Genomic DNA, 72,089 nt, shown 5'->3' on the forward strand with positions numbered 1-72,089 from the left:
CATCCATCCATCCATCTATCTATCTATCTATCTACCTACTTACCTACCGATCCATCTATCCACCAGTCTATCTACCTATCTGTCTATCTATCTACTAAACCATCTATTCATCCATTCACCCCTTCATCTATCCACCTACTGTAGGTACCTACCCATCTATCTATCCATCCATCCATCTAAGCTACGGTATCTATCGATCCTTTAATCCACTAATCTCTCTCTCTCTCTGTCTATCTCTCTATCTGTCCGTCTATCTATCTGTCTGTCTACCTACCTACCTGCTGATCCATTTTTCCATCTATCTACCTACCTACCTACCTACCCATCTACTGATCCACTTATCCATCTATCTACCTACCTACCTGCCTACCCATCTACTGATCCACTTATCTATCTATCTACCTACCTACCTGCCTACCCAGCTACTGATCCATTTATCCATCTATCTACCTACCTACCTACCTACCCATCTACTGATCCACTTATCCATCTATCTACCTACCTACCTGCCTACCCATCTACTGATCCACTTATCTATCTATCTACCTACCTACCTGCCTACCCATCTACTGATCCACTTATCCATCTATCTACCTACCTACCTACCTACCCATCTACTGATCCACTTATCCATCAATCTGTCTATCTATCTACCTCTTATTGATTCGTTTATCCATTCATCCATCCATTCACCTACTCATCAGTCTGTCTACATCCATCCATCAAACCTACAGTATCTGTCCATCCACCCATCTATCCTTTAATCTATCTATCTATCTATCTGTCTACCTACCTATTGGTCCATTTGTCTATCCATCTATATATCTACCTACCTCCATGTTGAATCCTCCATCCTTTTATTCATCTACTCACGTACATACCCAACTACCTATCCATCCATCTATCCATCTAATCTACTGTATCTATTCATCCATTCATCCAGTCTGTAGTATATACCCATCCATTTCTCCATTCACTCATCCCTCCATCCAATCTACGGCATCCATCTTTTCATCCATCCACTTAAACTACAGTATCTGTCTAACCTTCCATCTAATCTATTCATTTATTTATCTGTCTATCCAGCTACCCTCCATCCAGTCATCCAGTCTACAGCAGCTATCCATCTGTCCTCCAAAGCTACAGTATCTATCAATCTATTTTATTGTCCATCTATCTATCTATCTATCCATCCATCCATCCATCTGTCTATCCAACTGTGTATGCATCCACCCATCTATCTGTCTATCCATCTATGTATCTATCCATCCACCCATTCATCTATCCATCTCTGTATCTATCTATCCATCCGTGTATCTATTGTCTACTTCTCCCTCCCCTCCCCCACCACCAGGGAAGCTACCCCGGACGCCACCATCCCTCCAGCCTTCGTCGAGTCCTCCCTTCAGCTCTCCTCCTCGGGCACGGATCCAGGTGGGTGGCAGCGGGAGGAGGAGGGCGAGAACGAGACAGAGAGACAAGGTGGGGAAGTAGGGGAGAGTGGATGATAGAGAAGAGGGTGGAAGAAGAGGAGGGAGACTGAACTTAACGGGGGGAGAATATGGAAGTGCGTGATAGTGAATTAAATGGAAGAAGAGAGAGAGGGAGACCGAGAAAAGAGGCGGAGGGAAAGCAATGAGAGTGCATAAGGAAGGATGCATGGAAGAAGGAGGAGGAGAAGGAGACCGAGGCGGCGGGAGAGGGTATGGAACGGAAATTAACTGGAAGAGAAAGAGTAATTGTCTGACAGAGAAGGTAAAGGAAAGGGTGCGTGAATGGCTGAGGAGAGATGGATGGTAGTGAGATGAATGGAAGGAGAGAAGCCGAATTCTAACCAAACTAGTCTAAATTAACCTAACTCGCAACTCACAAAGACCTAATTTAACCACATCTTAGTGACGTAATGAAGCCTGACTTAATAAAGCCCACGACAATATAACTTCACCTAACTTAGCTTAATCTCAACTGACCATACCGAACACATAGTGTAACAGAGCCAAAATTGTGGTCTCCGCACTAACGTATGGAAGTGTGAACTCTGCTGGAAGGACACAAGTCAAGAGTACGAGGAGTAGAAATGAGTTGTCTGAGGGAAGCGTGTGGAGTTACGTGGAGACACAGCCAGACAAATGAAGAACTTCGGGAGCGTGTGGTACTGATGTAGATGTGTTGGAAAGTATAAGGAGTTCCTAGAGGTGGTATTCCCAATGTGGAGCCAAGACAGAGTGAGAGACTGACTAAAAGACTGTATGAGAGTGGGGTGGAAGGAGAGAGAAAGAGGGGGAGATGGAGATTTAAAAAAAATAAGGTGGATGAAAAGAGCAGAGAGGTATATGAATGAGGGTGATGTGGAGGTGGTTCGTTCGTAGCCAACCCCTCTGCGATCAAGGCGTCTGGATACATACCGATAGCGTGGCTAACCTATGCAAACATAATTTAAGCTTAATTCATCCCGTTAGGCATTGAACTGCTGGGTGATGAGGGGCTAATGACTCGTGTGGTCTACCCTAACTTGACCTAGCCCAATTAAACTCAATCTAACCTAACCTAACCTGAACTAGTATAATTATCTCAACTTTAACCTGACCTCACGTGACCCTGCCAGGACGTGGACTGCTAGGCGGCGTGGGATTCATAACTCACGTGACCCGTACCTTCACCAGCACCAGCATCACCGCCACTGTCACCCTCCCCACCACCAAGACGGTCGCCTTCTCCTCCTGCGTCCCCGCCATGTACGCCACAGTCCCGCCGTGCCCTGAGGAGGAGGGAAGTGGCGATGGTGATAATCTGAGAGATGCCAGGGAGTTTCAGGAGGTCGGGCCGGACAAGGAGTTCATGCCCTTTATCTTCAAGGCCTGAGATGTTCTCGATCATGCTTGATGCGATGTCTAAGATAATGCTTTAGGAACGTTTTTGACGATGTTTGCAGGGAAGTTTTATTTTCAGGTTGTTTGTCTTTCTGCGTTAGTTTTCTGTTTGTGTAGATTACCGGGTCTGCCTGTCTATCTATTTGCCTCTATGTTTATCTCTTGACCATCTATTAGTCTGTCTATGTGCCCATCTATCTATCTACCTATCTATCTGTCTATCGATCAATCCATCTCTCATAATCTTGCGTTATTTTTCTCTCGTTTAACCTGAGTCTCGATTGTTTGCCAGAAAACACATGGAACTGGTGGTCTTAATACCCTGTCCCAGAGTCAGTAACTTTGCATATTATTTCGGTTATTGTCAGACGATTTTATTAAACTCAAAGAAACCTAACAAAAAAAAAAAATATTATGATTAAAGTTCCGGTCATTGATATTTCCATTTTGGGGGGCCGGCTACCACCAGGCGATTCCATTCAGCTCTGAAAAATCCACCGCATCTACAGGGTTAAGTTGGTCATCTCTCAGATTCCCCCCCTCCCCTCTCTCTCTCTCTCTCTGAATAACTAAATTGTTTTCCTGGCATGGGTGTGGTCAATCGATCACAGGAATCGCCACACTATTATTGAAATAAAAATGCTGCTGCAAATTACTACATTTATACTGGTAATGGTCAACTTACAAAAGTGCTAAATAGTTAATGTATTTCATAATCAATACATCATAGCATTAGATGCGAGTATTCAGCTGATACTTCCTTGTATGCAATGGTTTCAATATTCTCGGCTCGGGAAACACCACAATTTTGTTTGTATTTTACTTGTCTCACTTGTCAACAGATACACGAACTTCTTGTGCATCCTCTTGTAATGTTATGGCATACATGGCATATCTAATAAATCACAAAAACTTCAAAAACTTGCAATAAGCAACTTACTAAGAAACTGATATCTGGAGTGCATCGTCTGTAATGCTGACACTTCAGTTTCACTCCAAGCCGTCAGATGACAGTGTCGTCGAACACAGGCCATCCTTTCAAGTCGAGGAAAGCCTGGCGCTGTTCGAGGTGAAAAAGACAAGTTTTTGAATGCCGTCAATTTTTAAGTTAGGCTGATAAACATAAAATGATTAAGGAAGACGAAATATTGGTAGTGTATTTTTTAGTTTCACTTCACTCGAACTGGCCACACTCTTATTATTATTTTTCTTTTCCAAAACGGCCACATGTGATCATCGGCCATTGGGTTGCCCACCTTAACTCTGATCTTTTCAAGATTTGTAGCTTTTCTTTAACCATTCAAAATAATTCATCTTTATATCGAGTTATGGTATACGTCAACTTCAGTATGATGATGCCTTTTTTTTTTCTCTCTTTCATTTCTGCAACTCCCAGACCATTTTATTCTGCTCTGTGGAAACCTCTTACGATGAAAGGAATTAAGAGAACAAAATGGAACAAAAACACTTATCCTCTTGAATGCCACAGGTTCTTAATTATCTAAAAAAAAAATCGTCAGGTAGTAACCAGAACAAAAAGAGAAAACAGATACAGCAGTAAGGGGGATTTTATTTATTTATTTATTTTTTTTTTTTTTTGGGGGGAGCAAAGAACAGTAAATACTCGATGACTGACATTTTTTCTCAGATGAATAAAATCATCCGGTACCTGAATTAAATACCTGAGTGCGTCCATGGTGGGAAAAGGGTTAATGCAGATAGATATTACTCCCCTGAAGTCCTGGGATTTTTCTCATCTGAACAAAATCGTCGGCTGTCTGTTTGAATATGATACTTAAAATGAGTCCACGAAACCGACAGGGGAAATCTGGATAGTTATTTCTCCCCCGAATTATAGGATTTCCCAACAAAGTCGTCTGGTGACAGAAGAAAAACGTCTGGTGTCATCTAGCAAAATCGTCTGGTGTCATCTGAACAAAATCGTCTGGTGCCATGTGAACAAAATCGTTTGGTGTCATCTGAACAAAATCGTCTGGTGTCAGAAGGAAATCGTCTGGTGTCATGTGAACAAAATCGTCTGGTGTCATGTGAACAAAATCGTCTAGTGTCAAATGAACAAAATCTTCTGGTGAGTTGGCACTTACGAATGGCTTATTAATACTCATAATTGTTCTCTCGCTTTTTAAAAATAATTAGTCAGACGATTTTATTCAGCTGAGAGTGAGTCATAGGAGCCTGGGCGTTAGCACAGTGACTGGTTTTTATTAGCTGTATTTATTTTGCTGGCCAGTATATACACGAAATGGAAAAATAATCCCTTCTCTCTCTCTCTCTCTCTCTCTCTCTCGCTCTCTCTCAAAATCTAGCTAACAGTAATTTGAAAAAGTTATCCCTCTTACATACATAATTTTTACTTCTATATTTTTAATAGCAACTGTGAGTGATGTTACTGCAATAAATAAAATGAAAAACGAGTTTTTAATTAATTATTCTTGAATGAGAGAGAGAGAGAGAGAGAGAGAGAGAGAGAGAGAGAGAGAGAGAGAGAGAGAGAGAACGAGGTGGAAATACATGAGGAAAGATGCATGAGTTGAATTATCCATAAAAATGCATGACAAAAAATACCTGAATGAATTTTTCCAAATAAATACACTAGAAAAAATGTCTAACTTAAATCATCCACATAAATACATAATGAAAAATATCTGTGCTAATTTGTTCATATAAATACACGAGAAAAGATGCATGAGTTAAACTGCTGTGAAAATATGAGTGAGATTTTTAAAAAGGCGTCCGATGGGTAAGGGAGTTTGCTTTTTCTGTGCAGGGAAGAGGAGGGGGGGGGGGCTCACAAGCTGTATGAAAACGCCTGACAGCAAACAGAATTAAATACACCAGTTATCGTACTGAAGAGTTAATTATCGCTTCGCAGCTGATGTCATGTTTTTGATCACCTTCTCTGTCTGTCTATCTGTTCCTTCATCTACCTGCCTGTCTTTCTGTATGGCTGTCTATCTGTCTATTTCTATGTCTGTTTGTGTCTACCTGCTTGTCTGCCTGTGTGTCTAAATGTCTGATTGCTTATCTGTTTGTGTGTCTCTACCTGTCTGCCTGGTTGTCTGTCTCCTTCTCTATCTGTTAGTTCGGACTCAAACTTCTGTACATATTAATATATAAACTTGATATATTACCTAACATTATTTCTAGTTCATTCATCCTAGGCATATGCTGAATAAAACCGTCTGACGCAATTCACAACACAAGGAAAATCGTCACAGAACTAAAAGCATTATCGGGTCTTTGATAATCTTTATCAAACTTTGATTAGTCATGTCAGAGTAAATAATATTTGTGACCTTCAGTTTGTTATCTGTGTGTCTGCTCTTTGTTGATGCTGGAAAGGGACGCCTTCGTATGGTGGCACTGATCTGTCCGGGCGGTGGGGCTTCTTGGTTATTATGACATCCCTCAGTTCCCGTCCTATCCCACGAAATGAGAATGATGAACTGCAGAAGTATAGTTTTGGCGTACAGTCCACTAGTTAAACCTTCAGATGAGCCTTGGATTACTATTACTGCTACTACCACTACTACTCCCCCCTCCTCCTCTTACTACTGCTACTGCCACCGTTATGTTGATGCAGTGACTACGAGGACACCTCCTCCTGCGGTCCACCATCCTCCTTTTGAGGATACGGAGGGAATGAGGAACGTTTCTATGGCAAGGCTGTTAAATCACCCGGTCATATCGGTGCCACCACATGAAGGCGTCTCTCCCCAGCCCTATTAGGATGCTGTTCTGACGTCTTGCGGTTCTGGCCTCGTCTTTAATGGTTCCGTGCCCATCTCCCATTTTCCTCTCTCATTTTTGGGGGTTTGGGAGGGTTACTGAACAATTTGAAAGGCCCAAATCGAATATTTCTGAAAAGAACATGGAGATACTAAGCCCAGGTACAAGTATAGTATATTTCAGACCAATGTGAGCTGAAATAAAGTCGTGATGGCGAGGTAACGAATTTTGGAGAGAACGAGAACACTAACGCCACATGAGGAAGAAGTAGAAAATACAAAACATTTTCTTCTCTTTTCTTTCTTACTTCTTTTTCCTCCTCCTCCTTCTCCTCCTCTTCCTCCTCCTCCTTCTCCTCCTCTTCCTCCTCCTCCTTCTCCTCCTCCTCCTCCTCCTCCTCCTCCTCTTCTTCTTCTTCTTTTCTTCCTCTTATTCTACTCTTCCTTCTTCTCCTACGCTTCTTCTGATTCTGATTCTTCTTGAAATACATCACAAGATCAAAAGAGTTGACAAAGCCCAAACATCACCCCCTCCGCTGGCCTTCACACTCCTCCACAAAGAGCCTGTGATTAGATACAACCAATGACATGCTGACATAACCATCTAATCACTCCCTCCTTGGACGCTCACCATAATAACCTTCTTATATCATGACTGGTGATGAAACAAAAATTATAAAAATATGAGACCGGATGGACTCATGTTTACGAATTTCGATGCACTATCATTAATCCTTTCTCCTAAACTGTCACACTTGCGAATTCTAGCTGTCACACTTGCGCATTTTAGCTGTCACACTTGCGCATTCTAGCTAACGTCACGCGGGAAACTGCTGTGCGTTAATGGACACAACCTCTAACCTCTTTACAGTTGAGGGTTTCTCCTGGCTTAACTAATTCAGGGTGTACTAGTAATTTGCGTGAAGTTAAAAAGAAACACACACACACACACACACACACACACACACACACACACACACACACACAGAGAATGAAGTGGTTAATATGCATAAAAGTCAGAAAAACACAAAGACACAGATAAATGTCGCCTCATGTTTCAAAAACAAACAAATAAAAAAATAAACAACGGGTTTTTACGAAGCCATGACGCTTAATCTTCCCCTAGAGTCCTAGACTATGACACTCAAACGTGGAATGTACAGTCTAGTCCCTATTTCAGTTCTATAGGCACAGACAGGATGAGGTAAAGATCTTGTCCACAGGTCTCATAAATTGCGACCCGATTATTATTCCGATTTTACCACCGCCAATCCCACGGAAGGTTCCCGAAGGATTACAATTACCACTATAGTAATCAATATCAGTTACAGGAAATGACACATTCCTTTCAGCAAAAATAACAGCAATTTCAAGCTTCCTTGTTCGAACACGTCCCACAGTTTCAAATTTGGACGCCTGTGACCATGTTTATTCCTGTCATGATTTGGTTATCGTTAAATGAAGTGGACTGAATGATTTTCTTACTTTGTTTATATTTTAAAATATATTCTGGCAGTTTATCTCTTACTTCCACTATCGGGGAGCGAGTAATGCCATTATATATACAGCATTATCACAGTTTATTTTGTGACTCTTATGGTCGAAACTACTCTATACGGCTTTTACGCTAACTCAGCCCATATTTTCGCCCTTTTGCAGCTTATTTCACGTGCCTTAGTGGCAGAAAAAGAGAATACTGTGGCTTTCCATCATTTCCACAACACTTCTTCGTGGCATCATATTCTAGCGTTAATCCATTGCTACTGTACAACGCATCACTCAATGCGGAGAGATGACAATTTTCGGCCATGTTAATGTAAAACGAGTACTGCGTTTTATTCCAGCCAACGAGAGGCTTTTTTTTTTTTCTTTTTTCACAAGAGGGAGTCACAGCAGCACGACTGGATTAAATTTTAAGTTATTTTTATATATGATTCTCGTAGCTGCCAGACGACTGTAATTAGTGAAGGAACTACTGAAGGCTGTATTTATTCCCTCCAGTTCAGAAAGATTCTCCTGAGCTGAATGAAATAGCCAGGAAAAAATATTCTTGGTGGTGTGGGTAAAGAGTAGCGTAAATATAATATCCCATAACAAAACCTTTCTAAATGTGAGTGTTTTGTATTCGGTCACACTGAGGGTTCACACACACACACACGAAAAAAATGCAGTGTTGTGAATCCGCAATGAATTTATGGCTACACATTATTCTGTCTATCTATTTATCAATTTATCTACCTATCATCCAATACTTTTTTGTCCCACCAGGAGCGTAGGGACCCGGAGCTAGGATACTCAGTTCAGATATTTGCTCTTCAGACCAGTTATCCATGCGTAGCAGTGAGCAAATCAGTCCCAACTACCTCTCCTATGTAAACCTTCTGAGCTACTTCCGGCTGGAGCACCTTCATTCACAAAACCACCATGAGTCCATATGGTACTAAATGGATTCCTTTATTAAAGAAATTATTTGGCTTCTCACCATGTACCCGAAGACAGCACTACATCAAGTGAGTGGATGCAGGGTGCCTCCACTTCTCACATTATTCAGCGAGAGCTCTTGTGTAAAATTTGTTTCTTGGGGACATTTACTGTAAAGACATCCATTAACTGTGAAGTAAGTGATCAAATGACACAAAGGTTGTCTAACTTGAATAGGTGTCCACTGTGTCAACAATAGGCTACAGACCCCTGAGTGCAGACGATACTGAACAACAAGGGAAAAGTTTAGAAAAAAGGAGAAGAAGAAGAAAAAAAAGAACCTAGCAAACACCAACTCGAGGTGGCTTGGCGATCTAATTTAGAGTCGCGTCTTACGTGTGAAAAGCCGCTGATGTACTGCTCGGTATACAGTATCCTGGTGTAACATAAGTCCAGAGATGACTTAATCCTGTAGATTCAATAGTTTCAGGCCTTCACTCCAATTATGTGTGTTTTAGATTGTTCTTGATATCTCCGGACAATTTTATCCACATCAGGGGCGATCTCTTGTGGTGAAAGGAATGTCAATGGCAGTGTCTAACCACTCCAGTTCTTAGTGTCTCTCCTAAATGGAATTAAATCGAATGGTGGCAGGATAAATAAAACCCTCAAAATACACCATGGGGCTGAAAGGGTCTGGACAAAACAGACAATTACACTTTGATATCTCCGGGAAAACCCAACGATCACGAATTTATCTGGAGGTTAAAATTGTCAAGAGGTAGAGATTCCAGCTGACTGGCCATCTCCTTGACCGTTAGCGGGCGAAAGATAGAGGGAGAGATAATGGAGATAGCCAGGGGACGCATCTGTTTGTTTTTTTCACTGATATTATTTGTCATAATTTTCACTTTACTATCTTTTCCTTAATTGTAACATTAATATTTACTCTCATTTGGCTGCGAAGGGTCTGGTGTCTGTATGAATGATGAATAACCCCTTTACTCCCAGGATGTGTTTTTTCCATGTTGCCCTTACTATTTGCAGACGATTCTATTCAGCTCAGAGGAAGCGCCTTTAGTGTAGGAGGTTAATGGAGGCTTCAGCTAACCCCTACGGATAAAGAAGATTATCCTACGGTAAATAAAATCGTAAGGAGATGGCGAAAGTAAGACGTAAAAATTAGTTACCTGACAGGAGTTAAGCACATACAATCAATCTGACACGCAACTTGAGCTAAAAATTCATAAAGACGACCCCCATGAGGCAGTGTGTGGGTGAGCTGGTGGTGGAGATCGAGTGAAAGATAATAGAGATAGTGGTGTGCCAAGGTGGCGGGTTGGTGGTGGTGTCAGAGTGGTGTCACAGTGCCTCAGACCCTGCCATCGCTACCATGAAGGTGCTGCTGCTGCTCTCCATCCTCGCCCTGGCTTCTGCCGCCCCGGGTAAGACTAAATTAAGTGCTTGAAATAAAAGGCTTGGTAATAACTGGCGTGATATGTGACGACTCCAAATGCCAATATTTAAGCTGTAAAAAATTATGAATAACTGGGAGAAAAAAACAAGAAAGAGCTGAAGTTCTTTATTTCTCTGTTTTAGGCTACTCAGAGTCCATTCTTAGCTCTGTGTATCGCAAAACATTTTAGAAATTTAGACATTAAGCTCTTTCCTTTTTTCCTCCCACATATTCGCATTCATTTGTCAACACGAACCAATTATAAGCTGTATGAAATTTCGCGGACTAACTCCTTCATCCAGAGAGCGACAAAGACTGCCGAGGGGACGCATGACATTTGCAGAACTGAGACTATGACAGACTGAAGTTTGGACATTAAATAATGGTTAGCAATATTAGTCGTTTGGTTCGAACTCCCTAGTCTGAGTGATGGACTTGCCACGCACATGAGTTACGTCCCTAAGAGTTAACTGAAGTTTTTATTTGTTTCGATAAACATAAGGTATATGACAAAAGCAAATCCATACTCTCTTCCTGTACTTCTGCGTGGAAAACACTGAATTCAAGCTTACATCATACTCTGTGCACCTAGAAAAAAAAAAAAAAATTAGTGTACTACCCCTCCCCAGCCCCACCACCATCATCATCCCAACCCGTTCCAAACACCGCGCCACCTTTTTGCCCTCCACCATACTTTTTTTTTTTTTTTTTCGTGAAATGCGATAGATGACGTGTTTTACTGGTTTTATATTTACTACCACCAGACGATTTTATTAAACTTGTAACACCTAGTAGTAAAGGGACATAATTATGTACGCTTTATTAACCTCTTCATTACGATATTTATTTTCTAACCTATTCTTCATCCACCCAGACTGTTTTATCAAGATTAAGAAAAACAACTCGCACTGAAGGAGTTTTAAATATTTCCCTTCACCCTTTCATTACGAGGAAGACCTTTATATGCCCTGCCATATTCTTATTACTGCCTAATGATTTTCTTCAGCTTAGAGACCTTCTGAAGCCATTCGTTATCGTCATCATCCATACCTCTTATCCCACCCTTGGACGGGGAGAGAGATAGAGAGAGAGAGAGAGAATCTTAACATTTACACTGATATGATAGGAGAAACACCTAGTAAAATAGTAGTAGTAGAAGTAGTAGTAGCAGTAATAATCTGTCTGTCTATCTATATACCTAGGCTGCTTCCCCCAAGGAAAGGCAGGTAGCCGAGACAGGACGACACACTCCCAATTTACTCCTCCTCTCAAACACATTCATTTGCATCTTAGCCCCAAAGGGGAGAAGGGACAGATCCTCACTGCACCAAACAGCACGAGGGTCAACTGCGCAGTGCAATCAGTGACATCCGCAGCAGGACCCAACAGCAGAGCTGGTTTACCACTGCCACATCATAATAAACCCATCCCCTTACCCACACCTGACCTGATCATCTGATCAGACCAAATGCGGGAGAATATCCCCTCAGGGCTGCGTCATCATTTAATCATTCACAATTTCTCTCCATTTATTTCTGTCACGCACAGAAACTCTTCCTTGCTCAACAGACATCCCTCTTGCATCCAACGCTCTCTTCACACTGTCCATCCATCCTACTCGTGCTCTTCCTCTCAGCCTTACACCTCTCACATCAGATCTAGTTAACTTTTTCACCAATCGCTCATTATCCATTCTCTCCATATGCCCAAACCATCGCAACACCCTCCACTAAACTCGATCAGTCATCTTCCGAACAACTTCAGTTCTCCTTCGCACTTCACCATTTCTCACTCGATTCATACACGTCACTCCACACATACTCCTCAGACACCTCATCTCCATTACATTCAAACTTTTCCTCTCTGCTACACCCATATTCCATGTTTCAGCCCCATATAACGCAGTCGGTACCACAACATCCTCATACAGCCTTCTCTTTACATCCACTCTAAGTGAACGACATTTAAACACTTTTTTCATTTCATAATTATAACAACAACAACAACAACAACAACAACAACAACAACAATAATAATAATAATAATAATAATAATAATAATAATGCCACTCAGGGATGAGTGAGGCTTGTCAATCTCATCTTAAATGTCAGGACCAACTTGCCTAGCCCCGGGCTCATACGCTCCTCATGGGGCGACAGGATTGGATGATGGTGGATGGATGGATGGATGGATGGATGGATGATGATGATGATGATAATAATAATAATAATAATAATAATAATAATAATAATAATAATAACAACAACAACAATAATAATAATGTTCTGTGGTAGTATTTAAAAAGTTACAATACACACTTCTCTATAACAGCAAAGCATCATAATTAAAATTTTCTTTTTTCCCACATAAACTCCTTTGATCCAGTGACGTGTATTGCATTTCATTCTTGCCATCTCTAGACGATTTTATTTTGCTTAAGAGGGACTTTTTGAACTGGGGTTAGATTTGCTTGATTAATTTCGTTAGTACGTGTTTTTTTTTTTCTTTTTTTTTTTTGTCTGGAGATAACGAGAAGAAAAACAGGAGAAATGCATTATCAGATCTGAGAGATTAAATTTACTGTATTTTGACATTTAAGTTTTTGCCGTCTAATTAAAAACACGATGGAAAAATGCGTCATAGGATTTTAGGGATGAATTTTTACTCTATTCTGATTCCGACTTTGGTTCGTAAAAAGTAACGAATAAATACGTCGTCAGAATTTAGGGATCAATATCGTCTGATGTATTAGGGGTCAACATCGTCTGATGTATTTATAAAATAAGCCCGGCATCGGTATGAAGTAGTTAATTACGTAAGAGAGAGGTATAGATATAGCGAACTATGTGAAGGTCAAGCCTGGTGATTGACGGGTCCTTCTGAGTTGTTGATCTGTGATACGAAGATAAACATGACTCAGGTTAAGAGGACACAGTACCGTATCTCTCGAATGATATGTTGTGATAGCGCAAATGCATCTTCATGATGAAATGACAAGTACTGCCACAAATATCTATCTGTCTATTTATCTACCTATCTATCTACATATCCACCTCGCTGCGGATCTGTCCATCATATATATATATATATATATATATATATATATATATATATATATATATATATATATATATATATATTCCGAAAATGCAGTCAACCATATTTCTGGACACCCTTCATTATCATTGTTCATTTGTATATACACTCTGAAACACTAAACGAGGAGTTCTGAAGTACTGTACTGTATGACCAATTTCCATCCTCTCTTTTGATGTAATGCTACCTTCAGGTAACACTACAATGAGTGGCAAACCAATTAGTTTCTTGTAGTCAACGAAACCATTTACTGTGTTGGGTGATAACCACTACAAAGGTTAAGTTTTAATCTCAGCTAACGCCACACCTTTTTTCTCTGGCAAGCTCACAACTTATGACCATATTCTCAGTCGCCTCAGGAATTTCGAAACGCCGTTTCCTTGGCGGTTTGTCCTGCACATCACACCTCAGTATCGTCTTGCATGCTACTCATCCAAACTATATCCATTTTAAAATGATATGAATAAGACACAAGAGAATGTGAAGGTTTGATATGCAAACTAAATCGCTTAGGAACAGGTGTTACGATGTCTCCTATATATAAACCACAGGAGAACGTCAACTGCAAAATGAACAATAAATCGCCAAGGAACAGGCCTCCTATGGGACTCAGAATACAGGCCTCCTCAAGTTAGCCTAGACCATCAATATTCTCTAACAGGCACAGGTAAAGCGCAGTTAGATGAAGCTTTCGGGTTAAGATGTAGTAGGTACAATAAATCGCCAAGGAATGGGTGCTACGAGGCCTCCAATGGGATTTAGAATACAGGCCTTCTCAACTTATTTAATATATTCGCTACCAGGCACAGGCAAAGCGCAGTTAGATGAAGATTTCGGGTTTGTTGAGGTTCGTCCCGGCGCCCACATGTTCTGGGTCATGTACCACGTGGACCAGGAAGGGGACCACTCCACCTTCCCCCTCATATTGTGGCTCCAGGGTGGACCGGGCGCGTCTGGAGTCGGCTATGGCAACTTCATGGAGCTGGGACCCTATGACATCAATGGCAACGCGAGGGAGTATGCATGGGTGGGTTGATGTTGATGATGATGATGATGATGATGGTGATGATGATGATGATGATGATGAGAGAGAGAGAGAGAGAGAGAGAGAGAGAGATACATCTAAGTATCTAGTACAGTATATATACAATCTTTCCCAATAAATTCCTTACTTTCCACTGTCCACAGACCAAGTTTCCCAACCAACTCAGTCTTTTCCAACATCCACGGACCAAGAAGTTTTCCTACAAACTCCTTCCCTTCCACCACCCACAGACCACCAAGTTTTCCCTACCAACTCCTTCCTTTCCACCACCCACAGACCACCAAGTTTTCCCTACCAACTCCTTCCTTTCCACCACCCACAGACCAACAAGTTTTCCCTACCAACTCCTTCCCTTCCACCACCCACAGACCACCAAGTTTTCCCTACCAACTCCTTCCTTTCCACCACCCACAGACCAACAAGTTTTCCCTACCAACTCCTTCCCTTCCACCACCCACAGACCAACAAGTTTTCCCTACCAACTCCTTCCTTTCCACCACCCACAGACCAACAAGTTTTCCCTACCAACTCCTTCCCTTCCACCACCCACAGACCAACAAGTTTTCCCTACCAACTCCTTCCTTTCCATCACCCTCAGACCACCAAGCTTTCCCTACCAACTCCTTCCTTTCCATCACCCTCAGACCACCAAGTTTTCCCTACCAACTCCTTCCTTTCCACCACCCTCAGACCACCAAGTTTTCCCTATCAACTCCTTCCTTTCCATCACCCTCAGACCACCAAGTTTTCCCTACCAACTCAGCTCTTTCCATCACCCTCAGACCACCTAGTTTTCCCTACCAACTCAGTCCTATCCATCACCCACAGACCAAGAAGCTTTCCCTTTTAACTTTCTCCCTTCCACCACCCACAGACCAAGAAGGCCAATGTCATGTTCGTGGACAATCCCGTGGGAACCGGGTACAGCTACGTGGAAGACTACTCTGCCCTCACCACAGACAACGCCATGATCGCCAGTGACCTCGTGACCCTGGTGAAGGACGCGTTTACCCAGTACCCTGAGATGCAGTCCATGCCCTTCTATGTGTTCGCAGAGTCCTACGGTGGTAAAATGACCGTCGACTTCGCTCTGGCTTTCGATCAGGTGGGAATAGGATACGGGTGTACCTAAAATATTCGTGTGTATTTTATTTTTTTTGCTTGTTTTTATACACGCAAAAACATAGATCTCCTTCCTGGCATATTGCTGCAAATGACTGTTCGTATTCTCGTCAGGTAAAGAGGCTCCCCGACATCTTTTCCTTAGCCATTTGTTTTTAGATGTGGCTGGTGAATATCCTGTTGTACGCTATGTATATAAACTTAGGCGATATTAGAGGAACTTACAGTACATAACACAGAAGAGGTAAGTAAGGTGTAATAAGCAAAATGGATCGCTAAAGAAAAGATGTTAGAGAGCTTCTTTAACCGATGAGAATACGGGCCTTGATTTCGCCTTGGTTTTCGATCAGGTGGGAATGTGATACGGCTATATCTGGATACTAGTAACTTTTTTTTAACGAATACTTGTTCTAACTCTTTCAGTTTAGAATGAATCTCCAAGGATGAATAAACTCTACTGTAGAAAGGAAGAACAGAACAAAATAAAAATACTTCACGGTAGGCTAGGTTAAAATAATTTGCTTGATGATTAGTTTTTGGAAATACAGTACTTCTGATTTCGAATAAAGTGCCACTTGCTTATACTAATTTCTCATATACCACAACATCTCTGAACATTAATGTCTTACAAATCGTTGAACTGTCCTCCTTTGTGGTGTTCAAAATCTAATAATAATAATAACAACAACAACAACAACTACAATAATAATAATAATAATAATAATAATAGTAATAATAATAATAATAATAGTAGTAATAATAATAATAATAATAATAATAATGATAGTAGTAGTAGTAGTAGTAGTAGGAGGAGGAGGAGGAGGAGGAGGAGGAGGAGGAGGAGGAGGAGGGGGGGGAAGGAGGAGGACTGTGCTTTTCTTAATCCCTACACTGCGAGAGGGCCTTCCGGAGCGGAATTAAATCATCCGGGGTAGCAAGAATAAGAGAATATAATTCATTGTGGTCAAGGTGTAATGGAGGATGATGCCAGTCCGTTCGACAGAGCTTCTTCAGGTTAAATAAAAACTGTCTGGTGATAAGAGAATAACTATGAAAGGGGTAGAAGAACTGTCCCCCCCCCTCTCTCTCTCTCTCTCTCTTTCGTTCGCCTATCTGAATACCTGTGTATCTATACTGTATATCTACCGGTATGTATCTATCTACCCCTCTAACTAACACATTATCCCATGTTACACCAGGCCATCAAGAACGGCGAGATTGTGAGTGATTTCCGCGGTGTGGGCTTGGGAGACTCCTGGATCAGCCCTATGGATTCTGTCAACACCTGGGGCATGTTCCTGTATCAGATGGTAAGTCGCAGGACATATAATGATTCCTTGCTTCTGTTTTTGGTAAGTCGGAGAGCATACAATGATTCCTCGTTTCTGTTTTTGGCAAGTGGCAGAGCATAAAATGATTCCTTGCTTCTGGTTTAACTCATACAGCACTAGGGTAAACGTCTTCTTTCCTTCATTCTTTCCTCGTCCTTCTGCCTACTGGTGACTTTACACTCCCTCTTCTGTTTTTCTTTCCTTCATTCTTTCCTCTTCCTTCTGCCTGTGGGTGACTGTACACTGAGTGACAAACCAAATGGTTTCCTGTACACCAGGAAACTATTTACAAGTGAAAAAAAAAAAGACGAAAACAAAACATTTCTGATAACTATAAACTGCAATGGATATGGGCACCTGCTTATCGTGCAGATTATCCAAGATTCTTTAAGGGAATTTTGATCACAAACATCATCTAGACACCTGGACAGCCATTAAAAGCTAGGAATATCACGCATTGTAAGTGGCACAGGTGGCTTCTTAGCACCTCTTCCTTGGCGATTTATTTTGCATTTTACCCCTTAATAGTCTCTTCTGTGCTAGTAATATAATTTCAAGACCCTCTTCCTTAGTGATTTATAGTACATTTTGCCTCTTAAATATTCCCTTCTATGTCATTTATATGACTGTAATATCGACACAGTTTGTATCACTAATGCACAAAAGAGTTCTGAGGCGTTATGTGCAAATTAAATCGCTAAGGAACAGGTGTTTTGAAATCCCCAAAGCCACTTGGAGTACAAACCTTGGTTACTAGGAGTGTTTTTAGGATGTGTTGGTAAGGCCATTCTGAAGAACAATATACACGGTGATATTGAATTAAATCCAGGATCGCACCGATGACCACACAGTCCTCTGCCCACCACTCTGTCCACTCCACCACCGTCGCTTCCATCCATCCATCTTTCTATGCATCTGTCCATTTACACACACCTTAATCTGACTATCTATCCATTCAGCTTCATGCATACATCTTCATCCATCCGGCCACTTACAAACACCTTCATTCATTCATCCACCTACAAACACATTCTTCCATCCATCAATTACACACACCTTCATCAAACCGTCCATCCACCTACACATACCCTAATTTTTCCATCCATCAACCTATACACACCTTCATCCATCCATACACCTATATAGACCTTTATCCATCCATCTATCTATTCACACCCTGAGCCATTCATCCATCCATCCATCCAACTGCATAGCCACTCATCCACTTACACATACTTTCATCTATCCACCCATCGACCTACACACACTTTCATCTATCCATCTATCCATCCACCTACAAAACATTCATTCATTCACCAACACATCCATCTTCATCTATCCACCCTCACACCTTCATCCATCCATCCACTCACCAACGTACACCTTCATCCACCCACCTTCTCACACCACCATCTACCTTCACACACCTTCATGCATCCACCAAACCACACACACACACACACACACACACACACACACACACACACACACACACACACACTTTTACTCATCACAAAAGCCATATGACATTCATGTGGATGACTGGGAAGAACAGAGCAACCATAAGGAATGTATGGCAGCAACTATCATGAAACACCATAAAAATAATATCTGTCTATCTGTCTACCTATTGCCAGATTCCTTAACCCTGTGAGGGGTGGCCACACACAAATAGCCTCCATGTCACCCGGTTCCCTGCCATTTCACTGCCCTGCACCCAACTCATACTCCACTCTCTTATAAACCTCTCCACTACATCCCTCCATCTCATCCTTCTCCTCCCCCTCCCTCTCCCCCCCTCCACCTCACTCACATACATTCTCCTCATTAGTCTCTTCTCCTCCATCCTCTCCACATGACCAAACCACCTCAATTTATTTCTAATAACGCTTTCTATCACATCCACATCCACGCAACAATGCTCCTTCACTTCCTCATTTGTCAGTCTGTCTCTCCATGTAACTCCACATGCTCCTCTCAAGTAACTCATTTCCACTGCTCTCACTCTTGACTTGTGTCCTTCCAACAAGGTCCAAGCTTCACTTCCATAACTTAGAGTTGGTATCACAATACTGTCATGCAGTGACTTTTTTACCTCCATCCTCATAAAAAAAAAAATAAAAAAAATAAATAAATAAACAAAACGACACAAGTCCGATGAGAATGTGTAGTTGGTTAGTCATCCCTTGAGAAGGATGCTGTATAAAAATGATGCGTAAGTTGCACATGGGAGTTTCACGAATGAGAAAGAGTTATCAAGCACAGAGATTCATTCTCTAAGTGTCTAGGTGATGGTGTGAAATAGCACCCATGAGACTTTTCCTTCCTAACCAGAGTGGTCTGGAAAGCCTCCTCTGGGCATGGTACAAATATATAACATTTTCATAGACTGGGCACTAGTTTATTTTAATGCCAATAAATATAGCATGATGACTATAACTGTCCTTTTTATGTAATATACCTGTACATTGGATTTAATAGCAAAGCAGAACTTAAAACAAAGTGACTTACCATGAGGATTCACTGTACTCTCTTACATCCATCTTCAGGACTTTGCCCAAAACGAGTTTAAGGTGATATAATGAGGACTTACTTTACCCTTCAATCATCTTTAGAACTTCATCACAAAGAGGGGCTTTTATAATGAAGACTTACCATATACTGTACTCTCATCTGTCCATCTCTAGGGCTTTGTGAACAAAGAGGGGATGCAGAGAATTGATGCTGCAGCTGCAGACACCCAGGCAGCTGTGGATGCCGGGCAATGGGAGCAAGCAACTGACCTGTGGGGCACGACAGAGGTGGTGGTCATGATTCAGGCACATAATGTCAACTTCTACAATGTACTGGCACCCAATGACATCTATGGCAAGAAGACAAAATCTGAAGCTCACACTCGTGATCTCTCCTACATGTCTCCTCAAGTCCGTTAGTTTTCGCTATTTTTTTTGTTTATGTACTTTTTTCCTTTTACTTACTCAATTCAGTGACATACCTTTCCAGTGTACTCTTGGTACGTATAGTTTTAATCACAAAATGAAACAGTATGAAGGAGGAGAACTATCAACAGGATGCCCAGTGAAACATGCCACCAAATGATTTACACATCATCAAGATCCCGGAATCCTGGCTCCACTTTGCTGGTTTATTTATCTGCACAAATTTGGGGGGGTATTTTTCTAACACATGTGTTTCAGATTCATAGTCAATTAACTGATTATCAAGTTAACATAGGGATGGTAAACCTCTGTTATGTGCTTCTCTGTATATAATGCATCCAATCAACTCAGTCCTTTGTCAGTTCCCTAACTTAAATTTCCGTGCCTCCCATTCTTACACACTCACTTACTTAATGCTGCGTGCTCAGGCTTCAAATGGAGTGCAACCATAAAGAACATAAGATGTCATCTCACTGAACTGGTTAAACCCAATCCTAAATTATTATATCCATCCATCCGTCGATCATTCAATCCTACGTTGCCCCATGAGAAGTGTAGGAGCCCGGGGCTAGGCAAGTTGGTCCTGACATTAAAGATGAGAGTGACCAGTTCCATTCATCCCTGAGTGGCATTATATGAGCAATATACCCCAACCATCCCTTGGATATAAACCTTCATCGGCTCAATCTGATTGGAGCGCCGTACTTACTCGCTAAACCACCAGGTGCCAAAATTTGATTATATGGTTACCACCCAGCGTAGTAAATGGTTTCCTGGCATACAGGAAACCATTTGGCTTGTCACTCAATGTAGAGGCACCCACAGGGAGAATGGAGAGGAAAGAATGAAGGAAAGAAAGACAGAAAGAGTGTAAAGTCACCCGTAAGCAGAAAAACGAGGAAAGAATGAATGAAAGAACGACAGAAGAGGATGGAAGGAAAGAAGGGTGGAGGAGAGGAAAGGGCAGACACCTAAGAGCAGTACTACACCAAGTGAGTGGACGGTGAGCACCCCCACCTACCACAAACAGTATCTCTAAGTACTAACCTGGTTTAATCCTGGGTGTTCTCAGGTGGACTGTATGAACGTCGTGTCCGAAGCCTCCACGAAACCCGTGACGAGCTGGGAGACTTCATGAACGGCGCCCAGGCTGAGCACTGGAACATCCCTCCCGAAGTTGTGTGGGACAGCCAGGGCGGCCAGGTGTTCGATGCGCTCGCTGGGGATTTCATGAAACCTGTTGTTGACTCAGGTAAGTTTAAATTTTGTGTACAGACATGAGTCACAGTTTCTAATCACCTCCTATCCCCCCCCCCATTTTTTTGGTTGAAAGGAAGTTCCCTACAAGGATTCAGAATGAAACTTTTCTATACTGAGTAACAATATAATATACAAACTGTTCCTTGTATGGTCAACAAAGGCTTTGGAATGCTTCCTTAATGCCTAACAATGGGTCTTCATTTGATATAATACCCTGTCTATGGCTTCCTTCCATCCAGAGACAGGATTAGAAGCTGAGCAGAAAATGGCTTAGGACTGAGTGCATACAATAGCTAGGATGATCATGAGCTTGATACGCATACTAGGGACTTTAGGAAACCTGTTATCAATTTATGCATTTTTGTGTTTGGCATGTCCTTGTTACAGTCTGTTTCTTTAAACTTTTTTTTCTTTTGCATGAGACACTCTAAATTACAACAAAATTGCATAGCTCCATTGCCACAAATAAAGATGAGTGCTCATTTCCCCAAATTTAAGATGTGATATTTTGGATAATAATCCTGATACACAGAGAGGACTGCTTGCATAATTCCACGCAGGACTAGTAATTCATATCTATCTATCTATCTATCTATCTATCTATCTATCTATATATATATATATATATATATATATATATATATATATATATATATATAAGTGTGTGTGTGTGTGTGTGTGTGTTGGTTCACTGTATAATAAAAAGTCTTGCTGAACTTCTCTTAAGGTACCAACAGACGTAAATTCATTACTGCATTCCTCCTGACACCACATTCTTATTTTTCAAAAGTTCTTCAGTCAGCAGCATATTAAATCATAATGTAGCATTATAACTAGCTAAATAAGTTACATTTTACTGTATCTTATTCTAAGTGCAGCCAATATTGGCAACTGTATAATAAGGATGAATTTTTAAATTGACAGTGGTGCAGCTGTTGACTGAGACAGACTTACACGTGGTTGTCTTCACCGGTGACCTTGACCTCATCTGTGACACCCCTGGTAAGTTCACTTTGGTTGGGTGTTGGAGGGTTGCCTGTTTACCTGGCGCATGGAGACAAGGATCGTTATTCACTTCACTCCATAGATTTTTTCTTATATTCTTGCTACTTTCAGATGATTTATTCAGTTTTGAAGAGACAGGTAGTGGCGACCATCATCCACTCGATGTAGTGCTGCCTACTTCTTCCTTTATCTTTATCATTATGTTTTATGTGTTTGCCCTCCTCTCTTCCTATTTCCCTCATATTTCCTGTCAATTTTTATTACTCCTGTTTCCTTTTCAGGTGGCATTACACTGAGTGACCAGCCTAATGGTTTCTGTAAGCCAAAAAACCATTTACAACGCTGGTTGGTAACCATATAACCAAACCACATGCGCTCCCTACATGTCATCAAGTGGGTTGCTGGAGGGTTAATGCCCCTCTCCGTAAAACCATTAACTCAAAAACAAGTGACCCCCATTATGTGATTACGGCATCTGGCTATAAATAGATAAATAGATAGAAGAAACTTTGGAAACTTGAGGAAGGAGAAATAGCCTTCACTATCAATTTTCCACTCTTTGGATGCCATATAACATTCACAATGCTTTTACAATACTGTATTGTACTTTCTTTTTATGCTTCGTCACATCGAAATGAAAAATAGTAATAATGGCAACTCAAGCCAGTTGTCAACTTTCACATGAAACCACGTTGGCAGCAAACAGAGGAACATGAAAGTGTTAATCCTTTTAATAAGATTAGTGTTCCCTAAGTTAAATAAAACCATGTGGAACTATAACAAAGAAACTAAACTAACGATATCACCAGATTTAATGGGTACAGCCAAATATTCCTACCTGTATTTTATTTTCTGGAGTAATGAAGGAAAAGACATTAGTTTAGTGAAGTAATCAACATGAAAATGAAACCTACTGTAGTTAGTTTGTCCTCTCATGGTTTGAACAATTCTAGATTTCTGTTCCAATTAATGTTAAATGACTATATTCTGTGGTGTATGTTATTTGAGAGGAGCCTGTGGAGTCACATGGAGAGACAGACTGACAAATAAGGATGTGAAGGAGCATTGTGGTGTGGATATGGATGTGATAGGAAGTGTTAGGAGAAACACTGAAGTGGTTTGACCATGTGGAGAGGGTGGAGAGAGACTGACAAGGATAATGTATGTGAGTGAGGTGGAAGGGGAGAGAGGGAGGCGGAGGCCAAGGATGAGATGGAGGGATGGAGTGGAGAAGTATATGAGAGAGGGGGGTGTGAATTGGGAGCAGGGGAGTGAAATGGTGGGGGACGGGTGACGTGCAGGTGATTTGTTTGTAGCCACCCCGTATGGGATTAAGGCGTCTGGCAATAGATAGATAGATAGATAGAGTTACAGGATTCTGGATGTTAAGTTAAATAATCTTGTTCTGTCTTCCAAAGTAATGTATGAGAATATATAATTCTCCTGTGAAACACCTAGCATGAAAAGGAAACTAAGAAAAATTTATATCTATTTTTGTGCATGGTCTTGATCTTTATGAATGACTTTATTTCTCCCCACTATTCATGGATGACTAACCCTTTTAATTATGTGTACAATAACATCTTCATCACACAAGGAATGAATGATAAATAAACCATTGTAATTCCTGTGTCTGGAATGAACTGCTTAGGCCTGAGACCCAGTGCTTCTGGTGGGAAAAGATCAGATGATTTACTGTAGATGAATGGATGGATGGATATCTGATGACCTGGGGAGTATGTCAAATTAACTACCATCATGCCCCATTAGCCTTTCTCAACTTTTCCTCCTAGGAACCTACAAATGGATTGAAGATATGGAATGGCCAGACAAACCCAACTTCACAGCGGCAGGAACAGATGCCATCTACATCCCATCCTACACTGCACAAGCTGCCACTATTCAGACCTCAGGCCAGCTTTCTGTCTACACTCTCTTCCGTTCTGGCCACATGGTTTGTTTCACCTCCTGTGATTTATGGTTGTATGCTTAAAGCTTTAATTGCAAAAAGGAAGATATGCATAATATGTGAGGCATTTATAGACTGCCTGTCATTATTTAATTTAATCTGCATGCATCTCACACAACAGAGTGCAGTCAGCAATGATGCTGAGAAGCCAAAATCACTTGGTCTTCATTATGTGCTTCAGAAATCATTGAAAATGAGGGCTTGTCGTTCCCCTCATGATTTAAGCATTAAACACATGGCTGTTAGCTCTAAACTTAAGAAATCTGGTGAGTGGTTAGGCCACCCAAGTTGGAGTGATGGCCCTGCCATATAAGTGGGTTTGATCTCAAAGAGTTTTTAATGTATTTCTGTGTACTGCAACCAAGGGAAGTATGTTGATTAATGAACCTTGAATGCACTAACCTGTGGTAGGCTAGCCTTGGATCATTGTATCTTGATGTAGGTAATATGAGAATGACCACATTACCATCATTGTCATCATTATCCTTATTTCCACCTAAAGATGAGGTGATTAAGATCTGGAAACAAGGAAAGAGAAAACATTAAAGTGGTAGGACTATCAGCAGCATGCCTAGAGAAATGAACCAATTGTTCACATAAATCAAGCCTTTGAAATGCTGACTCTACCTCACAAACACAACCACCTACTGAATATATACAAGTATATTTTTTCTGTAGCCATCTCTACAGAAGGACTCCACATAAACCTGTCAGATAGTCATTCTATTAATTACAGTTAAAAGACATGATCCCTTGTCATTTCCTTAGTTTAATTAACTTTCATGTTTTCTCACACTCTCATTTACCATATCCATCAAACTTCTTGGCCTACCACATTTCCTCTTACTTTGAAATTCTCACACAGATACCCATTTCACCACTATAACTATACAGTATTCACTCACTCCAAAGGATCATACCCCCTAGTCATACTGTCTATTAACTTATCAAAAGACTTACTTCTTTGCATCTTTTAGGAACTACTGTGTTTCTTATCCTATGCATTGTGCACAAATCGCACACATTCCTTAAGTAAGTTTCATTTCCACTGGTGTTACTCACACTCATGCCACACCAGTCTCACACCCACATCTAAATTTAGGCAATATCATACCTTAATGCAATCTCTTGTAACTTTCATACTCAGTTCTCCATATTGTACTATTGAGTTCACAGTGCCAGCCATCTTTCTTCCTTAAGTCATTCTACTTACTACTTCCATTACATATCTACCTATCTTTTCCATTATTGTACTGAAATACTTCAGTTCATTCACCAATTTATGTCTATTCATTTACCAGTACAGTACATCATGCTGAGAGACACCTTTTCTCTCAACAGCTATCTCTCTAATCTTACCTATATTTACTTTCAAACAATACAGCTCATAAGCACTCATAAAACTCTGCACCAATCTGCAAAGACCCTGTTCACTATCAGCAAGCAACACAGCATCTTTTGCATACATCGTATTTATAATACTCCACCCTTCACCATCAAACACCATCCTCTAACTTCTTGCTACAATTCATGCTTTAATATCTTTTATAATCCCATCCATACATACAGGTACAGTACACTGAGTATCCATGGGAACTGTCCCATTTCAGCACTGATAATAAGCTACTTATTTTGGCATACATCTACCCTTTCATATGCTTCACTACCCTTAATAAAAGTCTTCCAGTATCCAAGTTCTTCATCCATACCACACATGAACATGATGGTAGTGACTAATACACTGACCCAGTATATCTATAACTCTTTGGCAAAATGAAACAGGGTGCACATATACAGTATTAAAATACTTCTTGAATGTTTAAAGACAATTAATTATGCTCTCTCTATTTAGGTTCCCATTGATGCCCCAGAGATGAGTCATAAGATGCTGGATATGATTTTTGCCTCCACCAAGAAAGAGACAGACAAACCAGTAGCATCAGCCAAGCATGAAGAGCACAAAAAGAAGGTGGCCAAACATGAGGAGGCAAAGAAGGAGGCACCTACAAGTAAGCATGAGGAGCCAAAGAAGGAGACACCTAAGCATGAGGAACCTATGAAAGCAGCCTCTGCACCTAAGCAGAAACCAACTGAAAATGAGGCCCCCAAGGCTGTGCCACTGCATAATATTAATAAGGCCAAGGCACAAGTGATTGCTGCTCACAAGAACCCTGCCACACCAACTGGCAAACGTCACCAGTCAAACGTGGGACCCCTTTCTCTCCCAGTGCGACGGGCATAGTTATCTGCTTCTGCAGTCACAATCAAGGTTAACCTCCTAAATGCTACTAGGATTTTTCTCAAAAGAACAAAACTGGTGTTAGTCTAAATAAAATTTCAGGACACAGCAACAGTGGAGAAAGGATTATCACACTTAACCCTTATACTTCAAGAGGTCCTTCTTTGAATCTTGACTCCTATGATTTCCCTTGAAAAATATTGTCATGCATTAGCAAAATAAGTTCCTAGGTGTGCCATCAGCAGAGACCTGATTACTTGTGACAAATTTTGAAGCCTAAAGCTAGAACCTCTCACAGTGGAACAAAATCTTCTGGTGTTAAATGAAATACCCAAGTGCAACAGTAGCAGTGAAGAAAATTAGCAGAATAAAATAATCTTTTGGTATCAGGGACAAAATAAAAGGACTCTGTTGTACTAAAGGGGTTATTGAAGACTGTCTCTCTGTCACCATGTGAGGTCTTCTCTTATGCCTTGTATAATAATCAGGTAGTAGCAAAAGTAAACTGAAGAAGACATAATTTAGTGAAGAGGTTAAACTTCATGCCTATAATGACAAACAAATTATGGTATGCATGGCTAAAGCAGCCACCTCAGCTATATATATATATATATATATATATATATATATATACACAGTATATATGTTACAGCTATATCTATGTGATTCTCTTTGGGAAAGAAAAGAGAGAGACAGAGGAAAACGATAGAAACCTGGAGGAGAAATTTATATACTGGCAAATGGGAAAAGTGGACTGTTCATCACCACTGTATAAAACTGTATGATATCAGTACTTGAAAACTATTAAGTTTGATGCTAGTTTTGAAGGAATTCCTGGCAAAGGTGATTTAACCCAGAACTCTAAGAAGCACTGAAATTATCACTTGAATGAATTTTAAGGTATTCAGATTCAAGCAAAGGAATGATGCAACAGGAAAGTGTACCATTCACTACATATGGTGTGTATCATAGCTTTAAGTGTCTTCTAACGTATTTTATTTGTCGCAGTGCACCGCAGTAGTTCAACTACCTGTCATGTGTGCTCAAAGATTCAGGTTAAATTTAGTACAAAGCTTCTAATAATTTTTATCATAGCACAGGATTTTAAGTAACAGTAATTCCTCACAGAAGACTGTGGACGTATTCATAGAAACCGTTGTATTAACTGGAACTAAGTGAAAGATGTGTTCGCACATGAATGCATCAGTCTATCTTACATTGTGGTGACGTGTTTTATCTGTAAGCATTAAACACAAGTCCAAAAGGATCTTAATGCAAAAAGATCTACTTTAATTCAGTACATGTTCTGTAATATAAATGGAAGTGTGCTTTATTGCAGTATCCCTTCATTGCACTTCCTGTTTTGTAATAAATAACTGACATCTTGTGTGAAAAGAAGTTAATTAAGAGTTTTATTGTGAAGAACCTTTTTAAGAGAATGTGTGGTCACTGAGGAATTACTATAAGCGTATACATGGTGAAATAAATAAATAAAAATATAAATACTGATTATGCTATATGATTTGTTAATATTCTTCTTTCTAAAAAGTTACTACAAAGCAAATACTATGAATAATACCTGCTTACTCAAATAAAATTTACAAAGATCAACAAAAATACAAGGTGTAGACTGTATCAGAAAAAGGGAAGAACTCAGCACTTATCCAGTAAGTAAACACAAAATGCTAGATCCTAAAATATTTGAAATGTGTACACTGATAAATGATAATCAAATACAAGAATGAATAAAGTTTGTCAATTCAGAATAATTGCATGCTACAAACTCAGGTCTGAGAAATGTTAATATTACAACAAAAATTAGTTCCTTCTCTATCCAGCTGATCTTTACAGAGTAAAACTTTATCATAATACAGTAAACCCTGGATATGATGAACCCCGGTATTGCGAATTTCGAATATAATGAACAGCCAAATTGTGACCAAACTTCCCTCAGATCTTGTGAACAAAGGCCGCTAAATGTGGGGGAAGTCCAAAAATTAGCCCATGGTGACGACAGCCAAGTAAGTGTACTGTAACAGTACTACATTATACTGTATTCTTATAATAGATTTATATGTACACTTCATACAGTACTGTGTTGTATTTACATGAACAACTTCATAAACCATTGAATTCTCCATGTAAAACTTCATAGAGTTAGTTTAGATTATGTTTGAGCACGTAGGACCGAACAACTCCCCTCATATGGCAAACTGAGTTAGGTAATCCCTTGGAAAAACCGACCCCTCGCATATAACGAACTTTCGGATATAGCGACCCACCTCTCCCCCCAATTACTTCATTATATTGAGGGTTTACTGTATAGTGTGTTGAAGCCAAGACTGTGCTGTGTACCATGAAATGCTGGTATATCAGGCATGGATGACAAGATACTTGAATTTACAATGATCAAGTAGATTTGTGAAAATTACATTCATTCATTCATTCATTGCCAGACGCCATGTATCCCACACGGGGTGGCCAAGGGCTTAGAGTTAATTGTTTTACAGCTCATAAATAAATGGAAAATACTTTTTGTCATTCTGAACACCATACTCACCAGGAACTTAACAGCGATCTGCTGAAGGAAAATGATATATTGTGCAATAACATGGTTTTGCAGATGAGAAAAATTGATGAAGGGAACTCTTCATCACAGTCATCCTGGCCCAGTTTTGTGAGATCTACAGAAAGGCTTCTTGCATTCTCTGAGGTCATGAATTAGAGACGAATGGAATCCTTTAGTAAAAGTTCTCCATCTCCTGTGCAGTTTTGCTGAGGGAAGTATTCATTTAAAAAAAAAAAAAAAAAAAAAAAAAAAAGCATGCCACTGGAGTATGTTGGACATAAAAATGAGCAACTACCCCAGAAAAGAGATGCATATCACAGGCAGCTCAGACTACATACAGTACCATCTTGTAGCATGCCATATGTCAGAGTCACAATATTTCATGTTTCAGAATGTTAGGTGAGTTCAAGTGGGGATTTTTTTTTTTTTCCTTATTAGTTGAGGTCCTGCAATCTAGCAAGTCATTTATTGTGATTTACTACTACAGTAAAATCCCTCCAATCTGACCACCAATAATCCGAATATCCCAATACTCTGAAAATTTCAAGGCAAAATGTTTGAATTTTCCTGGCTTTATCTACAGATTTATCTGGCTTGGACTTGCTCTTGGACTTGGATGTACCTGCCTGCAACTATTCAGTAACTCAGCTATGTATTTCCGGTGTCTAAAACAATAACCTATATCATTTTAAGTGCTTATTTAATGATCATATACATATTTATAATGTTTTCAAAGGTCCCTCCAAATAGTCTGAAAAAAACAATAGTCCAAAAGACCTTTGGTCCCCTGCCATTCGGATTACAGGACTTTTAATGTATATTTACTACTGTATAACCTAATGACACCTGGTGGTTAAGTAGGTTAAGCCATTCCAAATTTATGGAGTCTCTAAGGGTTTTCATCTGAGGGATGGTTAGTGGTTACTACATACCCATATGATGTGAGTTAAGGTGCTCCAACTGAATGGAGCCTGTACAGGTTTCCATCTGAGACATGGCTGGGATTCCTAGCTAGTGTAATGCCACTCAGGGGCACGTGAGGCTGGTCATCATTGCCTTAAATGTTGGGACTGACTAGCCTAGCCCCGAGTCTCTATGTCCCTGTTTATATGGAGCAATTTGGGATAGGATGACGACGATGATAATGATAATGTACGCTAAATTGATAGCAACACAAACATTGTCCTTGGCATTTGAGTACCGTCAATAAAATGACTTATTATTGGCATTCATTCTTGCCTATACCAGACAATTTTGATCAGCTCAGGAAAGCCCCAAAGCAGTGAAGGAATTAATTAAATATATATCTAACCTCTACTATAATGGACACAATTCCTCAAATATGAACATATTCAGACACAATCCTCATTTTCTAATCATGGTATAATTATTACTTGGAATTCTATCTATTGCCAGACACCATAATCCTGTACGGGGTGGCCATTTGACTCTGAGTTATTTGTTTTACAGGGAGGGACACTAACCCTCCACCAACCCACTTGACATGTAGGTAGCACGTATGGTTTGGTTATATGGTTACCACCCAGCGTTGTAAATGGTTTCCTGGCTTACAGGAAACCATTTGGCTTGTCACTCAATGTAAAGCCACCTGTAACAGAAAGAAAAGCATTAAGTGGTGACAGGAAAGATGGGAGACATAGGAAAAGAGGAGGGCAGGCACAGAAAAAGAATGATAAAGGCTAAGGAAGAAGTAGGCAGCACTACATCATTCACTTGTTACATATTTGTAGGAACATAATATGATAGTAGCTGTCCATTTTGACACCCAGTTAATTTTTGTAATGTGCTAGTTTTGAAGGAAAGTTTTTTTTGTGAGACTGTGTTCAAATGCACACATATTGGAGCAGCTGTGTCTGAAAAGGTGAATTTATCCTACATATATTCTCTTAGTAAATCTCTCATTGATCCAGTCTCTCTACAGGGCCAAACCATCTCAGGATACTTCTTACATTTTCCAGCACACCCAAACTAACACCAATACACTCCCAAACATCCTTATTTGTCTTTCTGTCTCTCCACATAACTCGAATGTTCCTCCCAGAGAAATGAGGAGTTCCATGGAGTAATGCTAAGCACACCAAAAACAAAACAAGTGAATGGATGATAAAATAATGAATTTTGGACACTGTACATGGAATATTTAGGGTTTCTTCATGGGGTGCCTCAAAAACTGAAAAAGAACTGGGATGAAATCACTAAGTGTGACTTCAGGGATAAGGGACTGAACACAGAAGCTGCCAGAGACCAAGCAGCATGGAGAGCCGCCATCAGGCGAACAAGGCTGACACATGCAAGAATGTTGGAGTCTTTATAAATGAAACAAAACGAAATGATGCTCCACGGGCAAACTCCAAAGGCATACGAATAAAAATAATTTGTTGCCTAATCTCCATTTTCTCGGTTTATCGAATACGGTATGTTTGGTTCTACTTCACAGATAGCCTCGATTCATCTTTACTCCTCTCATACTTGACTAGTGTCCTTCCAATCAAATTCAAGCTTCACTCCCATTAGTTAGAGTGGACATCGCAATATTGTTGTGCTATAACTTCTTTAATTCTATGTTCACCTCCCTATTCCTTATCATCACTTTCAATATACTGTGTATGTGTCTCTGATGAAAATGAGGAGGGAAAAAAAGAAAAAAAAAGAAGGGTTGGGGAGTACTGTATAAAATTTTTCAGGTAATTTGAAAGTCAGGTCTCTCAGTATTAACTATAATTAGAACAATAAAAGTACAGTACATTAATCTCAAGGGAAAAAAAGAAAAGAAAAAAAGCTCTTATTCAATTCTTGGTAAAAATCAGACACAAACTCATCCTAATCCTGCTCTCATGCCTACTAAATGAAAGGGATGGGTAGAAAAAAACGGGATAAAAAAAAAGGGTAGTACGACATCCTTCAGGTAATTAAATAAAAATAATGTTGTAACTTCAAACTGGAACTAATGATAAAAAAAAAAAAGTCTACATATGTACATCAACTTTACCAGAACGATAAACTCATTCCCCATCAATTCTTGGCACAAATTATAAACAAAATCATCCTAAAACCTAAATTTCTCACTGAACAAACAAGGGTAGGTAATATAACAATCAGCAAGATAAAATATGGAAAAAAAAAGGGAGAAGAATACAAAATCCTTCAAGGGGGAAAAAAAAAAAAAGTCTTTTTGTGCTGATGATCAAATAAATATAGCAAATTAACCTCAATAAATAAATGAACAAGCTTAATTCTCAATCATAATCTCACTAAAGAAAATGAGGTTGATTATAAAAAAAAAAAAGGAGGGGTGTAGGAATAGGGTGGATATATAATCAGAGAACCATAAGATCAATTCAAAATGTCACAGATTAAGAAAACTGACAGTACAACATCCTTCATATAATTCAAAATCATAGTAAAATTGAAAATGGCACTCATAATTACAACAATACTGTACAATAACCTCATAAAAAACTGAATCATAAAATGAGGAAAATGAAAGTTGATGGGAAAATACAAAACAGACTGTATCAAGCCATTCAAATAATTCAAAACCATAACAATAATTCAAATTTATGAATTCCACAAATCTAAGAGCAAATTAAGTACTCTGGGTCTGTCAATAAAGTAATGACCAATATTACTATGTAAAGCAGACAAAAGATGCAATAAAAAATAAAATAGTAATGATCTAGCCTACCTTAAGACAGGGAACTTGGATTCTCATATGCTTTAATATTAAATGTGAAGGGGAGGGCATGTTACAGATTTCTTAAGGTTATTTACGGAATCAAACTATCCAACTATCATTCAATCCTTTATCATTTCATCAGGAGCTTAGGAGCCAGGGGTTGGGCAGCTTAGTCCTAACATCTAAGACCAGTCACTTGCCCCTAAATGGTTTTCTGTGAGCAATAAACCTCAGCCACACATCTTATGTAACACCATGGGCCACATCCAGTTGGAGTGCCTTAACTCATCAGACTAGTTGTTGTTAGATCTGCTCAGCCTGCATCCCGCAATAAAATGTGCAGTTGGTAAAGATAATGAGCAGCCAGGCATGTTCTCCTGTCACATACTTCAGAAATCATAATAAAAAATTGGGGATTCGCCTTTCCCTTCCCAATCTAAGGCTTACGCATATGGTTGTAACAGTGTACTAGAGCTGGCTCACTGGGTTGTTAAGTTCTGTCAAATCTTGTAAACTTGGTGGAACTTAAGAACCAAACACAAGCCATTATCCAAAAAGGGCAAATATGACACATTTCAGCACTACGGATTCGCATTATCTTAACCCCTTCACTGTGAGGTATTTCACTCATCTTAGGAGTGACTTTTTAAAATGGAGGTGCTAGATACTGCCCTCAATAACCTCTTGACTATATCTCCCCCAAAGCTTGATAATGCTCCCTGACAGCAACAAAAATAGTGTTACCAGAGAAAGGGTTAATTGAAGCCCTCTTCAAATGAAGATTAATATCAACTGTCCGTCAATATAACAAATATCTCAAACTTATTAATTTTTGAAGTGCACAGCACAAACTCCCTCGTGCTCATGATATAACAAGGAAAAATATCTAAGGCAAAGCTGATGAACACTGTACAGGGTGGTCCACATACTGAGCATCCCTTGCCTCTAGCAATAGAATTCTCATGTGCTGCTGAGATATTTCAGTCTGCTGGTGTAAGGACTGTAGATACTGTATTTTGGCTACCTTATATTGTAAAGTTAACTAATCAAACAGGCAATCAATGGATGTAAAAATAATGCCCAAAGCCAGAAATAGGTTACAGGCAGTAAAAAATAATGCAAAGTAGACACTATTACTGCTGACTGAGGGGTCCATGCAAAGTATGAAAATTGGGGATACACAATACTGCAAGTGTATATGGATCACCTAGCACATGAATGCATCAACAAATAAGTAACCAAATACAGTAATACATAAATAAAACAATACTAATAATATTATAAAAAATACACTTTTCTATATTATGTGGAAATTACAAGGGCTTAAACACAAGCTGGGTCTGTCCTCCTCTGCCTGGAACCCTTTCATATGCCAGCCTGCCAACATCATGCGCAGGACCCTTACTGCTAGACTGATGGTGGGTGCTGAAGTCGTAGTCATGTGGGAAGTCGTGTCTTCGTCCAGTCTGCCTCAGGGTCACACGAGGGGAGGGTGGCACCAATGCTACATCTGCATTAGGGAGACTCCAGTGACGCTAACTATGATTGATAAGGAAAAAAAAAATAATAAAGATCAATCCTGTTTTACTACCTAAGACGTAAAGAGACATACTGGTACAGAAAGGTACTATAGCTCAGTGCACAAGGGGAAGGTTTCACCAATGTTGCATCTGCATTCGAGGGACAACAGTAAAGTTAACCATGACTAAGAAGATACAAAAGTGATAACAGTAAATTCCCTTTTACTCTATTTGAGATACAGGAGCCTGATGACAGGTTTTGCATAGGGAAAGGTGACACTGATACTGTATCTGTATCAGCACAACACTAGTAAAACTAAATGCTCATTTATGGAACATCTGTAACTGGCTTCTGTCAGAGTAAGTTCAGCTTCCATCCAACATTACTAAGTGCAGTCAGAAACATACATACATACATACATACATCATCTAATCCTGCATTGCCCCCTGAGGAGTGTAGATGCCCGGGGCTGGGCAAGTTGGTCCTGACATCTAAGATGAGAGTGGCCAGCCCCAATCATTCCTAAGTGGCATTACATGAGCAACAAACCCCAACCATCCCTTGGATATAAACCAACACAGGCTCAATCTGGTTGGGGCACCTTAATTACCCACTAAACCACCAGGCGCCATAGTTTGGTTATACAGTTACCACTCAGAGTACTAAATGGTTTCCTAGTCTACAGGAAACCATTTGGCTTGTCACTCAGTGTAGAGTCACCCACTGATGGAAGAGGAAAGAAACAATAAAATAAAGACGTAAGATGAAGAAAGGAAAGAAGTAAGGAAGAGAGGAGAGGGCAGCAACCTGAATGCAGGACTTCATCGAGTGAGTGGATGGTAAGCACCTCTGCTTATCACTAACAATACAGAGTATTCTGACATATCACAATATCATCATTATATACTTCACAAATTACTGCCATAAATTCATGACTGACGAGGTAATATATGGTGACAGTCAATACCATTTCATACCCTTCAAGATGTACGAGCCAAAGGATAAGCTACTGTAGTTCAATATTTTTAAGGAAGGTGACCAGCCTACTGTACTTCTCTTGATTGGATTATGTGATAAACAAAGCTTTGTAATACATCATAAGCTAATTCAGAATAATATGTACTGTATTAGTTCATTAGAAATCTTCCTGGGTAGATTTTTTTCTCCCTTGTATTGTAATTCTATCCCTATGGGAAATACAGGTAATGAATCATAACATCAATACTGTTATGTTATCCTTTCAAGAGTTAACTCTTTCAATATGAGCATATTTTTCAACGTTGAATAATACTGTCTGACAGCAGAATGAATGAAATACTGTACTGTATATAGCAATACAGGTCACTGGATTCAAGGGGCAAAATGGTAGATAAATTACAGAATATTGCAACTGAATGTTTTGCCACTATCGACAAAACTAATTCACCAGTTCTCCCAAAATTTAAGGCAAGAAGTGTATAGAATAATCTTCTGGTATTTTAAAACACATCCCTGATGCACAACAAGGACTGCACGTACAGGAAGTCCTCATCAGTATGTGTATTAAAATGTTACACCAATTTCCATACAACTGGATTTGAAAATTGGGTAAAACTGGTATTCAGTTTTAGAGGCAGCAGTGAAACTTTAACAGGCAAGTTTCTGTTAATTTGTTTTTGCCTTAATAATAAAAAATAGCACAAAAAATGTAGAAATATAACAAGGACCATCTGTACTAACCTTGACGTTGATATGGCCGTGCAACACCATAGACTCTGTTGCTGGGTGGCTCCGGGATGGAGTGATGATGCAAGGGCATCTGCCAGTATCCACTTGGCTTTACTTGGTGTTGTTCCAGTGAAGACCCATGGTGCATACTGTCACTGTTCATTGCAGAGTGATGAATACTATTGTTAACCTCCACATTATGATATGAACAGTGCTGCGCTTCTGTTGGATAGCTACCTATTTCCCATCTGTGTTTGTCAGAATTAGTGTATCGTGCCAGGAGAGCCTGGGGGTCTTGGTTTAAGAATGGATTAGGTACAGCTGGGTGCAAATGCTGTGCAGGGTGTGATACATCACTGTTACCCTCTGTATTAGGTACAGCTGGGTGCAAATGCTGTGAAGGGTGTGATACATCACTGTTACCCTCTGTAATCTTAAGGCAATCACTGTTGGGCTCCGGAAAATAAGATGACACAGTAAATGGCTCTTGGTTGTGTTGCAGAGGCCACTGTGGTTGACTTTCCACCGCAGAACCTTTCTGCTGAAAGCAATGAAGATATGCTTGTGGATTAAAGAGATCAGCCAAAGTATTTTCAACTTTGGCATTAGGAGCAGTGTATGGCCCAGCAATGGTATTGGCTGGTTCAAAAGAACATCTAACAGGATCTATGTAATTCTGGCTGATGTCATTACAGTGTACATATGAGGGAGAACTAGAAAGAACTGGTTTAGGGACATCTGGAAGAGGATACTGAGGATGGTTAGCTTTGGATGAATCACCTGTTACGGTACGTGGGTGGGCAGGATGGGAGCTATTTAATCTTAAAGTATCTGGCATGGGCTGAAGAGATGGGTCAGAGTAAGAGCTAAGTGGTGGAACATGGGCAGAGGAGTGTAGGCTAGTATAAGCTGGTGGGGCCACTGTGAAGTTACCAACGGTGCTGTATCTTTTCGAGTCCCTGCTCTCTACCCTATGAAACACTGAAGAATGGTCTGGGGGGTAGGAGTGTGGCTGGTAATGGCTGGGAGTTACATCAACATCCATCTTGCCACTGGCTGATGATGTCTGAGTATAAAGTGTTTCACCACCAAAATTATCAAAAACATGTGATGTGAAACTGCTGGGACGAGGATTACTGGAATCTGACTGAAATATCTGCTGAGATACATCAACCGTGCTGGGGTGATATGATCTATTCTCTTGGTTAACAGAAGAAACAGTGGCAGAGGTAGAAGGTACAGGGATTTCAGAGTTGTTCTCAGTATCTCCATGCAGAAGTTTATGAAGCATCTGGAAAAAATGTAATGTTTAAATGTATCAGTATATTTCATGATAGCCAGTCCATACAGCATTTATTTCACACTTTCAATGCATGACAGAAGGAGAAAGATAAGAGTTTAAACTTACCACAATTGAAGACACATACCAAAATAATAACCTTGCATTAACAATGGTTCATTACTTGAGGTTATATCCAAAGTGGGGTAATTTGGACTTTCATGGGAGGTAAACACAATAAAATTATCTTTATTATCCTTATACTCATCCTGGCTACTGCTGTACTATTGCCTATATATGGAGAGGTACAGTACTACCGAGATAAAGGGGATGAGAGAGTACAGAAGTGAAAGAACTATCACCAGCCAACACAGTGAGATGGACCACATATTCACTCATCATTCATGCTTTTCACAATCCTGGCTGCATCTCACACATATAACCATCTGCACATGTTGTTATTAAATTTTTATTCACATATGTACTTCACATACACCTGCCAGATACAGTCAATCAAGTTAAAAAGGATGCCAAACCCAAGACATTCTTCTCTGTCCATACATCACCAAACCAATTTCATCCTCCATTAACACTTCAGTGCCATCAACTTCCATAATTCACTTTCTCACACATTCATTTACCTTATCTATTAACCATCTTCCTGGCCTACCAAGTCTTCTTCCACCTCCAAACTCATTTACATGTACCTGTTTGAATACCGTACCTATAACTATTTTCTTAAGGCATACCAGCCAAACAAACACTCATTAACCCTGTTACTGACATATCTTAGGGTTCCTAACTTATTTTGTATTCTATCAGCTTTACCCACACCACACACATTCCTTAATGGTCCCATTTCCACTGCTCACTCCACTTTTCATACACATACCATACTAAACTCTTATATACATACACTGGTAAGAGAACAAACATACCTTCATTCACTCTTCTTGAGCTTCTATACTCAGAGTTTTGTTTCATATCTGGGCATACTTAGTGCCAGCCACTTTGCTTCCCTCAGCAACTCTAATCTCTACTTCCTTTGTACACTTATCTCTCTTTCCTATTACTGTACTGCAACACCTCATTCACTCCTAGTAAACCAGGTTAAAAACAAATACAAGATGAAAATTAAACACATCCATGAATCAAGAGCATAAAAGCACAGGGCTGGACACTCAGTTAAGGTAAGAGTACCAAGTTGCTCATACCTGAGTAACACTGTCTATCCAAATAACCCAAACACATTATCAAACTTTGACTTAAGGAGCACATCTGGCTGAAGCAATTGACCTGACCAGATCACTAGATATCCATTTGTTCACTTTATATTTACCATCGAACACAGTAAATGGTTTCCAAAGTTAAGAGACTGACCATGACAACCTTCCGGGGTATCCAAGGCAGGTTGGTGAGCAGTTGGTCCACTGGTTGAGTCAACAGCTCAGTCAAACTCAGGGCTGTCAACATTACCTGGTAAATTACAATAACTGTGGTATTTGTGGCAAATATTATAGTAGCTTACATAGTGAAATAATGAGATTTTTCATAGCCAAGAAGTTACTCATCTGACAAAATCTTTTGTGGCACCTCAGGAAAGGTGGCAATGCTCCCACTAACCACCATGAACAAGAATTGCAATTTTAACAATGCAACCATTTTGGCAATACCTTTAGTCATGGAGAGAATCCTACAACTCTGCTGTAACTGATGTGATTAACCTCTTCAATCTAAAGACATATTCTACTCTAATTTTCCTACCAGCATAAGACTACATTCAAATTAGGAAAGCTCTCTTGTACTGAAGAGATTAATGAAGGTGTATCTTATCCTACTAGTTCCATAAGTCTCTCATATGCTACACAGAATCATTTGAGGGTAACAAAAAGAGAATAATATTTTGTCATTTGTGTGAAGTGGTTAAAAACTACACAAGAAACTGACTCCAAGTCTCAGGAGGAATTAGACAGCAGCACAAAAAAAGACCCAGTGGTAGTCCAAGCCTGAACTGGATATTGTAATGTGTAAGTCTCAGCTTGAACTCTGATTTTTGTGTTCTGGTGGCTGTGTTGTACAATTATTCACCAAATTCTAGAGTCAACCATCACTTACAAGAGTATCTCCTTGTGCAGAAGGTAGCCAACCACCAATCCAGTGCTTAGTAATTCCTCTGAAACTTAGGGAAGTTTCTTGAATAATTACCAACTATGGCAGAACAGCATTGTAACATCTATCTTCTTATATCCCTTTGAAGTTCAGGGCAGATTCCTAGATAATTACCGACCACAGTGGTATAGCAATGTAGCATCTACCAATATCTTCCTAATTTACAACAATGCTGAAATAGTCTCCTTTTTTATCATTATGCCTCTTGGTATAGGTCAATGGAAGCCATGCCACACTTTGTTATACAGTATGCTAGCTGACACTGATTACCAGTAATCAGTGAAAAATCTGATGAGAAATATGACATTTACCGTCATCATCCACTCGCTCGACGTGGTGCTGTGCTTGGGTGGCTACCCTGTCCTGTCTTCTTTCCTTTCTTTTATGTCCTCCTTTCCTTCATTCTTTCCTCTTCCTTCAGTCTACTGGTGACTCTACACTGAGCGATAAGCCCAATGGTTTCCTGTACACCAGGAAACCATTAACATTGGGTGGTAACCATATAACCAAACTATAGCACCTAGTGGATTGGTGGGTAATTAAGGTGCTTCAACCAGACTGAGCCTGTGTCAGTTTATTTTCAAGGTATGGTTGAGGTTTATTGCTCATGAAATGCCACTCATGGATGAATGAGGCTGGTCACTCTCATCTCAAATGTCAGGACCAACTTGCCTAGCCCCAGGCTCCTATGCTCCTCATGGGGCAACACAGGATTAGATGATGATGATGATGATCAACATCTTTATGGTACAGAAATAGAAACTGAAAGTAATGCAATCACAGCAGAATATTCATGATCAGCATCTGTTTGGCACAATGTAATTAAACCCTTCAGCCTCCTGATGCTTTTCTGATTTTATTCTGGCTAATGGCAGATGATTTTATCCAGGCTTCATCTGGACTGAAGGGGTTACACTTAACCCATGGACTGCGACATACCTCAAGTGGGGTGTCTCGTAAAGCTGTGACATACCTCTTATGAGTGAGATTTTCAACAATGCACCAGAAGGGTTCTACAAGGATCAGTGTGACACAAAATTTATGGGGCATTAAGGTAAATGGTAGCTCTTATTCCCAACCCCTATCTTGAGCCCAGTTCCCAAGTTGCACCAACAACAATGACCCAAAAGTACAATATGCACTTTGTAATGCATTTTCCACAATATTATCACCCCAGGAAGGCAGTCGTGGGTCTAAATTGTTTAGAAAAACATAAAATCAATGTAAGATCAATACGAGGTAATGGAACAGAAGTAGCTTGGTAAATAATACGTGTAAAAGTAGTACCCTAAGTTAGTACTGAAGTGTGCAGAGTGAGCTGGCAACTGACTTGGCAAACAGAAAGACTGACAAAAGCCTGTTTACAGCCAGTCTCGTCTGCCTCAGTATGCACTACACACTATCCCTCTCTCTCTCTCAAAGAATGGTTTTCATGTTCCTGCCACAAATGCAATTTCTGAAAATTATTGTGGTAGGTGGGGGCACACACCATCCACTCATTTGATGTAGTGTTGCTCTCGGGTGTCTGCCCTTTCCTCTCCTCCATCCTTCGTTCCATCCATCCTCTTCTGTCTTTCTTTCCTTCATTCTTGCCTCTTTCTTCTGCCTGCGGGTGACTTTGCACTCCCTCTTATGTCTGTCTTTCCTTCATTCTTTCCTCTTTCTTCTGCCTGTGGTTGATTCTACATTGAGTGTCAAGCCAAATGGTTTCCTGTACACCAGGAAACCATTTACTACACTGGGTGGTAACCGTATAACCAAATTTTGGCTCCTGGTGGTTTAGTGGGTAATAAAGGTGCTCCAATCGGATTGAGCCGGTGAAGGTTTATATCCAAGGGATGGTTGGGGTATATTGCTCAAGTGATGCCACTCAGGGATGAGTGAGGCTGGTCACTCTCATCTTAAATGCCAGGACCAACTTTCCTAGCCCCGGGCTCCTACGCTCCTCATGGGGTAACGTAGGATTAGATGATGGATGGATGGATGGATTTCTCCAAAACTACACTGTTTTCAATAAACAAAAAAAAAAAATTCATGGGTAGCTCAACATTGCAATTTCCTAGCATGGAAATCTATAAGAGTAACCAAAATTGCCATTTTGCTGTACCATGGGGGATGTCTGCACGACCCCATGCCACAGCTCATGGGTTAAATAACTCTTTTAGCTGACGAAATGCTTTATAATTTATTGTGACACCACATCAGTTAGACACTAGAACTGGAAATGTAAATTACAAACATTAGTTATAGCACCTGCATAAACATCAATTGTTCTGATCTTTATTTCTCACAACTCAAAAGATTAAGGTTTTCCTTAATAATATCCAGTACTACAATATCTACTATAATCATTCTCTGCAATACATTTTGAAGTGTAGTAATCTTACCTGGGCTGAGATGTGATTGATGCAGGGCAGTGACAGCAGCAAACGTTCATGCTACATGAGAATGAAAAAAAAAAAAAAGGGGGTTTCACTTTACCTCATATGATGATGTCAGGGTTAATCATTCATATACAGTACAATAATTCATAGACAAGAAAATAACAAGTACACCTCTCAAACACATACCATACTCTGTTATTATACAGGCATAAATACCATATGAGAAAGTCTATCAATGCTATGAGAATATGGCTCTATCAGTCAAGAATGAAACAAAAATCATGGATTTGAGCTGAAGGGGTTAAGGTTCAAGGCAGAAACAGACTGGTAAGGAAGAGGTATCACAAAGTCTCCTAAAAGTACAAGAATATGGCACTACTGGTGAGTCCATGCACTAACTGAGCTCATGTGAGATGTGAGCCATGGACGGGTGTTCCACTCCTCATGGTCCCACACTGGTGATGCGTCCCGTACTGCCTCACTCACGCGCCTCACCAATGACCCAACCTATTCACAAAAAGAAGATAAATAGCTTCTTTTATTTTACTGTGTATGATACTGATAAACGCAATAATCAGTATCCCCAAACAGACAACACCATGGGCCATTTAATGTCTATCACCTTCCACTGTTGTCCTTATTATCTCACAGAGAACTGACCCTCAGTCTCATCTTCTTTTGGCATTGGTTTTGCTTTAGTGTGAATGGAGGGCTCATTGGCCTTGGTTCTGTCTACTGGGGGATGGTTGAGTATTGCTTTCAAGTGTACAATACAGGTACTAATTTAACACTACTTTAATCACAGAAAAATACGCAACAATCTTTTTTCATAGGAGTTCAGAGATATGGCTCATTAACACAAAACAGAATGCACGCCATTGTGCCATCAATTCTATGGTGCTAACTAACTGGTACGTGAGTGTGTGGTACTAACATGATGCAGACTGTGAGCCAAAAGGAGTGAGGCACTGTAGTCCTGAGAGCGAAGAAGAGCACATAAGGCCACCAGTCTTGCCAGAGCTTGCAGCACGCTACTTCGGTACACATACCTTCATGTTTGGGGGTTACACTGTCTCAGGACATTGCACATAGCATAACTGCAAAACCCTAATTCAGTGCTATGGTTTTCTAAGCCTTATTCTTGCAATGAAAACAGTAATGTGTCATTTAATAGAAATGTACAGTAATTCAAAATGGTATACGGTATATTTCAGGTCAACTTAAATTATAGTACAAGGCATACCACATATAGACATGAAATGTTGATTGATGGCTGTATTCATCTGTGCATAATTTTCTAAAATATACAAGTTTCTAAAAGTTCAAGACATTATAAGCAGTAATGAGTTCTAACAGGTATCTACTGATGCATTTCTGTGTCCAGTGCTCCATATTTTGAGAGCTGATCTGAAACACCGGTTCCACTAATAAAGATCCCAATAAACAACTGGCAGACACTTAAATCTAATTCTAAGTAACTACGCATAATTACTTAATCATAAAAATATACAAGGCACAAAAAACTCTACTACACCTGTTCCCCAAGATACATGGCTAATGAATTAGCATGGCAAGTTACTGATCTAGAAATGACATATTTATGGTCACTTAACTCGTATAATAAATCTAATATGTTACTGACATCTTGAGCCTGACTTCCACTCTATCATTAACCCCTCTGGTACGCAATGTTTTGACAGATTCCTCCCAGAATGCAATTCATGGTCATTTTTTCAACTGTTACAGAAGTAAAAAGTTTTATGTCCAAGTTTTAGAGCTTGAATTTACACACCTTATGCCGCAAACCAGAACATTCTCAACCAAACAGTTACTGAGCTATGGACCGTCGAAGTTGAAAAAAGTTACCCTTCGCAGCTCTGACTGTGAAGAAAATACGTTGCGACTCTCATTTTCTTTGAGATGGATACCACAAGGCACAAAGGAGAAGCCCATAGGAAGTACAGGGACGAGGAGGGAGGGTAGGGGGAAATAACCCTCCCCCAGATGACTAGGGGGGGGATCCACGGTGGAGTGATGGAGGACGGACGGGGGGGTTGTGGGAGGGTGGTGGTGGTGGTAGTGGTGGTGAGAAGCGAATGAGGTAGGGTAGCAACAAGACATTGGAGTAGAGGGATGCAATGAGAGGGGAGTGAGGGGTTCACCCCCCACCACCTGAGTACAGGCCGGGATCCTCTCTCCCGCCTATCCAGCGCTTAGTTCTGATAGGTTGGAAGGGATCTATATCACAATCGGAGCAGAACATGTGGTTGCCAGTTTTTCATAGCACATTTATGATCGTCATTCCCCACCATTTTAAGTAATCCTGAAAAATCGACAATTGTCATTCCTGGCACCAGAGGGGTTAAATGCCATACATATCCCCACCTTGCACATAGATATTCTTTCTATAGACATACAAAAGTATAAGGAAGCAAAACACATAAGACAGTGAAATTCAGTGGGTTCAAAACAACAGATGCTGCAGCTGTAACTTTAATCACTAGCCCTATTACAGCTACCTCTCTTCTGTAGCTGTAGTTTTTATCACTACCACTATTACAGCTACCTCTCTTCTGTAGCTGTAGTTTTTATCACTACCACTATTACAGCTACCTCTCTCTCTCTCTCTCTCTCTCTCTCTCTCTTTCAGATTACTGTCTCACATAAGTGTTATTACAGTTATGTAACCCCAGCTATTATATTTTTGTTGGTTTATTTTTCACACAGGTGATAATCTGTCAACAAAATCAGAAGAAAAATAAGGTGAAAATTAGCCAAACAGTGAAAAAGTCTAAAGTTTCTGTCTAATATCAATCAGTGTAAAAGTGTTTGGTACTACTGAGTTAAAACTGGGCTGAACATGTACTGGAAAAAGCTCAACTTGGGGGAGAGCTTACATGCTATATATAATCTGCAGTACTACATTGCTTTGCTGATAAAATTCCCTGACTCACTCTGAGTTAGTGGGTGAGTGAGAGTAGAGTATGACATAGCAGGTGGTGCACTGGAGTGAGAGCAGAACCAGCTGACATGTTAGCTGGTTGAGGTGGGTGTCTGAGCGGAGGAGGGTCAGCGGTAGGAGGACGACACATGTTCGCTCATCCAGCAATAGGTCTGACCATCTTCTTTCTCCCTCACTTTCTCCAGGTACATCCCTGCAGGTGGACTCATCATCTAAGGCAGCTATCATCATCATCTCAACCCAGTTTCCCACATAAACATGGTGTGACAGGTTATCAGAAGGGAAAGGAATCCCTAGGTACAGTCAAAACAAAAGTTTGCCAGTAATTCTGCCCACTTTATGCTTACTTTCTTTTGTTGGCTAATAATTCTAAGCTCATAAGAGCAAGATCTGTTTCTGCGCCCATAAATGATACTTTCTGATATGATGTCTCAGGGAGGAAAGTAGCAGACAAGCCATAAGTGTGAAATAGATACAGAGCAGTAGGAGGCAAACTTTTGTTCTTGACTGTACAATACAATGTCTTCTACCAAGGCACAATGAGAAAGCATTCAACCTTCACCTCTCATCCCTTATAGAAATCTCTTATGATATACTGTGTATCAAATCCAAAGGGAAACACATATTCTGTATTTGATTCACGGTAGGAAACAATAACTACTTTCTTCTATGTTCTTTTACTTAACACACAATATGAAAAGGATTATGTAAGTGAAACAGGTGGAGCAATGCTTGGGAACTATGAATAAAGCAGCAGTGCAGAGGCAGGGAGCTAATACTAATGATCAGCTGAGAATGCTTTCCTTTAACTAAGTTGCATTGTAAATACTGTATGTCTTTCTGACAAACTATACTTGGATTCTTGAAATCTCAAGCAATTTTATTCAACATAAGAATGACAGGGGTTAATAAATCGTATATCTAACCCCTTCAGAAAAAAAAAAATCCTCAAAACATCAAGAGCTAGCCAGCAAGTGGCTGTAAGTAACAAGTGATGGAGAGGAGAGGGAAGTTGGGTGAGACTAGGAGGGGCTGGTGCCTCGTGCTATGGGAATGAGGGTCATGTAGTGGTAAAAAATGCCATACTATCTATCTCTATCTATCTATTGCCAGACGCCTCAATCCCGTTTGGGGTAGCCACAAACAAATCACCTCCAAGTCGCCCTGTCCCCCGCCATTTCACTGCCCTGCTCCCAACTCACACCCCCCTCTCTCATATACCTCTCCACCCCATGCCTCCATCTCATCCTCGGTCTCCCCCTCCCTCTTCCCCCCTCCACCTCACTCACATACACTCTCTTCGTCAGTCTTTCACCCTCCATCCTCTCCACATGGCCAAACCACCTCAGTGTGCTCCTCATAACGCTTCCTATCACATCCACATCCACACCACAACGCTCCTTTATATCCTCATTCGTCAGCCTGTCTCTCCATGTGACTCCACAGGCTCCTCTTAAATAACTCATTTCCACTGCTCTCACTCTTGACTTGTGTCCTTCCAACAACGTCCAAGCTTCACTTCCATATGTTAGAGTTGGTATCACAATACTGTCATGTAGTAACTTTTTCACTTCCATGCTCACTTCCCTGTTTCTTATCACTGCTTTCAAAGAACCAGCAACTTTTCTTCCCTGCTGTACCCTTTCAAGCACTTCACCCTCCAAACCTCCATCCTTACTCATCACAATACCCAAGTACTTAAACGTACTCACATTTTCCAATTCCTCACCATCCAACCTCGCTGTACATTCACTAACTTCACCTCTCTCAAAGACCATCACTTTACTCTTCCCTACATTCACCTTTAGATTCCATTTCTTACACACTCTCCCAAACTCATCCACCAAGCCTTGCAGCTCCCCTTCGTCTTCACTCAACAACACAGTATAACACTCACTTTCCATGACCGTTTCTTCTCTCTGTCTATCTATTTCTATCTTTATCTTTCCCTTTCCCCAGTTTCTCTTACTCTTGGCACCAATCCAAACCTGGTCTCTCTCTCTCTCTCTCTCTCCAAACGATATGGCTGACTACCACATCCAAACAAGATATCGAGAAACGATGTGTGTTGAGAGATTGTCCCCCACCATTTCACTGCCCTGCTCCCAACTCACACCCCCCTCTCTCATATACCACTCCACCCCATCCCTCCATCTCATCCTCGGTCTCCCCCTCCCTCTTCCCCCCTCCACCTCACTCACATACACTCTCTTCGTCAGTCTTTCACCCTCCATCCTCTCCACATGGCCAAACCACCTCAGTGTGTTCCTCATAACGCTTCCTATCACATCCACATCCACACCACAACACTCCTTTATATCCTCATTCGTCAGCCTGTCTCTCCATGTGACTCCACAGGCTCCTCTTAAATAACTCATTTCCACTGCTCTCACTCTTGACTTGTGTCCTTCCAACAACGTCCAAGCTTCACTTCCATACGTTAGAGTTGGTATCACAATACTGTCATGTAGTAACTTTTTCACTTCCATGCTCACTTCCCTGTTTCTTATCACTGCTTTCAAAGAACCAGCAACCCTTCTTCCCTGCCGTACCCTTTCAAGCACTTCACCCTCCAAACCTCCATCCTTACTCATCACGCTACCCAAGTACTTAAACGTACTCACATTTTCCAATTCCTCACCATCCAACCTCGCTGTACATTCACTGACCTCACCTCTCTCAAAGACCATCACTTTACTCTTCCCTACATTCACCTTTAGATTCCGTTTCTTACACACTCTCCCAAACTCATCCACCAAGCCTTGCAGCTCCCCTTCATCTTCACTCAACAACACAGTATAGATATATATATATCTATCTATCTATCTATCTATTGCCAGATGCCTCAATCCCGTTTGGGGTGGCCACAAACAAATCGCCTCCAAGTCGCCCTGTCCCCCGCCATTTCACTGCCCTGCTCCCAACTCACACCCCCCTCTCTCATATACCTCTCCACCCTATCCCTCCATCTCATCCTCGGCCTCCCCCTCCCTCTTCCCCCCTTCACCTCACTCACATACACTCTCTTCGTCAGTCTTTCGCCCTCCATCCTCTCCACATGGCCAAACCACCTCAGTGTGTTCCTCATAACGCTTCCTATCACATCCACATCCACACCATAACGCTCCTTTATATCCTCATTCGTCAGCCTGTCTCTCCACGTGACTCCACAGGCTCCTCTTAAATAACTCATTTCCACTGCTCTCACTCTTGACTTGTGTCCTTCCAACAATGTCCAAGCTTCACTTCCGTACGTTAGAGTTGGTATCACAATACTGTCATGTAGTAACTTTTTCACTTCCATGCTCACTTCCCTGTTTCTTATCACTGCTTTCAAGGAACCAGCAACCTTTCTTCCCTGCTGTACCCTTTCAAGCACTTCACCCTCCAAACCTCCATCCTTACTCATCACACTACCCAAATACTTAAACGTACTCACATTTTCCAATTCCTCACCATCTAACCTCGCTGTACATTCACTAACTTCACCTCTCTCAAAGACCATCACTTTACTCTTCCCTACATTCACCTTTAGGTTCCGTTTCTTACACACTCTCTCAAACTCATCCACCAAGCCTTGCAGCTCCCCTTCGTCTTCACTCAACAACACAGTATCATCTGCAAACAACAGTACAGGGAGTTTCCAAACACTATCCTCTCTCACCAGGGCCACTCCAACATCCACTATCCTACCTTGTACCTCTTTTATTACCCCATCCATGTACAGATTGAACAACCATGGAGACATGACACATCCTTGTTTCAAACCAACTTTCAAAGAGAAAAATTCACTTAGTTCACCATCCACACGCACTGCAGCCTTCGCACCATCGTACATACTCTTCACAGCATTCAACAACTTCCCATCTACTCCATATATTCTTAACACTTTCCACAATCCTTGTCTATCCACCCTGTCATATGCTTTCTCCAAATCCATGAAAGCCGCATACAACTTCTTTCCCTTCTCTAGAAACTTTTCCACTAAAGATCTAAGAATGAATATCTGATCTACACAACCTCTTCCCTTCCTAAAGCCTCCCTGTTCTTCTCCAACTAATTTCTCTGTTCTTTCTCTAACTCTGTCTATAAGTATCCTACCATACACTTTTCCTATTATACTAAGAAGACAAATGCCCCTATGATTACCACACACTTCTTTTTCCCCTTTTCCTTTGTACAAGGGAATAATTATACCTGACTTCCAATCCTCCGGGACTCTACCTTCCTCCCAGGCCAATCTGCACATCTTCCACATCCATTCTACTACTGTCTCTCCCCCATGCTTCAGCATTTCACCACACACTCCATCAATTCCTGGGGCTTTCCCCGATTTAACTTTCTTCATTGCTTCCACAACTTCTATCCTACTGATTTCTTCTCACCTCCCTCCTTCTCCCAGCCATTCCCCAGCCACTTATACTTGCATTACTTCCATCCTCTACGTTCAACAATTCCTTAAAGTGTTCTCTCCATCTGCTCACTTTTTCTCCCTTCTCCACTAGTAATCTACCATTTTTATCTTTCACTCCCCTGCTAACTTCACAGTGGTAAAGTGGTAAAGTGTGTGTTTTCGTACACTGAAGAATGAGGGTTCGCGCCCTGCCAGGGTAATAAACTTTGGGAGCGTTCTTCTGGCCACGTACTGCTTAGGCCGACATCAGGGGTGCTGTAGTTGAACCAGTGTCGCATACTATAAAGTATGCTTGCACCCAGTCGGCTTGCGTGGGCTGATTACACTTAGTTCACAGACTACACACACATCCAATGCCACTCCAACACAACAATTACACTTACAAGCACTTCTCACCCTACATACAATCTCTACTAGACAGCCTAAGCCACGTGGTAGAGATACATTGGCTGTATCATCCCCACTTTGGTAGGGATAGGCAGGTCCTGCAGTGGACACTCAAACGGCTGCTGCTGCTGCTGCTGATATATATATATATATATATATATATACTGTATATATGTAAATTCTTGACCGAGCTAATCTCTGCCATGTTTTCCTGCAAACTTCTCTATCTAATCTCTCCACCTCCTTTTTTCTGCTACACTTACTATCTCTTGGAATCCACTCAGTCAGCTTCTTGCTCCATCAGTTACCCTCATTCTTGCTACATGACCTGTTCACCTCCATTTCCATTCTTTTCTAACTTCTATAATGTCTTTGACTTTAGTCTGCTCTCTCGCCCAAGTTTATCTTTTCCTGTCTGTTAAAGATATTCCCAACACTGACCTTTCCATTGCCCTTTGAGAATGGATTAGTTGCTTTTCCATCGAATGACCCAAAATGACGAATTTGGGGCTGGCTTGGCTCCCATGAAACTCTTTAACATGCAAACATATGGTTCCTATATCACTCGATCCTACTGAGCAGTGCTTCCTGGGTAAAATATTTCCCCATTATAGGAGAGGGCACTTATAAAGATAGATAGATAGATAGACAGACAGATAAACAGATAGATAGATAGCGCTCACCATCCACTCACTCGATGTAGTGCAGCTCTCGGGTGTCTGCCCTTTCCTCTCCTCCATTCATCTTTTCTTTCATCCTCTTCTGTTTTTCTTTCCTTCATTCTTTCCTCTTCCTTCTGCCTGTGGGTGACTTTACACTGAGTGACAGGCCAAATACTTTCCTGTACACCAGGAAACCATTTACTATACTGGATGTTAACCATATAACCAAATTATGACGCCTGGTGGTTTAGTGGGTAATTACGGCACTTCAGTCGTACTGAGTCGGTGAAGGTTTATATCCAAGGGATGGTTGGGGCTTATTGCTCATGTTCTGCCACTCAGGAATGAGTGAGGCTGGTCACTTCCATCTTAAATGTCAGGACCAACTTGCCTAGCCCTGTGCTCCTATACTCCTCGTGGGGAAACGTAGGGTTGGATGATGGATGGATGGATGGATGGATGGATATGGATATATATATATACACACACTGTATTTAGATACATATATAATCAGACGAAAAGAGTATTTTAAAAGACAAATAATACAAAAATGAGACAAAATGAAGGCAGCCAATACAATGTATACAACACTGGATGACACAAGTTAAAACACAAAACAGACCTGAGACTTCGTTCAACCAAATTGATGTTGTATATGGATGTAAGGATGTAGTGGAGCTCCGAGTTGGTGGTGACAGTGGTAGATGCAATAACAGTCAGCTCTTCACGTCCATCCCTGTTCTTCCTCCTCCTCTTGTTCTTTGTTTCCCCACAGGCTTCTTTATCACTCTCTTCTCCAGACTTGCTGCCCTCAGCATCTTGCTCACCTGGCCAGAATCAGAAATAGGCATACCATGGTCTAACAATACAGTCATCTATTGCTTTTCGCAGGTAGCTATTAGAAAAAAGACAAATCCACGAAGACAGAAACTCCATGACTAACGAAAAGCCACCTACATGGGTCCCAACAACCATGCTACAACAGACTGCCTAAAATTCCTTGTAGTGTTCCCAAACATCTCCTGACACTGGAATCTACTTGTTTACAGTATATTTTCAGATGATTTAACAACAAATTCAACCTAAACACGGTAATAGGCAAACCTGTATGCATGCTGAGTGAGACAACATAGATATTCTGTCTGATGCATTGGCGGATACAAGGTGAGGGTTCACCACCAGCCTCCCACTCCACCACCAGACTGAACTGAGTGCAAGGAAGCTGCTGTAGGCCAGCTCCCTCCTCCCACACCACCACACTTGCTTCCTCTAGACTACAGAAAATGGAGGTAGAATACAATAAATACAATATGGGCAACAAATTCATTACACAGTATCTTTAACTCCTTCTGCAAGACAACATCCTCAATATTTAATCTTGATACTACCTGATGATTTCAATAGTTTTGGAGAGTCCCTTCTCAAAGAAGAAGTTAATAAAGATATAACCCCCTAGTCTTAAAAAAATCTTCAAATCCTAAGCTGAATAAAATCATCTGGGGATATCAAAAGTAGCTAGAAAAATACATGATAAGCTTCCATTTTTGCATTTGATAGCACTTGCCATGTAAGCATTTTTTCACCTGTTGATAGCAAATCAATCCATTCAGATTGATGACATCTTTTTACAGCAAATTCTTGGTACCTCCAGATGATTTTGATGAATTTAAGAAAAATCTTTCACAATGCATGGGTTAATGAAAGTAATACCTAAACCTTCCATATCGAACAGTTTCTCCCGGCTGAAGAAAATAATCTGTAAGCAGCATGAATATATGAAAACTACATCAATGGACTGAAATGGTTAGGTGATACTGAGTACTATGTAGCTCCAGCACCACTGGTATGTCACCAATATGTAGCTTGGGCAAGTTTTAATAATCATATGCCCTTGGCATCTCCAACACTACTTACAAACTTGAGTTTTCCTTCTCTTAAGCCAGCCACAATCCAAGGCTAACATGTCCAGCATACCCCAGGAAACAGATTGTAGTTATGTAGAAGAGATATGTTTAAGTCATCTGATCCTGACAGTGTAAATGTGGAAGAGTTCCCCACTTAGGAGTGTCACACAAGTCCAGCTACAGGGTCTGGCTCCATACCTTTTCCATAGTAATACTTTTCAGAGATGATGGTAACCATGAACCTCCTACTTAGGAGTTAAATATTCTGAACTAAGAGTCCTTACTCTTTTGCCCTTATACTGTACCTTACAAGAAAGACTGTTTTTACTGTTTACACAGAGAGCAATGTGGGAGTACACTGCTATCAACCCTCCACTTCTGCAATTTCCACAAATGCATTTTCTTTTTACTCAAGAATTATCTGATGGTAGTGGAGGGGTGGGGTGAGGAGTATAACAGTGCCAACTCAAAACTCCTCTTGTGGCTGCTGAAAGAAAGTGCCATGGTTGTGTGAAGTGCTGGTGTGACTACTTACACATGAAGGACCTGATGATAGTCGAGGGGTGAGGAAAGGAGTGCGACTCTGCCAACCCCTTTCTCCTTCCGTAGCTGCTGGTACACCAACTGACCCTCTCGTCGTGCCACCACCAACACCTGGAGCAAACATCATACTCACACTCTCCTGTCTATAAACGATCTCAGGATATCTATCTTTCTTTAGTCATTATCATCATGAACTTCTCAACCATCCCTTCTTTGATATGATGACAAAACTATTTTATCCCCGAAGTTTATTAACATCTGGCAAAACATGGGAATCATATCTAAGTAAGTCATGTCTAAGATTGTTTCGCTTTTCCACAATTTATTTAATATATCTTGTGATGATACTCATACTGCAAATTGTAAATACTTATTGCAACAATAACTGAAAAGAATTCCTTAACTTTTGAAGACGGATGGGGAACTTCAGGACTATATTCTGGTTAACATAAAGTTATTTATTAGGAAACAATCTAATTTCAAAACATAAGTACCTTGTTTTACGACTGGGAGCATGGTTTCAATAGGTAAGAAATAAAATCTTATCAACAACTGTTTAACAATGAACAAAGTCATCCATGTCTTACAGTAGCAGTGTACCTTTCTCAGGCAAAATGTCTTTAAAACAAACACCATGTTTTACACTTACACTTTGCATACATGAATATCACTAGCATTTGTGGTTAGCCTGACGTAAATGGAAATGTGACTATACTGGCTGTCCATCAAAATTCTGTTTTAATTTTTGGATCAAATGTAAATGAAAATGTTTCTTACCACTAACTGTACAAAATACTGTATATACCACTCAGCTGCACAAACAGAATGTGTCTTTCATGTTCTTTAGCAACATCATCAACACTCATTATATGTCATACTTTATACAGGTGTATTATATTAAAAATATATGAAATTGTACACTCTCAAAGCCACATGCCTTGTAAAATAAACCAAAACTACACATCAAGATGACTGAGAAAGAATGATAACAAAGCAATTGCTACTGAACAAATCATACAGAATTATGCTGATCCAACATTTGTAACTCCCTTCCACCTCCAACTACTCTAACTCACACACTGGAATAGGAATGGAGCTTTCATGCATCATCCACTGTCTTTCCTCATGGGAGCTGGCATTCATCATTCGTATGTATATTAAGTCCTTCTTTACTTTGGCCACAATTGCTCATATCTGATTTGTGGTTCACTCACTTTACTCTCAGACCTCTTCATCTCGTACAACACCATCACATCACAGACTTCTTCCTCAAATGCCTCTAAAACCTCTACTTCTTCATAATTCTTCATACACACCTCTAACATTCCACACAGCCACATAAGCCTGGCTAATATCACTGAGTCCTGTGCAGGCATGGCTTTTGCCACTCTTTTTGATCAACTGATAATGAAACTTCACAGCCACACCACTCCCTTTTCCTTTTAGGTGTGCTATGAGACATCCAGGCATATGAGGTTAGTATTTTCTTTCCTTTGTCTCCAACTGAGCCTGAGGGTTCCCATGGGAGGTTTTTAAACTTTGGGTGTGTAAAAACTCTAAACAAAAACTGATGAACAAAATTCACCTTCACTTCAGAATCATTGGGGTCAATGCGTCGTTTGGACTGTTCCATCTCCCGCATGAGAGCCTCTACTTTGGGATGAGGTAATTTACTGTTCTGCTGTATTGCTTGCAGCTGAGTCATTAATTCTGTGTAGCATCCTGTAATAATAACAAGAGATATATTATTTGACCTCACCTCTTACATGCAGGTCACAATTATCATATCTAAAGGTTGTATTCATGATAAATCTTAACCAATTTTTACTTCTCCATAGCAATAAATACCTGCCTGCAATAAATCTGACCTGTCATCTTTTCCACAGTAATCTTTTCACCTGGTTTGATCATGAAGTGTCTGGTAGCTGTGTAAGTGAAAATTAAAGTAAAAGAAAATGGTCTTATATAACTTCAGCTAAATGAAGATTATAAATATGAACCCAGACTTCACCCCTTGGAAACAAATCACACTTAGTACAAAAAAATCACACTCTTTTGTACCATTTGCACTTGGTTTGTTCCTTCCATGGGCCATAGTGTAAGAGTATCAATAATTTTACTACTTGGTCTCATTTTCCAAAGTTGGTTACACTCAACACAACTAAGTCACACCCCAGACAACTTGATCACACCTCTCACAAGTAGGTCACATCTCTCACAAATCGGTTATATCTCCCACAAACTGGTCACACCTCTCACAAACTGATCACACCTCTCACGAACTAGGCACACTTCTCATAAACTGGTTATACCTCTCACAAATTAGACACACCTCTCACAAACTGATCACATCTCCTATAAACCACTTACACCTCTCACAAACTGGTTACACCACTCACAAACTGGTCACACCTCTCAAAAACTAGTTACACTTCTCACAAATTGGTCACATCTCTCACAAACTGCTCTCACCTCCCACAAACTGGTTACACCTTTAACAACTAGATCTCACCTCCCATAGGGCATGGAAAGACTAGATATAGCTTTAACTACAGCTACTCCTTCACTACCAGAGATGACTCAAATGCTAAATAAAATTGCCTGGTATCAGGAGGAAAAATAAAATTCTTTGTTTCAATGAAAGATATTCATTTTTTCAGACTATCTTCATAAATCTCACATGGAAGACATCCATCTTGTGGAAGCTTTTTTCCACTGTTTCAGTATTTTAATGGTCTCTACAGAATATTGTCTGTTTCATTCTTCAAGTTCCTTTCTTCAGTTGCTTCCTTGAGAAAAAAAAAAAAATCCATTTGGTGCAATTCCTTCATCTCTTCCCCACTTCACTTCAGAAATAGTTGAACTGTTCCTAGGGCAATAACCCCAGACAACTTCTTAATACTGTATTATGGATTTAGGCCTTTAAAGAGTTTTATGAGGTAAAAACACACTCCATACCAAAACATATTTTGTGAAACGTGGCAACATGAATCCGTAGAGTTCATGACGGGAGTTTGGGATTATTATTATTTTTTTCTTTTTAAGACCACTTAGTAAACCCTTGGAAACGCTGGCAATCTCTAATGTACTGTATATGCATTCTTTCAAGTGAGTGTGCCAAAAAAAATTGAAGTTACTAGCCTAATAAATGTTGTTCTTATATTCTTGAACATAATTATTAAAATGCAGTATAATGCCACAGAGGGCGACCTAACACCCACAGAAGGAGCCCACCGAGGAGTATATCCAGCGCTCCTGGACTCTGGGCGACAAGGACATAAGTTGGCCCGGGCCGCGCGCCCCTATGACCCGGAGCTCGCCCAACGCCACCATAGCAGGAATACAAGACTACCTTCCGGGCGAGCCAACCAGCAACAACCACAGGGTGGAGCTGTTACTCCAGCTCCGGCCAGCACCCCTGAGACTGCCAGTAGCCGCTCAACTCTCCTGCAGGAGACAGCCTACAGTCGCTCTGGAGGAAAACAGGAGACGGCCAGAAGCCGCTCTGAAGGTGCCCCTAATGAGATGGCCTGTAGCTGCTCTCAAGGTGTCCCTAACGAGACAGCCTGTAGCCACTCGACCCTCCTACAGAAGACGGCTTGCAGCCACTCCGGAGGCAAATAGGAGACGGCCTGTAGGCGCTTCTGCCTTCGTCAGGAGATGGCCGATTGCCGCTCTGAAGGTGCCCCTCGAGAGACGGCCTGTAACCGCTCAACTTTCCTACAGGAGATGGCCCGCAGCTTCTCCAAAGAGAACCAGGAGACGGTCGGTAGCCACTCCCGCCTTCGTCAGGAGACGGCCTGTAGCCGCTCTGAAGGTGCCCCTGAGTCGGCCTGTAGCTGCTCCCTTCCCCAGGCCACAGCCAATAGCCGGGCCTTAACGACGGCCTGCAGCCACGCCCCCAGAAGGCCACGGCCAGTAGCCAGGCCCTACGGCAGGAGACGGCTGGTAGCTGCTCCTCCGTCAGGTGCTGACTCCTGTTCACCGACCTACAACCCAGATGGAGCCCCCAGCCTGGAGGAGTACTGGAGAGGTCCCATGACTACCACCGGTCTCTTCTCCCTGCAGCTGGATCCTGACGGACCCTGACATAGGCCGATGCTGCAGCCCCCCTCCTAACGGCACCTCTGAACACAGGGGACCGCAGCCCTTGGGACCTCCAGACTGACCCCAGGACCCCCGGGCGGGACCTCCCTACACCCAGACACTGGAGATCTTCGTCCTCCATCAGGCGCCTGAGCGAGAAGTTCAGGCAGCTTTTTGGCCCCAGCTCTGAGGGCCAGACTCCCAACCCAAACCCCGAAAGCGCGGGACCCTTCGCCACCAGCAGCCGTGGACGAGAGAGGACGCCCCTACACGTGATCCTGTGGCCCCTGAACACAGAGGGCCCCCGGCAGAACCCAGCCCCGCCAATAATGAGGCTGACCCGCCGCCCTTATACCTGACCGCCACGACGCCAAGACCCGAAAGGAGTGACAGTGAAAGTATAGTGTCCGTGACAGTGAAGTAAAAGCAGAACAGTGCATTAACAGTATAAAGGAAGTCGGTGAGAAAAGCAGTAGTGACAATATACAGGAGTGGTGGAATAAGTAAGGTAACAGTGACACAGTGAACACAGCAAGGCGGTGAAATACGGGTCTATCACAGTGAACACGCTACCAAATAATAACGCCGCACCACACTAAGATCATAGACAGGCCTTGATGTTAAAGTAGTAATTACCCACAGTAAACAGTACCATCAATTACACCAATATAGAAAACTTGGACTTCCTGCAATAATAGTGCATAACCCCTCTGCCCTAAGTGCTATTCACCTTACCCGACCTTGACCTGAGTAGTATCCTGCGCGATACTAGCAACCCATATCTAGGCCTATCCAGTATCTCTGTATTCGTGACATCTACCCGTTCCACTGTAGAATTTAGTAATTCACATGTAAGGTTGTTGCCTTGAGTTTTTGTGTCCTGCCTCTCTCCTATTTGTCTAAGCTCCGGTCTAGAAAGAGAATCCAGCTACACACTAGGCGTTAGATGGACGGGAAGCCGACCCTAAAACACCTAGCATTACAATTACAGTCATAATGAAAAAGATGTCCTCTAACTGATATTATTATCCCCCTCTCACTCTCTCATCCATCACTGTATAATTAGCAAGGAAGGCAGTTATGGTTAACTGCGTTATTTTTATTCTCAGCCAGTGATAGCGGGAGATAACGGGAGATAAGTGCGAGTCTGGTCTAAGCAGCATCCCTTGATACACTCTTCTATGAACCAGTTTTTACACTCAGGCCTAAGTGTGTGTGTGTGTGTGTGTGTGTGTGTGTGTGTGTGTGTGTGTGTGTGTTCTAATAAACCAATTTAAAGCTCACTAATCCTTTATCCTACATCGCTTTATCAACATTCCCAGCCTGTGTTATGTTGAGTGATAGCACAAGACTACCGTAAGTGAGAGACATAACAGAGCATCCTTATTTAACAACACAGCACCACTTAGTTCTCTTCATCAGGTTCTTCAAGGTAGGTTCAAGTTCGTGTTCACTATTTGTTCACTAATATGGGTGCCAAAACTACAATATATAAAAATGTAATGTATTAGAGTATTCAGATGTTATACTCCTTTCATCTTAACTTGGCCTAAAATTGCCGTCTCTCCAACATAATGCTTAGCTGCAGGAAGAGATTACCATTAGAATATGGTTTTCATTCATCATTCATTGCCAGACGCCATGTATCCCAGACGGGGTGGCCAAGGGCTTAGAGTTAATTGTTTTACAGGGAGGGGCACTAATCCTCCACCAACCCCACTTAACACGTAGGGATGCCAACAGCATCTGGTGTTCCCAGGCGGTCACCCATCCAAGTACTAACCAGACCCAATTTAGAATATGGTGCAAGTCACAAATACGTGCTATGGAAGGGATGTACAGTCTCAGCATTGTTTCTCTGCTACTGAGCTCCGTGAAATACGCTGCAAGGGGACACAATTCTGGGCCAAGTTAAGGTGAAAGAATTAGAGGTCATAGGGTACTTTTATATAATTTCGTGTGAGGGGAAAAATGGATGTAATTATTCACAGGCTGTTCTGTCATTTTATGGGTGCAAAAATACAAGAAAAGGTATTGTATTCAAGCAAATACAAGAAAGGGTATTGTATTCCAGTATTAAAAAAAAAAGTTATACGGTGGGTGTAATTTTGTGCGTGCCAAAAATACAAAATACAAAAATACAGTATTCTAGTGCTTAACATATGCATACGGCGCTTTTCTGTAATTTAGTGAGTGCCAGGAGTAAAAAATTATGTACTATAACCTACTACTCAAGAGACACTTACTTATAGGGTATTTGTATAACTTCGTAAGGGTCAAAGTACATAATAAGAAGGTACTGATTTCTAGTCCTCGTGGGATACTTATTTCATGCGGTTGCCTTCCGCAGTTTCGTAGGAGTCAAAACTACATTGTACTAATGATTTAATTGGAAATATCTGATTATACAGTACTTGTACAATTCCCTGGGTGCCAAATTACAATAGGTCCTGTATTCTAGAACTCAGGAAATACTGATTCATGTATTATTTTTCTCTATATTAACCCTGAAAAGTACTGTAACTATACGTACATCCACAGCAAATATCGTCCACACATACTGTACACATCCAAATGAATCGTCCTTGACAACAAGTGTACTGGTAACTTAGGGCATCATTGGACCCCTCTAATGCGATGCTCGTTTTGATCATGTGTACTGTCACGTAGATGGTGGATATCTCTCGATGACATAAGAGTAAACTTTAAACCACAACCACTCTTTTTTTCCTCTACTCATGATAAAATACCGCAGGACGATTACATTACCCTTAAGAAAGACAATGCTGATTACAGATATCCAACATTTCTTTCAGTCCAATGAAGTAATATGTGTTTTATTCTTGCTGCTAACCAGACGATTTTATTACTCGTCCCCGCCCCGCAGGGGCTCGGGGACGGGTATTGTTTTCACTCGGTTTGTCTGTTTGTCTGTCTGTCTGTTAACATCTTTACGCGAAAGCTACCAGTGCGATTTTGACTAAAATTACAAGGAAGATGGGCTATGACCTTCTGATCACCTGATTAACATTTGAACCAAATTGGGCCAAAGCCCCCCCCAAATATATATATATATATATATATATATATATATATCGCCGTAACTCCTTTCAAATTTGTCACATCGACATGAAACCAAAACCTAAAGGTGCATCTTTCAAATCGGCATCCTATAACATGCCTCATTACATCAGGGGGGTCACCCCCTAGTTAGCGGTAGGGGGACCAATGTCAGGTAGGTCCGGCCTAAAATTTCAAATGGGCATAAAATCGTCAATTTTCACCCGATTTAGTCCAAATTTGATATGTGACATCTTTGACTAGACATCCTGTTGTGTTCATACGTCAGCACTAAAATGACTGCCGGGGACGGGTTTGCTGTGCCTTGGCACTGCTTCTTGTTTACCTCTGAAGAACTGACGTTTAGTGAAGGGGTTACAGAAGGCTCTATTTTATCCCTCCCGTTCAAATACTCTCTCTTAAAGTAAGTGCAATCATCTGTTGGTAGGAAAAATAACACACGTCATCGGAATGAAGTGCTTAATCCCCTCACAAGTGTGGGGAAGACGGGTGTAGGAAGGGCAGCATGACAAGTGTGGACAGGACTGGTGTAAGGAGGACAGATGTAGATGTGGGAAGGACGGGTGTGGGAGATAGATGGTGATTAAGATACTGAGGATGAGGATGAAAAGAATTGTGTACATAAGTATGATGATGATGATGAAACTGTTAGGGAGGATGGAGATGACGATAATGATGAGGAGGAGGCATTAAACAGGGCAGTGACAACACACACTATCTTAAAAGACAGGAGGCCAATGGGGACGAAACTTTACTGTAATCACTAATTACTACACCGTCACTGACCCAAATGTAGAGCAAAGAATGTATATCATTACAAAGGACATTTTTTTTTTCCTTTTACCTGTGTTGCGAGGCACCAAGTGGACTGAAAATCAATAGAAATGACAAGATAACCAACACAATCTCCATCATGCTTACAATGCACATTCAGATACAGGTCTTTAAATGCTGACATGAATTTTAAATCTGTATCATCATGAGAAACAATTATCATTACTGAAAGGGAAATATATATCACAACACGGTAGACTTTCCTAGACATTCCATTATGCTTACTATGCGTTTTCAGGAACAGTTGATGATGATAGGGATACTTAATCTATATTATCATATGGCTCAATGATCATCCGTGAAATACAACAGGAGAGTACGGAGAGAAGGGAGGATGTCTCGAAATTGTGGTTCTATGTACAATCGAGAGCAAAAGTTAGCTGACAATCCTCTACCAACAATGTGTCCTTCCTTCCATATTTCTCGGTCTTTCCCTAACAACGGAGAGCATTCTTTCTTCTCATACTCTTTATTGTGTGTTTCATACTGCTATATAGTAAAAATAGTTTCAATCTTTCCTTAATACCAGAGTAATATACTTTCTTCTCACCGTCTTTTCTTTTGTGCTTCATAGCCACAAGAGAAGCGTTGGTGATCCTTTCCTGGTGGTTGTACTGTACATTATTATGTAAGTACTTTTGAAAAAATATTTGTACTTTTTACCAATTCACATCAATCTCTGTAGTATAAGTCTCAATAATAAACATTACTTAAAGTGAGCGAGTATGATGATGTTGGGGGGGTAAGGGATGAGGTGGGGAGGGGGCTTCTTAATCATTTGTAAGTAACGTGTTCATGTCTGTGGTTGAACTTTGTCAGTGAGGACAATAAAACTCTTCTATCAAGCATTTCCGCGACACTGGGATTTCATGAGGGAAACCCAGTATGATGCGACTATTTCCCGTCATCCTCTTTGCGACATCCATGAGTATGAGCTTGAATTTCTCTCTCTCTCTCTCTCTCTCTCTCTCTCTCTCATCAACTTTGCAACATCCGCGATTAAGATTCTCTCTCTCTCTCTCTCTCTCTCTCTCTCATTATTCTATACACTACCCCTCAATACCCTCGTTTCTCACTGATGCAAACTATACCGACATTACAGCGATACAATAACGCACAGGCGAATGCTATAATGTACCATGCAGACTAACTCGCCAAGGAAGAGGCGCTACCGGTGTCTCCTAGGCCATATAACTAACTGGATTTTATTTAACGAAGAGCGGTGGCATAAACAAGAGACAGCGCCAGCATGGTGCACTCGGAGACATCGTTTTATCGTGTAATCTGGACTCTATACACTTATCTCTTATCGGCGCTATCCCTGCCCGTCTCGTACATCAGCTTTACACAGATTAGAAGAAGGCGGCATCCAGATTTGTTCTCACTGAAATTCTTGCATCTTCACTCCTTTTCATTCACGTCTTTCATATTGTTTTTCATCTAATTTCCTACCTTTTCACTCCTTTTCATTCACTTCCTTCACATTGTTTTTCATCTAACTTCCTACCTTTTCACTCCTTTTCATTCACGTTGTTTTTCATCTATTTCACTTACATTTTCTTTAATCTTCATCCATTTTCTTACTCTCCTGTCATCCACCTTTTTATCTTCCTGCTTTTCCATCGTCTCTCAATACATTTTTTCATCTGTCCATCTTTTCCTAAATTTTCATCCATATCCCGACCTCTTATCTGTTTACCATTCCACTTCCCTATCTCTTTGTTCTCTCTCCTCTCTCTCTCTCTCTCTCTCTCTCTCTCTCTCTCCATCGTCTTTTAATGCTTTTTTTGTATTTCCTTCTCATCCATTTCTATCTCTTTACTATCTTTATCTCTTGAAATCATTTTAAAATCAATTATTCTTTCTTTTTCATCCATTTTCTACATCAATTCTTTATCAACTCCTTATCTCGATATCTTTACACCGATTTCTTTTATCAGTTTTATTATCTGAATCTTCATCCATGTTCTATTCCTTCTCTCTTTATCATCCACTTTCGTCTCCTTACTCTTACTAGTTTCCTTCACAGATTTTCATCTTAGTTTTCTACCATCTTCCAATCACTTCCCTCTCTATCATCTATTTCTCTACTTTCTTGTTATTTCTATCTTTACACTCCCTTTTTCATGTTTTTTTTTAAATTTATTTCTCGCACAAAGAATACGAGAACGGTGAACTCACGATATATAGACTATATATCGTGGGTGAACTGTTTTCCAAATTACGAGAACGGTGTATCCAGTTTTCCCATTTCTTTGTAGCATCCGTACGTAGCCCCGTCTTTTTCTTTACCTATAACTCGCACAGATCTCCCCAAACCCTTAATCACCCAACTCCCATCTTCTCTCTAACAATAAATCCTACAGTTTTCCTTGTTTTGCAACACTGTACTATCTTATGTAAGACTCAAGTAGATCGCGCGCACACACACGCGCACACACACACACACACACACACACACACACACACACACACACTATGGCTATGATATTCAAAGGTCTCTCTCTCTCTCTCTCTCTCTCTCTCGTCCAGCCGATGTTTGAGAGAAGCGTACAGAAATGAATGGAATGTTTTCTTGTGGGAACGCACATATGCACGCACTCCCCCCTCCCCCCCTCTCTCTCTCTCTCTCTCTCTCTCTCACACACACACACACACACACACACAAATCAATCAAAGTAAAACCTCTCTTATATCATTATCACCAATATAACTTTTCTTCTACTCAAAGGTTGGAGTCAGGCAAGGTCTAGCAAACAAGGAAGGTGAATGAATGACCCATACCTGCAGTTTGAGGCGTAGGGCAGTATGTCCCACGATTTCCACAAGATCTATATAAAAACTAACTGAAGGAAGCACGAACGAAGTAAAACAATGAGGAATAATTATCATAGGGTCCTTTAGTCAATCTCCTACTTTATAATCGGTTTGTCAATTTAGACTTTTTTTTTTTTAACGTTAGATCTGAGAGTAAAATTTCACATTAGCAGTATTTTTTTTCTTACCAATCTTTAAACCAAATATTTAAGTGGTCTGTAAGCAAAATTTCAGTATTATTCAGGCAACTTATCTAGGGGGTTTTGAGCTTGGCAAATTTCCAACACCATCTCTTCACAAGTTTATCGACCTCTGTGATTCCTGTTTGGTAATTCTTCTATCGTCTGTCTTCATGTCTGTAATCATGCTTTCATTCCTGCGTAGTTACACATCTTATCACCACCACGCTTTATCTGACCTCGTGCCATCTTGTACCATCGGCCGAGAGAGAGAGAGAGAGAGAGAGAGAGAGAGAGAGAGAGTCCTATCTCTCTCTTCAAACTCTGAATATTGCCCACATTAATTCGAAGCAAACGGCAAAAGAGGACAATGGTTTGTGCCTAAATAATATAATGACTCGTATTCTCTTCCCGTATGGAAGCTCCCTAACACCTCTTCTTTAGCAATTTGTTTTCGGGAATGAATGGTAAATGTCCTTCTGTTGGCTATTTACGCAGAATATGGCGATACTGGAGGGATTATGTAACACTAAAGAGTAAGGGTGTAATAAGCAAAATAAATCGCTTAGGAAAAGGTGTTAGAAAATTCATGTATCACAAAGGAGTAAAGTAAGGTGCAATAAACAAAATAAGTCGCTTAAGAAATTGTGTTGGGAAGCTTCCTCAACCGACGAGAAGACCGGCGTTATTTTCAAAGTCCACGAGAGAGAAACAAGACAGAGGGGGCAGGATCTTTGCTGGCGATTGTACCTCAGTTATCTCAGTCATCCCACACCTCCATCACCTGCCTTCTTTTATATGGAGCAGTGTGACTTGTAGGGGATATGAACACCCTGAAGCCTATAGTCAGTCTGCTTTCACCTGGCAAAGAACCGTAACCCCTTTTAGCTCAGTTGATGGCCAAGTGTTGTTGGAATGGAGGACTAATTTGACTAGCAACCAAGGTGACTCATCCCTACCTCATAACCAAGGCTCGTCAAATTTAATGCAATCACGACTTTGCATTCAGGTTGTGAGAACGACCCGGTTCCCTCAGATGAAAATAAACCAGGTAAAGCTTGTCTCACTGCTCTTTATCTCTTTCACAATAAATATATTTTTTCATTATCTTACGTTTACCTTCATACACGCTTCAAGACTCACGTGTGTCCATCTTCAATGTCACACTGTCCCATTTCTGGCAAGGCAAGGTAGATGATGGAGACAGGGGATGATATGGTGAGATAAGAGAGGAATATGGGACATAAGGCAAGGTAAAGAGCGGTGGTGATAACACGTGTAGCAACGCAAGCTGAACTATCTCCACCAAGAGCAATGAGACGGATTTTTGCTGTTATGCGTTCAGGGTCAATCAAATACACGAGGCAGGTGTGTAGTTGTTGATTCACTCCTCCTCTCTATCTCATCGCTGGAGAGAGAGAGAGATGTTTTTTGCACATTTCAAGACTTACTTTCTACAGTCAGCTTACAGACTTCGTTCACCCTTCCCGTATAACTCATCGCTGCAATGACATTTCTTTGCACATATTTAAATTTCATTCTCTGTACAATCAGCTACAAATGTTCGTTCACCCCTCCTGCCTACCTCATCGTTTGAAAGACATATGTTTTTGAATATCACGTGATAGAAAAGGTGCATCTTACCACTCATAGCTGGATGATGATAAAAACCTCTGTCCATTACACCCTGTATACTCTATATGGGCCTAAAACTGTCACCACTCCATCTTCAATGCTGAGTTATAGCAGGATATTAACACCATAGTATGATGCTATTCACAAAGAAGTGCTATGGAGAGGATGTAGAACCATAGGAATCTTAATCTGGCACTGAGCTACGTGTAATATGCGACAAAGGGACACATATATGGGCCAAGTTGGGTTAAAAGGACTATACACTATATTCAGTCATGTATCAATCCACCTATGAAAGAATGACAGGAGTGGCGAATGGACTTTTGTATCTGATTGCATAGGTATCTCTAGTAGTACATTTGAGTTTTGTAAGTCAGGGCTAAATGACTCAAGTAAGACCTTCCACACACACACACACACACACACACACACACACACACACACACACACACACACACACTTCCTCCAGCATTTACAACATTCCTCTGACACACACACACACACACACACACACACACACACACACACACACACACACACACACACAGCCCATTCTCACTGCACTGATAAGATGTTCCTCAAGTGGTTTGGCTCTGCTGGAGGTGGACGCCGGTGAGATCCATCAGTGAGGCACCAGTGACCATTGCGTGTGTGAGGGAGAGTGGAGATCCGAATCATCTCCTGGATCATCTTTGGCTCACAACAATAAAAAGTAAGTTAACAGGCGAGATAATATGTTCGGTGGATAATCATACGCAAGAAAATACGTTCGATGGAGGGATGGATGTGTGTGACTTTATTTTAGGTTAATTAAGGGGTACTGTGGTGAGGTAATAGAGGCAGTGTGTGTTTAAGGGGGAAAGAAAACCTAAATCATCTTCAACCAACGATTACAAAGAGTAAGTTAATGGGAGAAATTATAGGTCGGATGGCTGGATAATTATTATGGTTTATTATTGGGTGTCTTGAGGCAGAAATGAGGTAATAGAGGCCTGCGTGTGTGTGTGTGTGTGTGTGTGTGTGTGTGTGTGTGTGTGTGTGTGTGTGTGTGTGTGTGTGTGAAGGAAAGGACAGCTGCACCTTCTTATTCTTCCCACGGATGTACAAACAGCAAAAAAAAAAAAAAAATACAAAAAGCAGCGGGACTTTGGCAAGGTGAAGTGAATGGCGTACAGCTTATATGTGAAGGAATGGCAGGTTATGAATGAAAGGTGAGAATGTAGTGAGGTGCAGTTAATTACACAAGTCCGTTCGCCTCTCCTGTCTCACTCACCGCTAGATTCCTACACGTTTAAATGTGACGTAGAGAACTAATGGTTGAAAAAGGAGGTGGAATGTTTGTTTGTGGGGATGTGGAAGGGTGGAAGGAACGAGATACTGATGACTAATGGGCAAACCGACAGGAGGCTGATATGATACGGAAAGGGAGCAAGGTTTTGTGTGTGTGTGTGTGTGTGTGTGTGTGTGTGTGTGTGTGTGTGTGTGTGTGTGTGTGTGTGTGTGTGTGTGTGTGTGAGAGAGAGAGAGAGAGAGAGAGAGAGAGAGAGAGAGAGAGAGAGAGACAGAGAGACAGAGAGACAGACAGACAGACAGACAGACAGACAGACAGAATCACCTTCGACAATCCTCATGAGAAGCAGGTACAGTCAAGCAACATGAACAATAAATAAAAATAAAAGAACCAAAAATACAATTACAGAACAAAAATCATAAACACCATCACAAAAGGTCGCTGAATAAAATCGTCTGACAGTGCCATTAATACAGTAAAAAAAAAAAAAGGCGTCCTCGTAGTGTAGGAGCTGAAGTGCATCTCATTCCGAGCTTAAATATAGTCACCATTAACCCGTTCAATACGAGAGCTGTCCACAAATACGGATACAAATCGTCAGGCGGCAGTACAAACACAATCCGTGGTCTTCGTATTCAGAGGGCTAATCTCATCAATGCCCCTTTATCTGGGTTTACTGTCAAGCGCTCAATCCCTTTGTTTATCCCAGGTGACGGAGAGAAAAACGAATCACCTTTATCACAACTTGACACTAATCCTTCTTTCAATTCCAGGTTAGTTTCAATCATGTACTCTTCCAATACATTTTCATCTCGACATTAGCATGCAGGTTGTTTCTATACAGTACACCAAATCCGGTGTTTGTCAAAGGTGGCCATGATAAAAGCGCTTCTAGTCACCTCCATCACAACTCGTCCTTAATCCCTCCCCTAATCCCATGTTAGTTCCCTCCATGTATTCTTTCACTGCATTTTAATCCAACTCGACAAGCGTACTTATGAGTCTAATGCCAAACGCCTGATCCCTGAGCTGACCTAAGGAATCTCTAATAATAACGTTTCTATTTCTCCCCATCACAACTTTCTATTCTCCCTATCACAGCTTTCTACTCTCCCTATCACAACTTTCTATTTTCCTATCACAACTTTCTATTCTCCCTATCACAACTCAACAACATTCCCACCGTCACTGGAATGAAGGGTTATGTGTCCATGCGGTGAGTTTCCCAGCACTAACTGATAACTCTAGCACTGTTATCAATGGCTGCCAGTTACGCAACCCCTACACGCGACTGTTAGACCAAAACACTCCAAACATCCACTCGTCATTATCACCATCATCATCTCATACCTTAGGTGGAAATGAGGACTGAGTTGTTAGTGATGATGATGAATGATTACTGACAATGAATCATAATGTTTTTGGTGATTGATGATGATGATGAATGATTGATTATACATTTCGATACAACGGCGTCTTAACCTGTGACTTCTCTGAACCAAAATCGATTATCTTCTTCACACACACACACACACACACACACACACACACACACACACACACACTGCATCTGCCAGTTGTTGATCCACATTGCATCAGGCGGTCAGGCGATATTTAAGTAACATAATTCCATACATAAACACATACACAAACGGACCTGATAATAGTAGCCTTTATTTCGGGGGTCACTAATTTGGGCTCACAGAAATCTTCACACTTTACATACATCTTTCTTTATCATCTTACTTTATTACACAGAATTTTGATAACTTCTCCCACACAAGACAGATCAAAGGTAAATCATCTCTTTATGAATTTTTGTTTGGGAAGGAAAGGGTTCAGAAGATTTGGATTCATTCTGCATCCATGTAAATGTGATGAACAAGTTTCTAAACAAAGTGGAATACCTTAGATTAGCGCCTCCTCCTGACTGCTCCTTGGCACTACACTTGTAAATATCCCAGGCTCATTAGACCAGTTTTCACACCCCACTTTTGAAATCGCTGGAAAGGACTATCCCTTGACCCCTTACAACATCACTTTCACCTGTGTGTGTGTGTGTGTGTGTGTGTGTGTGTGTGTGTGTGTGTGTGTGTGTGTGTGTGTGTGTGTGAAAAGGAGAGGGAGAGTTGGGTAGACAGCCTCGTGGGGCGAGGACATGAGAGACGCAGTGCTTGTGAAAAGTAATGCATATAACGAAAGACTGGGGAGGTGAAGATAGGAAGGAAAGTGGAGAGTAAAGGAGAGAGAGAGAGAGAGAGAGAGAGAGAGAGAGAGAGAGAGAGAGAGAGAGAGAGAGAGAGAGAGAGAGAGAGAGAGAGAGAGGTGAGAAAACAGAGATATGGAGAGGAGGGATATAAATAGAAAAAGAGTAGGGAGAGAAAGGTAAGAAGTGGAGAGAGAAAGGAAGGAAATGCAGAGAGAAAAGAAGCGGAAAGATGTGGACAGAGACAGGAAGGAAGTGGAGAGGGAAAGGAAAGAAGAGGCAAAAGAAATGAAAAAAGTGGGGAAGAAAGGAAAGACGTGGAGGAAAAAATGAAGAGTGGTAAAGCAAACTCTACCCAAACTTGATGAGAAGTTTTGTGTATTGTTCTGGTAATGGATGAGACGCAAGATCGATTCCCGACTGGGGCAAGGAATATTGTGGAGATCTGAAAGTTACTAAAATATTCTTAACTGATTATCAACAGGAACCCCCTTTATGTTCTAAAAGGATTCCAGCTGAACGAGGCAACCCAAGGATTTACTCAGTATGAACGGTGCGTCATTAGCCTCGATGTCATGTGTAAAGCTGTGTGTGATGAAGGAGTGATAAGCCTCAGAGAACGGATTGTGTAACCTATGCCCAGAGTGGAATACATCATACAATGGTGGGCCAATAAAAAGTTTTGAAAGAACATACAGCATGAGAGGAGAGGGGAAAGAAATCATGGAAGCGCGATGGGTATGAGCAGTAGGTGTGGCATACGGATATATTATCTACTTTATATATATATTTTTTTAGCTAATTTTCCGTAATTCACTGGCACCTGTAACCTGCGTAGGATTTTTACTTAATTTGTTTTTCCTTCCTCTACTTCATATTCTCTCTCTCTCTCTCTCTCTCTCTCTCTCTCTATAAAAAAAAGAAAATACTACGGCTCTACACCCTTTCCATAGCACTTCCTCGTGACTAGCATCATATTTTGTTGTTAATCTCGTGCTACAGCTCAGTAAAGGTGGACAGATGTCATTTTTTGCCAAGGTAAAATGAAAAGTATATAGTATCCATTTCTACAACTTCCTTGGTGGTGTAGTGGTTAGCAAGCCCCAGACAGTGTGACGACCCTGCATAGATCCAGTCCTAAAGAAGTGATTAGAGTTTTTTTTTTTTTCTTCCCTGTACTGCCGTCAAGGAGAGTACGCTGGTCATCTGCCCGGAATTGTACAGGACTAAGGTAACCTAATCTCGGGCTAAGCAAACTTCGACAACACTAAACTGGGGCTGACTATTACCGCCTATGTTACCTTCCTACGAGGCTACATTCTCTCTTGGCCCGATGTCTGTTATGGACCTTGGAGTTTAGAGGAAGCCATAAGAGTCTGAGGGTGTCACAGTGTGGTTGGAGTTGCGAGTGAGCCACATAAATTTGACAGTAATAAACAGGACGTATTATAGCATACATCTCCATAACTTCCTTTTTTACCAGATGGATGAGGAGGTGGTAAGCGAACCCTCGGTATGGCTGGAGGTGAACACGACGGGCAATATGAGCAACGTGACCGAGCCCGTGGAGGTGGAGCTATGGCGACAGCAAGTGGACCTCGCGGCCACCATCATCCTTACCCTCAACACCACCATCTTTATGCTCGGCATGGGGGCTGCTATATACGTTAAAGAGGTGCGTGGTGGTGGTAGGGAGGGAGCTTCGGAAGTGTATGTACCGTTAGATTAAGATGGGTGCGTGGTGGTGGTAGGGAGGGAGCTTCAGAAGTGTGTGTACTGTTAAATTAAGAGGGGTGCGTGGTGGTAGTAGTGGTACAAGATGCTTCATAAGTGTTTGTACTGTTATTTTATTTCATTTAGGGTTACCAGGTAATGTGTGGTTTTATGGAGGCAAATAAATGAATACAAAATTCCCCATGGCTATGAGTGAGCAACAGTATAGTTGGGAACTGATGAGAATTTTGGAGAGCAAAGCAGTAGGTTGTCCCATTTTGCCTGACTCTCCTGGTGTCGGGAGAATGCAATACAATGTGAAAAAATCTATAAAGGCACCGATATCTTTCAATAAATTAACTTCTAGCATTACTTTCCTGTAATACTATATGCCTATATTTGAAACGTAGAGGATATTCTTCCTAATTACTTATCTTAAACACCATCATCATCTAACCCACTGTTGCCCCATGAGGGGCGTAGGAGCACGGGGCTAGGCAAGTTGGTCCTGACATTTAAGATGAGAGTGACCAGTTTCACTCATCCTTGAGTGGCAGTATATGGGCAATAAACCCCAACCATCCCTTGGATATAAACCTGCCAAGGATAAATCCGCCTTAATTACCCACTAAACCACAAGGCGCCATAATCTGGTTCTAAGGTTACCACTCAGCATAGTTAATGGTTTCCTGGTGTACAGGAAACCATTTGGCTTGTCACTCACTGTAGAGTCACCCGTAGACAGAAGGAAGAGGAAAGAATGAAGGAAAGAAAGAAGAGGAAGGAAGGAGAGAAGGAAGGAAGAGAGGAATGGGCAGTCACCCGAGCGCAGCATCACATCGAGTGAGTGGATGGTGAGCGCCCCCACTTGCCACTTCAATAATGAAGTTAGAAATGATGGTAGGAAAAGAAGATAGAAGGACTGAGAGAGTATGAGAGACTGAAAGATCAAAGCCTGACTGACACTCCTGCATGGTGACAGATAAGATAACCGATTACCCTTCACAGTGATAGACAATATGGTACTGCCTGAGCAAGAGATGTATCATCCTTACTACCTGAGTTTGTAATGAAAGGTAAAATACAGGTAGCATTGTCGGAATATGCATGCCTACTGGAAAATTATTAGGCAATCTTGTGGTGTGATGCAGAATGACACAAGGGCATCGTCGAGGATGCTCCCTAACATCTCATCCTCAGCGATTTATTTTCCAAACTACTCATCAATATCCTCATTTTTGGTTCTTATATCTTTTCAGTATCGACAGGGAGTGCCGAATAATTCTTTACTGGGTGTACAGCATCTGCCGGCTTTCAAACAATACTGGGGAAGCTACAGTTCTTCCATTTCAACTTGGCCCAGACATTCTTCCTTTTAGGGCTTATTTCACGTAGCTAGATGGCAGAATAATACTATCTATCTATCTATTGCCAGACGCCTCAATCCCGTTTGGGGTGGCCACAAACAAATCGCCTCCAAGTCGCCCTGTCCCCCGCCATTTCACTCCCCTGCTCCCAACTCACACCCCCCTCTCTCATATACCTCT

The 72,089-nt window shown here is 41.0% G+C and overlaps 2 protein-coding genes across 2 annotated transcripts in view; both read left to right on the forward strand.

Annotated features, from left to right (window-relative positions):
- The first annotated feature begins 10,430 nt into the window (after nt 1-10,430).
- Nucleotides 10,431-26,505, forward strand: LOC145401082 (retinoid-inducible serine carboxypeptidase-like). Its single transcript, XM_080273454.1, has 9 exons — nt 10,431-10,485; nt 14,402-14,619; nt 15,512-15,742; nt 16,959-17,069; nt 19,778-20,018; nt 21,102-21,281; nt 22,214-22,291; nt 24,088-24,248; nt 26,116-26,505. The coding sequence occupies exons 1-9, from the start codon at nt 10,434-10,436 to the stop codon at nt 26,503-26,505; spliced, it is 1,662 nt and encodes a 553-aa protein (XP_080129580.1). The 5' UTR covers nt 10,431-10,433.
- A 43,807-nt stretch (nt 26,506-70,312) lies between these two features.
- The window catches only part of LOC145400973 (ileal sodium/bile acid cotransporter-like), a 10,727-nt gene continuing 8,950 nt past the window's right edge, over nt 70,313-72,089 (forward strand). The window contains exon 1 of the mRNA XM_080273333.1: nt 70,313-70,504. Coding sequence (XP_080129459.1) covers nt 70,313-70,504 — 192 coding nt within the window. The remainder of the gene's footprint in view (nt 70,505-72,089) is intronic.

Source organism: Coenobita brevimanus, chromosome 54 (assembly GCF_032717465.1).
Source record: "Coenobita brevimanus isolate Jiangsu-jjx chromosome 54, ASM3271746v2, whole genome shotgun sequence".
NCBI lineage: Eukaryota > Metazoa > Arthropoda > Malacostraca > Decapoda > Coenobitidae > Coenobita > Coenobita brevimanus.

Excerpts from the sequence above, each read along its gene's own strand:
- LOC145401082 (XM_080273454.1), top strand. The coding sequence starts at position 10,434 with ATGAAGGTGCTGCTGCTGCTCTCCATCCTCGCCCTGGCTTCTGCCGCC. Across the intron at positions 14,620-15,511 it reads ACGCGAGGGAGTATGCATGG|ACCAAGAAGGCCAATGTCAT; the intron begins GTGGGTTGATGT and ends CACCACCCACAG. Across the intron at positions 21,282-22,213 it reads GAAACCTGTTGTTGACTCAG|TGGTGCAGCTGTTGACTGAG; the intron begins GTAAGTTTAAAT and ends TTAAATTGACAG.